Source organism: Plectropomus leopardus, chromosome 1, assembly GCF_008729295.1.
Source record: "Plectropomus leopardus isolate mb chromosome 1, YSFRI_Pleo_2.0, whole genome shotgun sequence".
Lineage (NCBI taxonomy): Eukaryota > Metazoa > Chordata > Actinopteri > Perciformes > Serranidae > Plectropomus > Plectropomus leopardus.
In genome coordinates this window covers 29,137,523-29,188,808 of record NC_056463.1, presented here as the reverse complement: position 1 = coordinate 29,188,808, position 51,286 = coordinate 29,137,523, and the positions used below count along the sequence as shown (strand labels likewise).

General features: G+C 40.2%; 2 protein-coding genes across 6 annotated transcripts; one reads left to right on the top strand and one right to left on the bottom strand.

The window, feature by feature from the left end:
- Positions 1-2,568: 2,568 nt before the first annotated feature.
- On the bottom strand, positions 2,569-24,993 carry LOC121966102 (protein mono-ADP-ribosyltransferase PARP6). Of its 4 annotated transcripts, none has more exons than XM_042516310.1 (23): positions 24,638-24,993; positions 22,952-23,110; positions 22,308-22,385; positions 19,592-19,686; positions 19,225-19,285; positions 18,929-19,019; positions 18,688-18,754; positions 18,243-18,392; positions 16,323-16,473; positions 15,871-16,002; positions 15,551-15,646; positions 15,183-15,275; positions 14,134-14,259; positions 13,702-13,767; positions 13,384-13,451; positions 12,388-12,436; positions 12,130-12,242; positions 10,663-10,735; positions 8,390-8,459; positions 7,158-7,237; positions 6,719-6,782; positions 5,995-6,079; positions 2,569-4,439 (listed from the first exon to the last, which is right to left on the bottom strand). In XM_042516310.1, the coding sequence occupies exons 2-23, from the start codon at positions 22,952-22,954 to the stop codon at positions 4,337-4,339; spliced, it is 1,914 nt and encodes a 637-aa protein (XP_042372244.1). In that variant the 5' UTR covers positions 22,955-23,110; positions 24,638-24,993; the 3' UTR covers positions 2,569-4,336. The 4 variants fall into 4 exon arrangements, with proteins under 4 accessions (XP_042372244.1, XP_042372311.1, XP_042372377.1 ...); XM_042516377.1 differs by having other exon boundaries at positions 13,702-13,764; XM_042516443.1 differs by having other exon boundaries at positions 15,871-15,924.
- A 3,401-nt stretch (positions 24,994-28,394) lies between these two features.
- On the top strand, positions 28,395-45,866 carry pkma (pyruvate kinase M1/2a). Of its 2 annotated transcripts, none has more exons than XM_042516137.1 (11): positions 28,395-28,497; positions 34,965-35,149; positions 35,552-35,643; positions 38,535-38,666; positions 38,791-38,977; positions 39,088-39,358; positions 39,596-39,746; positions 40,014-40,166; positions 42,807-42,973; positions 44,198-44,379; positions 44,546-45,866. In XM_042516137.1, the coding sequence occupies exons 2-11, from the start codon at positions 34,993-34,995 to the stop codon at positions 44,650-44,652; spliced, it is 1,599 nt and encodes a 532-aa protein (XP_042372071.1). In that variant the 5' UTR covers positions 28,395-28,497; positions 34,965-34,992; the 3' UTR covers positions 44,653-45,866. The 2 variants fall into 2 exon arrangements, with proteins under 2 accessions (XP_042372071.1, XP_042372006.1); XM_042516072.1 differs by lacking the exon at positions 42,807-42,973 and adding an exon at positions 42,221-42,387 and having other exon boundaries at positions 28,396-28,497.
- The last annotated feature ends 5,420 nt before the right edge of the window (positions 45,867-51,286 follow it).

Below are 51,286 nucleotides of genomic sequence, written 5' to 3'. Positions count from 1 at the left end.
TCAATAAAAGTGTGGGTGATTAAACAACTCCCTGTAATTGCTCCTTTTGTGCAGAAATCAAACGGTCACACTTATTACGGAGGCAGGGGAGAGGGAGGTTTGGAGCAGCCGTTTCCGCCGAAGGCCAGACACCCTTGGTGACCTTTTGCCCTCCCGTCACTACTCCTTTATCTAACCAAACAACCACTGTGTAGTGTGTGTGTTTACCTGCATGTGTGTGCTAATGCCCTGTGTGTACACCAGTGTGTGTAGGTGTGTGTGTGTGTGTGTGTGTGTGTGTTAAGTATGCAAAGAAAGCAGTTGAAAGTAGAATAACACCAGAGCTCCCCTCCGTGGCGGATGGCTAAACTACACAAAAGCAGCCCCGGTTGGATCAAGGCGATGTGCAGTTGTGTGCCACCAGCCAGCTGGCTTTGGTAATGGGGGACAAAGCCAAACCAGGGGACCGTGTCCAACACGAGGGCCGGGTTTCAGAGATCATAGTAACACGTGAACCATACACATCATCTGCTAGTCACACACACATACGCAAATATCAGTACAAGGGCCCAGCCACAGGGCCCTGTCAAATGGGTCAGCTTACAAAGGGAGGGGCCCAATTACCGTAGCCACAAATACACACATAAAGTGCCTTTCAAGGGCCCAAGAGTGCTTCAGCTTCCCCATGATTAGGCCCACTCTCTACACACCCAGCACTTGTCGTACACATACAGGGCCTCCTTTGCCAAAACAGCCATCAGACTTCACTTTTTTTTTCTTTTTTTTGCAGCGGAGTAGCGATGAGATGTGTTCAGCTGGTTTGAAAGAGGAGAGCTTTCTGTGGTCAGAGAGAGAGGGGCGGAGTGAGCAATTGGCTGGTCAACAACTATCAGTGATCAGCTCTCTTTGAGGTGAAAGCTGCCATATTTAAACCAGGAGAGAGTAGATTGGAGGAAGTCAATGGGAACTTGAATGAATTTGTGACAAAATCAATCTATTAGAGGTAGTTTTAACGAGTCTGTAGGTACTGCACGATGTGTCGGTATATTGGTCTGTAACACTTTCTCCAGAACAGGATCAATAACTTTTTAAAGGGAAATCAGTTTAAATAGGGAAGCCATGCTTATGGACTTGGGTGTTCTGTTTTTTCCATTTACTTTCTTTCTTTTTTTAGTTAGTTTAGTATGATGAGCTGTATAAACAATTTAATTTATTTTTTAGCAAGTATGCATTGCTTAAGTCAATCTGTTTCATTTGCAAATGTAGTTAAACAACAATTCAGGGGTTGTATCGACTTCTTCAGTCAACACCTCTCCTTGAAAATAACATCTGCACAATATATGCATTAAAATGTATGTGGATGTCGCAGGATAGACATATTTAGTTTGTTTATCAATACTATTTTCTTTCTTTTTTTTTCTTCAGGGTTAGCATTGAGGAATAGTATTTTCACAAGACTTACTGCGAGGGCATTTCTTCTTAACTGCAGGACATAATGGCTGTATGAATGAAGGTGCTGATTTATGCCTTAGCATGAATTTGAGAGGAAATTTGATTTACATTGAAAAGTCCACAGACTTTGATTGTACAAAACATTTTTCACTTATTATTGCATCAACCCTTTCAAGTAATTTTAGGCATGAGCAGATTATTAGACAATGGGTCCATGGGCACATGGACAAGGCCCCACCACCTTTTTATTTCCCTTTGTGGTTGTTTAGCTCATTTATGATGTTATTTTGTATTTGTTTTTGATCTTTTTATGCCTATTTGTGACTGTTTAGCATCTCTTTCTGGTTGGTAATTTGAGTGACTTTTTGCAGATGAAGGCCAGGGGGTTGCTGATATTTTGTGCCCCTGTGCCTGTGCCGGTAGGCTCATTCACTATTCATCCATGATTATAGGTGAGAAAGTCTGATTTAGATTAGATAGATAGAAGATATCAGTTTACTTTTAGAAATACTTCTGAAATATGTCTTGCATCCCAGGACATTAACTGTTTCACACAAATACAAAAATACAAACAACACTCAATCAAACAACAAAATCATTCAATAAATGCTAATCACCACACACATTACAAAAAGTAGATACAGTGCAACATAATACCCATTACCTATTACATTCAGTGTTATACTCAGGTACATTGAGGCTACTTGAGGCCATACTTTGATGCAAACGGTTGACAGACTGAGGAAGAAAATAATTTCTCAACCTGTTCAATTGAGCCTGTGGGACTCTAAATCTCCTGTGTGATAGCAAAAGCTTATATTCTTCAAATAATGCGTGAGAGGGATCTTACGTAATATTACCAGCCAGAGACAACATTCTTTTAGTATACGCAGTTTCGAAATTTGAATTTGATTTTCAGACTGGACTTCAAATAGCATAAAGGACTCGAGCAGTCCGTGTATGTCGGTGGAGTAATGGTGCCCCCTTCTGCCCATAGTGGTAGTACAAAGCCTCAGCAACAATAAACGATTCTACATTTAATGGCCGCACTTATTTTCCACAGTGACACAACAAAAGAAAGGAGACAGTATGTAAAACTGTGCAAAATCAGGCTTTATTCTTTTTTTTTTTCCTGCATCATCACCTTTCATCATCATCGTCATAATCACCATCATTGTTGTCAACATCATCTTCAAAAACATCACTTACCGGAGACAGAGAATAGATTCTCAAAGAGACCCGCAGCTCAAACCTCTTGGCAAAATCAGGCATCAGCTTTGATCACAGCCCCCCACGACACAATGAGTAAGCTGTACATGTCCATGTCTTTCTGGGCAATACATTTCAGTGAGGTCTCCAATGTCCTTATTTACAATTTGCTCTCTTTCAGTGCCTCAGAGTCCATTCAACAGTAAGAAGTTTTAGTTTCAGGAGACACTGAAAGCCAGTCTCAGTACAGACATGGTTAAGATGTTGGATATTATAGTCTCGCTGACTCCATAAATACTTTTTTTTCACCACTTTTCGTTGTCTACTGCAGGTCCAAGGACAGTCTGTTTCTCCAGTTTAGGCAAACGTTGAATAAGTGCAATGTCTAGTATAATGTCAAGAAAATACAAACCCACACGTACATACATACATACAGTACATGACTAACTGATAAACTTTGATTAGCTATACAAGGTTGCCGTTCTCCAGGGTGAAACCGTAGAGTTAATGCAGATCTATAACATCCAGTGTCCCTCAGGTTGGGGCTGGGAGGATGTGAGCTCACCTGGACTGGATGCTGTCAGTAGATAGTTTTGGAAAATTGTCCATGATTTTCTGTACAGTAGATTTTTGTAAGTTGTGAATCTGATGGGAAGTGTAGTTTGTTCACAAAGAGATTATCCACCACTTGGAGAAAAAGTGATGGCTACTTGAACAAAAAGATGGCGCGCGACAGATTGTGGTCTTTTTTTTTTTTTTTTTGAACATACAACATAGGCAACAGATATAACATGTCCACAGATTAAATCCATTGTTTGTTTGTTTTTTAACATTGTATGACCCTTGTTGAGCCTGCTATGTCACTTCTATCCAGTCAGTTTTTCTTTTCTTTTTTAATTCCTGTTTGACGTTTGGAGGTTGACGAGTTTTGAAGGTGCATAATCAATCAGGACTGTCTCAATTCTGTTATGAAAAAAATACATTTGATAATATTATCAAAAACAAAGTGCCTAAAGTGTTTGTAAGTTTCGTTCAAGCCACACCTCGCTTATTGGATTCTGGGAGCGAACAAGGACAAAATGACAGAGTGCTGCTTGCCCCTCAGATAACCATGTCACAGACCTTAATTCATGTCATTAGTCAAAGAATATTAAATAAATGGATCGGAGATAATGCCTTTGCAAACACAATAAGAGAACAAACTTCTATGTGCATGTAAATCCATCACTTATTTGCCACAAAGGGATCTAATTATGGTTCGGAATGATTCTTTTCCTTTTTTTTCTTACTAGATATTCACAAAGAGAAATGATAAATAGAGATAATTAGTTCAAAGGATCAGTAAAAGTGCAGCAAGAGAGGAGAAAGCCCACTGTGTGTATGTGTGGAGAGCCATGCCAGTGACTACTTCCTTTTTTTTTTTTCTTCATCGGTGTGTTACAGTTCTGCTGTAAATGACATAAAACTGAAAAAAGCTGACAGACTTTAACCAGGTTTAACCTAACTGAAGCTTAAATGAGCATGTGGAACAAAGAAGGGAAAAGGAAAACAAGAGGACCACAACAAAACAACTTCAAAAATAATGTGCTCAAGAGCTCCTCTGGCCTTCGGTATCAGGCCTGAGGTCAGCCCGCCCAAACATTCGCTGTCTGCCTGCCTGCGTGCCTCCGCTAGAGAGATGTCTGGAGAACCGCCATTAGCTGGAGTAGATCTGGGTCCCAATCACACGCATGATTTCCTTTTGCACCTTAGGCTCCTGGGTGTTGATGTTGGCATCTCCTACTTGGCCGTCTTCATACCTGCACATAGACATTGATGAAATTTGGTTTCTTTTTTAAACTTTTCATCAATTGCTGTTGAGAAGAACACTGTGTGGGATTTAGTGACAGCTAGCAGTGTAGATCGCAGATTGCTGAACCAGCTGAAAGTTCTTCCATGATCCACGCATAAACTCCTGTTTGAGATTCCTTCAGTGTTTCAGTGTGGTTTTTAGGGAGAGATGAATTATGAGCAGAAGTCTCTCCCTCTCCAAAAAAAAAAACAGACCCTGTGATTGAAACCAGTAAAAAGCAATTGCACGTTACAAATCAGGATTTCTTCTACACTGCGAACCCAGCGCCTGTTAAATTGTGTCACCTTTTTTTTCTGATAACTTAAGATCCAGACATTCAGGAGGTTTTTACCAGGAACCAGATTATTTGCAGAGGTCTCTTCCTCATCCAAACAAATATACCACTTGATTTAAACAGGTAAAAACACTGAATAAAGCAGTTTCATGTTAAAAAATCAGTGTTTTTGCAACGCTGCTCACCACTGAGGGATTTCTTGCTATGGTGTCCGACACAAAAGCACAAATGGCTCTATTTAGAGCCAGTGTTTATTTTGTCTATTCTGTACACTACTATGTAGATTAGTGAATATACACTTAAGAAAACATACTAATTATATTATATTCCATTTCTGACAACAGTTCACTGTAAATCTTACACACAGGATCTTTGAGTTTTACACTCCCGTCATCCTCATCCCCTTCATTTTAATATTACTTGGTGGTAAGGGGCATAGTTTAAATATAAACAGCTACAGTTTACTCTTATCTCACAAACAAGCCATAATACAAAGATACAATGACAAGAGATAGCCTTTTTACACAAAAAAAATGAGCCTCTTTGAGTTGCTCTTGTCTAGCAAGCAAGTGAATTAAAGTGAGTTGAGACAGGGCATTGTTTGGTCTGACACAACACATCTTCTTGTTTTTATTCTAATCGTGTCATCATTTCTTCGAGCTGAAAAACACAACCATACGCTGAGCACTAGTTCAGAATTGAATTATATTTAGCTGTTATTTAAATTTGATTGCAGGCCATCTCAAATCTAATTTCTAACTCAGAAGACAGCAGTGGACATGATAATAGACTTTGCCATCTGGTGAATGCCTGTTTCCAAAGCTTGGACTCAGAGCTGTAACATCAGCAGCCAGTGTGGACGGCCGCCATGTGTTATTTGCTGAGCTCCAAACAGTTTAAAACATTGTACTGAAAGGCTATGACCTGAGAGGAACCCAGTATAGTGGAGCAGTAACATCACTCAGCCATCAGCACAATTTATTCACTGCTAATTTAAAATGGTGATGAGTAATGAGGAACGGCTGCAGCATATACCATAATTCTTCATTAAATCATCTTCATCATCTGCAACTATAAAATAAGCAACCTGAATGATAAAGTATTTTAAGTTTGATGATTATTATTATTTTTTTCTAATTTGCTGTCTGTTCTCTACACCAGCTTCTTGAAAATGATGCATTTATTCTGTAGAAATGATGGAGGAGTTAAAGGTGCTGTGAATACTTACACAAAAAAGAAGCGAGTACAGACGTGGTCGGATACTGGACACACCCAGATGTTCCCATGTTTCTGCAGATCCTTCGATGTGATAACTGTTGAGAAAGAGAGAAGTATGCTTCACCATGACATTAGAAATGGTAGTTTGTATTTAGTTTGTTTTGTTATTCTATCATTATTATTGTTGGTTGTACTGTAGTCGCAGTGTTGCTGTAGTTTGTGGTATTATACAAAACTACATGATGATGTCACAAGTTTGTGGTTACTTCTTTTTGAGAAAGAGTAGCTTATGTTCACGAATATTGATTGAACTTTCCTCGACCATGGAATTGTTAATTTAGGGTGGTGTTCTGCTTTAAGATCTTTGTTTTCTTTAGTTAGGATGCTGACAACTATCACATTATGATAATTGCTATGGCTTTTTTTAAAACTGCACATGAATACACTTAGTCACACTAACCAGTTTTATTGCAGTGTTAAAGATTTGACTTTATAACATTCTCCTAATGTTTGGCTTTTCTTTTGTAAAAGGAGACTGTTGTTTTCATTAAAAACAGTGTATTCGAATCATTCCTATAATAATTTGTTGATATTTTTATTTATATCGTTTTTATTTCAATATATATTTGTTGAGCGACAGATACACACCAAAATATGTTCAGCAAATAGACCAATGACACATATTAACCATTATCTCATCCTTAACACTTATGATACCTTCTACTTGTTATTACCTTCACACAGAGCGATGCAGTTTAGATTTCGACTCTGAAGAAACCTTGATTGAATTGGACGGCTCTATTGAAAAAAAACAAGACAACAGTTAAGTCCCACCATGCTGCTACAGTAAACACCATGATCTAACCAGAAGGCTGTTCTGTCACTAAGAATTACAAACACTGAAACAGAGTTTTATAGTTTAACAGAGACATTTGAAATCAGAATAAAAAATATTCTAAAATATGCACTGTGTTTTGTGCAACAGCCCTCATTTGGCAATCGGTGTTGATTTCTCTAAAGGCTTCCAATCATTCTCCACGTCTCTCACTTCTTTATTTGCATATCCTCTTTGTGTATAATGGGAAACTGGATTCATAGTGTCCAGCCGTCTTTTAAAATACTGTATGTGGTATCTCTTTATATGTGAGAGTGTAATATGTCCACATCGCTCACCTGTGGTATGGTGTTCATGCGGTTGTATCGCTGCACCAGTTCATCTTTGGTGGGCATGCGGTGCTGTCCTTTCCCCATTCCTGCAAGAAGCAGCACACAGAGAGCAAAAAACCCTGAGTCACAACGACCTTACCTCCAGTCACTCAAGCTGTGAAAGACCTTCCGCTAATGGTCTTGAGCTCCTTGTACAGAGACAAATTATTACCCACAGTGCTAACCTTCATACGAAGGTTGTTCCAAAATCCTACTGAATATTTCTACATTTAGAAATTAAACTGTCACATGGATTGCAGCTTTCAATATCAATATCATATTTTAAAGTTTTTATTACGAAACAATGTGCTTTAGATTACACTTTTAACTTCTGATAATTTCTACCTTCTACTTAAGTATGTTTTTATTGGTTTTAATCAAGCAAGGTCAGTCTTTAGCTTAGAATAATTGGTACCGGGTACTGCTTGGAAGCTTGTTAAGGGCCCCTTTGAGAACCTGCTGACCTCTTGTCCCCATAACCAGCACCGAAACCATAGTAGAACCTCAAAACCAACCTGTCAAATTGTGTTCCGTTGTAAATTCACTAAGGAAAGTACGATAAGGACTTCAATTTAAGTTTAAAAACTGTTTAAACATAAAATTATGTACTTTAACAATATGATTAATAGACTAATAGACTGTGTCTTGCGATGGCTCCTTGCCTCACTGCGCCCCAAAAAGGCGTGTGGATCTATTGCAGTCCTTTGTAGATGATGTGGAATACTTTGATTGGTTTAAATGGATTACATAAGTTTGTGCATTTGGGTAGAATCAAATGACTGTAATCAATAATCTAGACTTCCTAAAACAGTTACATCTGTTGGAATGGATCTAAATCTGAACAGGCTAAATGTCTCTTCAACCACACCCCACGAAAAGAAAATATCATAAGCCACCAAAGTACAAAGTAACACACACAGATCCACTAACAGCTCCATTTTACACAGCCACAACATCATGTATGGTATGGTAGATGGCACACAAGCTCAGAGAAAAACGCCCAAGGCTCAGCACCCAAAACGGACACACAACACAGAGCGGCACAACACGACAGCATGGAAAGCTCCCACGAGTGAAAATGAAGTGTTCCAGGATGATAATCAGGCCATGTTACAAACACACGCAGTCAACGTGGTGGAATAAAAGGGGAGGGGGAGGGGCCAGAGGGGGCTGAGTGGCAAGGACGGAGCTGTTCCTACCTGAGTATCCAAAAGATATGCTGGAGATGGGGCTCAGATAGATGCCCTTTCCATACGCTGCCCCATGCAGCTTGGGTTTGAAAAGAGCAGGAAGGAAGGAAGGGTCACTGAGCAGTTGCACAGGACAGCCTCACTTACACACACGTCAGTGTACTCAAGCATACAGCACAATACATACCAGTCCTTATTTAGTTAAAACACAGGACACCATGTCAGTGTTTTATATGTTTCTATGACAGTTTACCTGACAAACCTCACAAACCAAGCATACTTCCCATACAATCCAAAGACAGTGGATTGCAAAGAGTGAAGAAAGAGAAGATTCAGTGATCTGAAGTGACTTCCAAAATCCACAGTCGCATCTTTAACCTGCCAACATATTTTCTCCTTACAACATAATGTAGTCCAGTTAAGATCATGTGACGCTCTTGAATTATATGAGTGAAATCTGTGAATAAAACGCTCAGATATTCAAGCAATGCTGAAATGAGACCATGTCTTATGAAGGTAGAGATGGATTAGTATGAGGATGACGGATAATGACGATGAGCCTCCACACACAAGAATGTCCAGGATGAGGAACACGGAAGGACCAAAGGTGTACAATGGTGTCCATAAGCCACATCGAAACCAGAGGAGAAATGAGAGGAAGAACAAAGAGCAACTTGATAGTTTGGGAGTGAAATGTGGGGAAGATGGAGTTCAGGACGTAGCACATCTGGAAGAAATCAAAAGGAACAATAGACAAGAGGTTTTGTGTGATGGCTGAAGCTGGAGGCAGACTCAGTCATCCTCCTCCTCCTGTGAAACACAATGACAGAGGAAGGGGGGGTGTCAATGCTCAAGGTGAAACGGAGAGGAGAAAGAGGAGGCAGACGAGCACCAAGGCAAGATCAAAGATGGAAAGTTCAAAAAGTTGGAGAACAAAGACGCGTAAATGAAACACATCAGCATGATAGAGCAATCACGGATGACATGAACGATTCAAAGATCCTTGAGATTTCACATTTAATTTTTTTTTTCATCTATTTTCAGGACATGCAGCTGTATCTGTGAGCAGTCATTAGCCACCATAGTGTGCAAACGAGACAATCCTGCGCCCTCTAGTGCTCGCTTCTTCTTTTCTTGTTTTATTATTTATTTATCTTTAACACACCTGGGTCACAAAGAGCAACGGCAGCTGGGGCATAATGATATAAGGATGCAGGTGGATGCTTCTGCCTTGGAACCATTTTTATGGCCCCATTTCAGCCAGTTGTACCCATCTAGTATAAACTAGGTTTAACCCTTTGAAACCTTGATCGACAGCAGATTTCTTGTGCTGCGTTCAGATGCCTTTTACAAGATGTTTAACCCCTCGAAACCTGAGCAAATTTGTTTGATTTCTTTAGAAAAAAAATATGGGTAAAAGGCGCAGTGAGCAACTTGTCAAGGAATGTCTGACAAATGGCAAGAAATTAGTAAAAGATGACAAGAAAATGACCTGAAATTTATTTACTTATTTTTTTTAACTTATATATCCTAAATATTAAAATAAAAAAGAGATAAAAATGGTTTTGTTTTCTCAATTTTTAAGCAGCTTATTTAAGGGTCATTTGTTTTCACTTTTCTTGCTTTGTGCTTATTTTTAAGCTAATTTTCTTGTAACTTTTTAATATTTTCTTGCTAATTGTTGGGCCTTGTCTTGTTAATTTGCTCTTTGCCTTCTTCCCATGTTTTTTTTTGAGAAATCAAACAAATTTGCTCAGGTTTCAAAAGGTTAAATAAACTCTTTAAATAACTGAAGCTGCTATTTGACCCTAGTCTGAATGGATAATGAGTGGTGCCAGTTACTGACCTTTTTATTGGAAGCCCTTCTTTTTCACCCACAGGAAGTCTATACTCACTACCATGGAGCTTGTCCTTTGCATCCTCCAGCTTCAGACCTAGCCTACTCAGTGCTCTAGGTGGTTAACCCTAACAGGGCACGCAGGCAGCCTCCTGACATCACAGCCGACACCACAGCCCCTCCCTTTGTCTCGCAACAGGAAGAGACATGCTGTCTGCTGCTGTCGGCGGCAGAAAGATGGCGGCCGACATTGGCCAGGAAAAAAACTGCCCTGTGTGCCCCGCTCGCTAAAATGCCAATTGCAAAAGCTGACGAAAGGGAAGCTGGCATCCATTAACTGCAAAAATGAATCAGCCGGACAGCGAGCCTGCTCTGTCAGAGAGCAGGTTTACTGTCCGAGAGGAGATGCATCGTAAATTTCCAGCCAACTGCCAGGGTTACGTACCTGCAGTTTGGTATAAGAAGCATTGACTAGTCCATTTCTCAGAACAGAGTGCCAGTTCTCTATATGGGAACCACTAGAGCAAGTGTAGAGAGAGGGAGACATGAGAAAGAAGAGATAAAACAAAGTGCTGTGTGAATGTAAACAGCGTGGATCTTAGAGTGCAGCGGGCCAGATCCACGCTGTTCAAACTAATACTGAGGCGCTTTTTCTCTGACCTTCGATTCACTGAAAGGCAATCAGCAAATGGACTTTTACTTCTATTTTATATTATTAACTGTGCTTAAAAATGACTTGAATTACTACTGTAAAATTTTTTTATCATTTTAGAAGTGTTTGGTAAAGCCTGATATTAGAATTTCATGAAGAGAGAAGATTCAAGTCGGCCAATCATAAATGAGCCGCTATAGTCATCTATTTATACTTTTTGTGCATGGACATTTTGGGACATTCTGTTACATCATCATAGAGTGCCAAATTTATCATTTAAACAATCTCACACAAAAAAAAGTATGAAAGGATGAAGATCAAAGATGACAACCCATCACTGCTGTCTTTTAGCACAAGATGGGTTATCTAATCTCCCGGCGCAGGTATCTGGACTGTCTTAAAATAAAATTCAGCAGTCACAGCAGTGTCACAAGTGCTGTTATTTTTACACTTTTGAAGCAGTATGTTCTTGTTTCCCAAAGTCTACAGAAAAGTTTTTATTTTTCACATATCAGCTGTTTTTGGATTCCCTTGTAAATCTCACAGATTGTCACTGAACTGGCTCTTAACATGTATTTATATTTTCTATGTTTCTATTTATATCAATATAAATTGATGGCAGCCAAGCTGACATACAAAATTTGGCATTTCCTGCTGAAAATGATTAAATTTGTAGCGTAAAGAAAGACTGCTAGGACTGCTCGTGTGTTAGCTGTACCCGCCGAGTGCCCAGATGGGCCGTGTGTATCTAAAATATTCAGCAAAGCCCCATCTGCTACAGTACAAATCTCGATCTCACAGATATTGCTGGCTCCATGTGCTGGCTTAGCAAGGTGGTTTCTGTGTCCAAGAGAATGGCCACTGCTCTGTGCTGTTGTTTGTTATGGTTCCATAAAAATCTGCTAGAGTGGCTTCTCCATCCGCAACATAATGACCAGGTGTTACACTGAGACGTGTTCATGTTTGACAGAGTGTACTGCTGTTATGCTAAATTATGCATGCATTTTAGTGACTATGCTTGATTTGAGATCTATTATTTACAGTCTGCGATTTCTCACATTATATTTGCCCAACAGCCGCAAGCTTAACAATATAATAACTGCAAATTATTCTCTGATATTTTATGACAGCCTAAATGATTTTAAGTCTGCAACTGTAGCTTTACGAGCTTTAAGCTCCAAAGTAGTCCTTCGAAGGAAACATAGAGCTTCGATTGCATGAATGCTGTGTCAGCTAATGAGAGGAACAAAGTGGACTCACTGGAAGGCAAAGGTGCTGCCATAAAGCTTCTTGGCAGTGCGGAAACGAGCCTCCTTGGCCGGGGGGCTGCTGAGCAGTAGGAACTGGTGGGAGGTGTGCATGAATTTCAGTTGCTATCAAAATGAGATCATAAAGGACAAGTGAGAGGAGGAGACAGATAGACAGAGTGAGTATTAACCATTAAGTGTGATAATGTTGCAGTAGTAGGGCACTAATTTGATATAGGACACTTGAGGGGATGTCATTCTGGTTTCCTACCCTACTCAGAGGCAGCTTGACGATATGAGACCTGTTACTGGAAATAATCCTGCAAAAAGACAGAGAGAAGATAATTTTAAAAAAAAAATCTGTACCAACCATTGTGCTACTACTTTGCTTGAAACACAATGGTTTTTTTTTATTTATATAGTGCATAAGTTATTTTAAGTTGTCAAAGCAGGAAAAAAAGCACAGGTGTTAGTAATAACATTAACAATGACTCCGCTCTATTCAAGCATCCTAGTATGCCAAGATAGTGTGACAGTGAGCCAACATGATACAAAAGCAGAACCATGAGACCAGCCAAATGGAATTCAGCCATCATTTAAGGGTAGCTTTGGTATTTTCAGCCTGGATCCTATTTTCCCATGCTTTTGTGTCTAAGGGACTCATGGGAATAACAATTTTTTAAACTGGTCCAATATTGAGTGACAGGGCTGCAGCTGACAGGGCAAAAAAGACTGCAGTGTAACCAATCGGGCATGTGCGCACCATCAATTTACGTCCACTAAAAGTGCCTGTTTTTGCCACTGGCATGCCCAGATTGGTATGAAAAAGCGTCTGATAACATAATGGAAAGATTTCCAAAAGACAGAACTTTTTGTCAAAAAGTAATATTCTTTTTGTTTAACCACAAAAAGCCCCGAAATTGCAATTGCCAAACCCACCAGATTTCATCAATAAACAGTCATTTAAGCATGCATAGAACCTGCATATTTTCACACCAAACTGATTAACAGGTTGAAAATTTTTGAAGCAACTCTTTAAGTTTATTATTTATAGCTTTGCTTGTCCTGCTTTGAAATGTCAAAATGTCCTCCATAAATAAGGCCTATGTGGCATAAGCCCACAAGCATTACTGCGGTGTCCATGATCAAGTTAGGTATGCTCTCTACATATCAGTCATGCCGTTTATTATTTTCTGAAAAGAAGTAAAATCCTGTCAACAAGCATAGCAGTGTAAATCTATTTTTTCAACAGATCCTCTTGACTCACCACTGTAGCAGAGGATGGGCCAAAGGGTCAAGTTTGTCCATCTGTTTCTTGATCTCTAGATATGAGCCCTAGAAAAAAAAAAAATACACAAGCATGTGTTGTTTTCAGGTTGTTGTTTTTTTTTCACTTTTTTTTTTGTCTAAATCCAAATGATAAAATACTTGGATCTAGATAAATTTCAGTCATGGGGTGGATACAGAATGGATTATCTTACTTTAAACAAAAAAAAAATTCTGGATCATATCTTAAACATTATCCAGCTGCAATCTGGATCCACTGTGGCCCTTCCCTTCTTTCCCCACCATCTCCTCCTTGTACCTGGGTCATTTCCCGAATAGACATGACGCTGTCCAATGCTTTCTGCAGTCTTTCATAATTCTTCTTCTGTGTTCATCGGTTGAGCCAAACATCCATTGTATGCAATGAGAGAGGGAACAACATACAGACATCTAAAATCACTAGTAAAGGTGAAAGTTAGTCCAAATATGATCAATTTTGAATTCTTCTCTTTCATCTCATGAAAAAGACAATAGTCATGGCACAATACTTCAAAGATGCTACTAATAACATTATCTTAAGCATTACTGTTATATAATGTCATGCTTTTAGTTTGTGAATAATTTTGTTCAGTCAGTAGCAGTAGTTTTTAACTGAACAGGAGTTGTGTTGTCACGAATTGATGTAATCTTGGACTGAAATGTGTGCACTAATTTAGTTAGTGATCACATTTCTAGTATTGAGGATACTGACCTTTGGGTTGAAGGCCAGAGTTTTGGGGTCATTGGGGTCAACGACTGATGGATAGGGCTCAAAGATGATGCTCTTACGGGGTGACTCGAGGGCAGCTCGACACATAGCCACAAGTAGATCCACCACCTGTAGAGAGGGATTTTACATTTACATTTTATGACTTTACTGTATGTGATGATGTCATCGACTCATTTTGAGTCTTTTATTGACTCTTTCTTTTTTTAGCCTGCCTCACTTCCGAAAACATATAAGCAGAGAATAACTAGAAATGAATGCCATCACATCTGACTCTCGAATCAAATGTGTCACTGTTTGACAACATTTTGCATTCTTACGTATATGTTAGGCTGTAATGTTTTAATTTAAGGTGCAAGGGAATTTAGGGTGAATAAGGCTGATTTATTGCAGGAAAAACTATGCAAACTAGAAAAGTGCACTCAGTAGATTGCAGATCAGCTAGAGTACCAGTTGGCTGCATTTCGGCCTCGTGGTGACGTGATCGCGGCAAATCTCGTCAGCTCCCTATTCTTCCAGAGATTTTTTTAATCTCATATCGTGCCTAAGTTTAGTGGATCATAACACATCAGATATGGAATTAATCTGCAGATGCTTAGGTTCAAAATGACACCAACTTTCTTTGGCTGTCAGCTTTTAAGCCACAACAAAGGCTAACATGTGGTCTGCAACAAACTAGGTAAGGCGTGTTGTTTTTAGATTATTATTTGGAAATGCCTTTTGCTCAATACTTTTGCTACGTAATTTGGTTGATGACTTGTGGCCCCTACCGGCTGGTTAAGGGGAGTAAGAAGTCAACAATCAATGAAGGTATAAAATAGTCATGAAACAGCTTTTTCAACAACTGTGAATCCCCACAACCACAAGAGGTCCTTGAACATATAGCCATAGATGCACACACAAAATTTTAGGTTAATTGGGCCAGTAGTTTGTGAAATTAGCTGTGGACAGACAGATACACACACAAGTGGCTTCAGCCTGACAGAGATAATGATCTGAATTATATCATATGGTGTCTGTTGTGTTGTTGTCACCTCTGCTCCAGTGGCCACTTCCTCTGCAGCTCCGGACATCACACCAAGAGTGTAGAAAGAGAACACACACAGCTCCCTGGTGCACACAGCCGGCTATACAAACACACACACACAGACAAAAAGAGACGGAAACACACTCATTTGAATTTATACTACATTATCTACACACACATACTGACACAAACTCTTGTTCTCACTCTTAATCTTGCTCCCTCACCACTACACTGATGAAAAATCCATTAACAGGATCTTATTACTAATAGAGAGAGAAAACATCATGTACATGCTATTCATAACGGGTTTTTTTTGAGTAATACAGAATGGTTTCTAAATCTGTACTCTGTGTTACTCTTTCTCATCTCCAATACCTTCAGCATGGATCCATTCTGAAAGACGTGCTGTTCGTCACACACCACACAGTACTCGTTGAGCGTGGGGATCCTCTGCTCTGAGTACTTCATTATCTGTGTGGAGAAAAGCACAGTGGTGTCCCCAGTTATCACTCCCACCTCCTGTACTGCCATATGAAGGCATAAAAGCTAATCTGCCAGCAGAATTTTCACACAACTTCAATGCTGCACTGCAGTTACGACTGGCTTATGAGGTCCTAGCACAACAATGCACTGTGGGCAATGCCCTTTGTCACTGTCAGCTAACAGCAGACACTCATATCTCCTTTAGGCCTAACCTGCACTAAGAAGCCATACTCCAAGGTGGGGATGTTCTTGCAGTGGCCGCCCGCCTGGGATGAGAAAAACAATTCAATCAGCTGCCTCGTGGTAATCTGCGCAGGGGCCCTGGCCGCCGGGACAGCCACAGTCTGATGAGTCAAGTGAAGACAAAGCATTATGGGAAACGGCGTAGCAGCCATGTTACGGTAAGGGTAAGGAAAGGCTCAGGTGGGAACAGTGCAGGTGGCGGGTGACTGAGAAGAGGGTCAGAGTGGATCACAGTGGATTAAAACAAAAATATTCATCGGTTAATATTTTGTAGAATTGATTTGTGTGAATTTGACATGTGAGTGAGAAAATAAGTTGGAGGACAATTTTGTTAATGCCAATGTTAAAATTTAAACTGTAAGGTTTTTAATTCCAAATCTGACAGATGCACGTGTGCTGATTTGTCCATATTTGCACTGACCTGGCTGTTTGGTGGATAGCTGAAGAGCTCCCCTTTGGGGTTCTTCATGGTACACGAGATAGAGCGATTCATCAGGCGCGTCACTCTCAGCTCAGGGACACTCAGCTTCCCTTTTAAAACTGTGTCTTGGATCAGAGGAAAACTTGGAGACCTAGAAAAAAAAGAGAGACACAATTTATGCCTATTACTTCAAACATTTTTCTATGGTGAGATGCTGTAGTCCATGTCTTTGTAAAAAAAATTACACAGTAAAGGTTTTAGCTTGAAAGGCCAAATCAGATATTTTGCTTATTATTACTTTGAGTAAAACCTCAATTATCAATAATATCCTTTGCAACATTTCCCCAGCTACAACCTTCTATGATAACATTGCAAAGTCTTTTTTTAAGATTAATTTTTGGGGTTTTCCCTTTATTTGACAGGACTGATGATAACGTGAGAGGAGGAGAGAGAGGGGGGGATGGAGTCGAACCCATGGCCGCTGCAGCAAGGACAAAGCCTCTTGTACATGGAGTGCCTGCACTACCAGGTGAGCTACTGGGAACCCAGCATTGCAATGTCTTAACATGGTTAGTACCTGGGTAATTTTATAGTGACAGAAATACACACTCACACTACAGTAAAGTACTAGCTCTGACAACTCATATCTGTTTGGGCAGTAGCTCCACGTCACTAACTGTTAATACACAAGAACCAGTGCTCACTTCTACCATCACTCTCAGTGTATCATCCATGTACACACTTGACATGAATCTCCTGTCAGGTTGTGATGATGTCAAGACAGCCAAGTAGTTAGTGAGGCTGACCTCCGTCGAGTGTGCCGAGATTCAATCCCAGAGCACCCATAACTGTCAAAGCATGGCAGAGTAAGACAGAGGCCGAGAAGAGTTCTTCCCCCCTTGGGAAATTGGTTGAGATTGTCAAATTCCGAGTTTAAGTCAGTCTGCAACATGTGTTGTCAGAGATTCCTTTTCCCTGCCTGTCTTCTTTGCCACAGTTCATCTTTCGCAGACAAAACTTTGCAGTATTTCCTTCACTATCTTCACTATCTTCCAACAATCTTCAGTCTTGGGAAAAGAGCTCACTTGTATGTGAGTAAATGTTTTCATATAAGCACTTTTCTATATCAAACATCTCCAAGTGATTTACAGAAGAACAAAGAAGAAAGACAAAGGATAGACATAAAATAGCAACATAATTTAAAAGTAATAAATACAATAACGTAAATCAAATAAAACTGCAGATATCATTCCCTACGAGACAGGATATTTCCTGCACAAGGCATTTGTGACAAAGTACAGATTAAATACTATTCTAATTCGTAGAAGTAATCGTTCATCAGCATTATTGAGCTATCTCTAAATGATAATTCAAGGTGCAGTGTTCTTTAGTGTAAAATCACCTGAAAATATGAATTGTTTTGTTTTTGGTACCTTAGAATGAGCCCTTTATATCTACACAAGGAGCGGGTCCTCATCCTTGGAGTCCGCCATGTTGCTCACCATGTCTCTACAGTAGCCCAGAATGGGCAAACCAAACACTGGTTCTAGAAAGGGCTGTCCACGTTTAAGACATGGACATTTAAAAACTTTTAAATATCTACCTACCATGGAACGCTGCAAGAACATTCTGCAGATGTTATGCCAAAAACAAAAACAGCATTTTTAGACATAAGCAACCAAAACAAGCAACACAATCATAGTATAACAATTGAGCTCCATTGCTGGAAACTACAGCCGAGCTGATTTTTCACTGAAATGAAAATATACTTGCATTATCATTGGCCAATGTTTGTTATTGTGAAAATTGTAACTTATTTGAGTGTCAACGAAAAGCCTAAAATGTGCTTATGTTGTATATGAAACATGGGTTAGTTGTGTAGATGTCTTAAAAGAGATACACAGTGAGAAAGAGACCTACTTGGGTATGGGGGAGAAGATGCTGAGCCCGGCACGGAACTTCTTGATGGTTCCTCCGGCTTTGAACCAGCTGTGCCTCTTCTCCTGCTGGGCCTTGAGGAACTCATTACTGAGGTGCTTCCACTGCTGTGAGGTGAACGTGCTCAGGATCCTGTCGTGTTACAAACAAGGAAATTGAAGTAGGAAAATATGTGAGCGAACCTGGCAGACAGCAGAGGACTCAAAAAAATCAGCTTCTTTTTGATGTTGTTGTGCAGTATTATCTTGTCTGGGTTGAACAGTCAACCAGAGGTTGAAAAAATAATGATTTGTATTTCTGATGTAGCACATTTAGTTACGCAACATGTCACTTTTAATAGGAAACGGAGGCGAAATAATGAAATCCACTCCGTACAATTCACTATAAAACATCAGAGGTGCTCAGTACAATAGATGACGTGACTTACTTTTTGAGCTGCAGGCCGAGGCTGAAGCCTTCTTTATTGGAGGGCTGGAACACTTCTACTGACGGCTCTGAGTAAAGATGACTAACATTATTACACAGTGCAAAAATACACTCACGCACTCTTTGTTGCACTCTCCCTCTTGTATAGCACATATTGTACTCACCTCCCACGCTCAGTGAGTGGCACAAATACCTAAAGTCCCTCCCAGAAAACCAACATCCACACTGACATCTTTACTCACCAGGTCCATCGAGGTACTGAGAAAGAGAAAAGCGCAGTCTCAGAATAATGGGCTCTGTTCTGATAACTTTCCAAGCTGTCGCAACCTCCTCCTGAGTCAGACACACACACACATACACACATACACACAAATATACAGAGTTAGCATCCTAATTAGGGCCATTTCTCATTACATGAATAAATTATGAGCACACGATGCATTATAAATGATGTGTTACTTTGCAAAATGTCAACGTTGGAATAGTAATGGGCAGAGAAGGAGGAGGCGTGTGCAGAGAGAGAGGAATGCTGACTCACATCTAAGAAACTGATGTTAATATGAAGATCGATGTCCACGTCATCAATGGTTCCGTACTCCCTGTTCGGAGACACAACAACAGATACAGTTCATTTATCACCAGTAATGGGATGCATTACACTCCAAGCCTTTCAACTCATTATCGCTTGAGGGAGAAAATAGGGGTTATTTTTTCCTATTTTGGAAACAGTCAGTGCCTAGTTAAAATGTATACAAGAATATCTTTGAACTGTGCCTGTGCAGTGCAGGGCAAATTAAGTAGCGCAAACAGACTGAATCATACCACCACTTGGATTTTTTGGCTGTTTCGACATTTTTCACAATAGGTCTCAAACAGCTGTGTGTGACGGTGAGTGTGTGCTGTACCTAACAGAGACAGCACTGTCTGTGTAGATATCTTTTACTGCCTCAATATCTGCATCCAGTTGAGGGTGGCGGTACAGGTCAGCAGCGCAGCTCCCCTGTAACAAACAATATATTAACAGTGGACACAACTATAGCACAGGACATGCTACAGTGGTTCCCAACCTTTTTTTTTTTTTGTCTAGTGAACCCCCAGAGCCCTCTCAGATTAATTCAAGTACCCTTTAATGACACCACCCATCACGTTTCAAAATACATGTTTAACACTCGTTTTCACGGACAAAACATTTTGTTCATCGTCACTTCAAATGTGTTAAATTAGCCATTAAAGCAAGAATTAAATTAGTTAAATTAGAACCGGAGAAAATAAAACATGAACAGCTAAACAGGACAGAAGGCTTTGAGGAGTAAGGCCAGCATCATGCAAAATAGGACATGTAAAAAGCAGGCAGTCAGCACAGGCAGTTAAAACATGATAATATAAAATCACATTAAAACATAGAGGACAAGTAACACCAGAAGAGTGCAAAATGATAAACTGATTTTTTTTTGGCAAAAGATATGGATGCATGGTTGATATACACAAACATTCATTAAACATTATTGTAACAACATCCACTTTACATCATAAACTGTTTTGAATAACATTCAGTTTAAGACAATCTTAAACTTTATATTTTGAAGCTGCTAAGATTTGTTTCTATGCTATGATATTTTCACGTTTAATATATTTAAACAAGCTAATGTACATCATAGCTCTGTAATATACTTCCTAGATCTGGTTTCCTTAAGTGGGAAAATCGTATTAAATTTCACAATGCTGATTTAATATTCAGAATTTGGAAGAGATTAGCCCCTTCCTTATTTACCACATTCATCTTCCAGAAAAATGTTGACAGGTAACCAAGAGGAAAACATCCTTCGGCTGGACAACTATTACTATTTTGGAACATCTTACCATTAAATATATGCAGCATAGCATGTCTCACTGTTCCTTTGCATATAATCTTAAAGGGACAGTTCACACTAGAATAAAACAAACAGATTTTTCATCTATTTATCAATCTAGATATATTTTAAACTGGATGTTCTTCAGGGCAATTTTGTTACATGAAACTGCATATTGTATTACTAAAGTTTATCCATTGCTCTTAGCTATTTATGACGATTTATCTGTAGCTTTCATCTATCTTTTCGTAACTCTCTGCTTTTTTCTGTGTTAGGTTTTCAGCCTGTCATTTAATACATTCTGTAGTTACCTCAGCAGATTTGTTATCCTCCATAAATAGCATTATCAAGTATTAATAATAATAGTCGACCCAAGTTTGTCATCCGTGTTCCTGGTGTCTAGACTTGAAGTCAGACTCTCATCTCCTCGGCTCTGAGTGTGTGGAACAGATCCTACACTTTCATCCTTATCTTCACTACGCTGCTTTCATGTTCTCTGCCTTGCATAAAAATGAGTTTTAAGTCCCAGACTGGATTTACATTTCAATCACAGGACTTGAAAGATAACAGCAAAAAAGGATGACTAACAGATTAAGATCTTCTATGGAAGTGAAGCATTGAATTTTATGAGATGAGATAATAAAATAAAAAGGCGGCCACGGAAATGAATTTGACAGTGTTACTCGGGACTGATACTTTAGGTCGCACAGGGTGATGGTACTAAACCTGTATTGTACTTTTGCGGAAAAAGTCATATCTGCTTTTGTCAGTTTGCAAAAAAAATCACGAAACACAGACCAGAACCCTGTAAAAAATTGACACATGCCTTAAATTGTAACGAACCTCCTGCTTCAGATGAATGTAAATGTTTGCCCTGCTAGCAGGAAGGCATTAAAATGGAAATGTCAGTCAGCTGGCCCATCTGTTCTGCACCAGAGCAAAATATCTCAACTCAAGCAATTCACCACATTGCCATGACATTTGGTCTGAATATTCATATTCCCCAAAAGAATGATTCTGAATGATTTTGGTGACCCCTGATTCATTGTCTGGTGCGAGCATTAGGTCAAATATTTCGCTTGACTGACTGACATAGGTCTATGACAATATCTCGAAAACAAGTTGCTGGTTTTCTGTTAAATATGCAGTGGTTATTTATGGTCAAATGGTTCAATTATTAGGGAAAGGAGAAAAAAATCAATACAGCATAGTATCACAATTACATAATAAATAGAAATGACACTTTTGGTAGCCCACTAGAATAATTAAATCATTTGCTTTTTCAGTCCACTTGATACAGTTTGCTGCAATAAAAATGACTGGAATGAGATGAATAGACTGAAAACTTTGTCTCATTAGATAAACAACTGTTGACAAAGTTCTCCTTTGGGGACATAATTTGCAGTTTAGAAAAAAGTAAATAAATTACAGTATATCACAATATACTATATATATATATTTATATAGTATATTGTATATTGTGGTGAGGCCCACCCTTATTAATTATTATCTGCTTTTTTTGCATAAATACCAAAGCAGTAGCAGTCGTAACTCAGCAAAACACATCCTATAAGAAGATTTTTTATATTTCTTTGTTGACTGAAATAAATAAAAGAAAAACACATTTTTAAATAATTTTAGGTCGCAGTAACGTCAAATGACAAAGACAAAAGCATAATTACTAAAAAAAGAAATGTCCATATCCTGACAAACATGAGATTAAACACATAGCTTTACTGTAAGAGGAGTAATACAGTAGCCTGTGCTGTACCTGAATGCCATACAGGAACTGTTCTGACTCGTTCTCCCCGTCCGACTCCTCGTCTGTCCAACACTGGCCTTTGATGTCCTGTGGGCCCACACATTGTGAAAAGGCCATTATAGTGGAGTGGAAAGAAAATGCAGCCTCTCTCTATCATCCTTTCATCTCACATCCTTTCTCACATCTCCCTATTTAGCCTCGCGTTCAAAACACCAGGCTTCAAAACACTGCTTTATATAGCATCTCAAAGAGAGAAAGGAAGAGGCGTGATTTATTTCCAAAAGAGAGGATACTCTCTGACAACCTTCACAAGAATACGCAACTGACAGTCAGAAAGGATGAGATAATAAAAATGTTTTTTTTGTTTTTTTTTTTTTTTTTAAGAAAAATAGCCATGTCTTTTGTCATTTCCTGCAGAGTTTGGAGGCCTGGAGGTCCTGTTGCACAAAGCTACAGTATTGAAGTTATTTTATGTAATTAGATTAAGCTAATACAATATTTCAACATCACTGGAGAGTCTGCACTTCTGTGAGCAGCCACAGCAATGTAATTATAGCAAATTTACCACTTTCTAAATCTTAAACACGCCAGGAATGGATGACACAGCTGAATCGTGTGCAGTAATAACACCAATAGAATCCTTGCTGTCTTACCATTGGGTCTGCTGTTCATAGGGCTCACTCAGACAGGTTTAGGCCTTTGAATACTGCCAACCATTGCAGCCTATTTCCAGGTGCAGGGGAACGAGAACAGAAAACCGAAGAGCTCTGGCCGACTGCCTCTCTTTCCCGCACCCTTCAGGACCGCAAAACCTTGGAGAAACAGAAATTAAAATTCAACAAAGGGAAGAAAACATGAAACACAGAGGCCATCTCCAGTGATGCCATGCTTTGTAAACGGTGCCCTCCTCCTCTTTTCTTTAAACGGTCCACACTTCACCTTGCCATGTATCCTAGCAACAGCCATCTCTGCCTCCTTTCAGAGTGGCATTAATCACCGTGGAGAGAATGTGTGGGAGATATGTGCTGTATGTTCAGTAACCAGGATGTATCCATCTCTTTGTTTTGTTGTGATTTTTTTCCAGGAACTTGCTCTATTAATACCAAAAGACCGAAGGCTGGCGCACCTTTATAGACACGAAGCAAATGATGTCAGTGCATTGTCAGACTGATGTTGTTGATTTGCCTGGCAAATAAATAGAAAAAAATCACTGAAGCGCCACATAATTTCCTGTGTTAGGGTACATTGTAGGCACACTGTGTTAAATATTTGCAATATTAAAGGCTGTTTTTTTGTGGGGGGTTTTTTTAACAGATTTTAAATAAAAATAATAGTAGTTGGCTATGAATGATTTTTTAGGGTCATGGTGAGAAAAATGGTTTTGAATTTTATACAATTCACAGATAAATAAGGGAAAAATCAGAAGATAAGCTGGAGGGGTAAACAACATTGCTGGTTTAACAGAGGCAGCTACACTGCATTTCATGGCGGCCCATTACATTTTGTGTCAGACATGTAAACAATGAGCATGGGTCCTTTCAAAAACACTTAAAACTCGCATTTTTCATTCACACGGCAGCACCAAATTAAAAACGACTATTTACACAGTCTGGTGCATTTCTAACCTAAAATAATTAGAATTAGAATTCCTATCAGCACTGAATCCTGAGATGTGTGCAAACAAAGACTGGATGGCAATGTAGCTTGGCACTACAGGGCAGACTGCCTTTACAAAACCATCAACATGAAGGCATCTATGCAATTTATAGGTCAATATAATTAAATGAACACCAATTATTAATTTCCTTTTTTTTTTGCTGGACTAGCACAGTACACTAAGCTAATCTCTACCTTAGACTGGGCCATTATCTTCATGTCGAGACAAAATAATCATGATATTGTGCTTTTTCTCATCCTGATTGTGGATGTGTGTCCTTTTTTGTGTTACGTATTCTTGCCTAAATCCATTGCAGACATCAACTGCATCCTATCAAGCAAGGCTCCCCCGTCATTACCATCCTCCACTTCAGCTTCTCTCCTCATCTCTACGTCTGCTTCCCTGCGATGTCCTCAACCCTGCTAGCATCTACACCCCTCCACCGCCCCCACTCCTCGCCATCCCCATAGCCTCCTCTGTCGTCTCACATACCAATAGAGCCTCCAACACAACACACACACACACACACACACACACTCACACACACACGTACACATACACATCCACCACCGCCGTCCCCATTCCGCTTTCTGATATTTAACACAAACACAGATGCAGTCAGGCGGATTTTCCCCTCCCCCCCACACTCAGCACTCCCCCCACCCCATCCATCCACACTTACCTCCACAGAGGATGGAGACTCGGCTGCCGTCCTTGCCTCAGCTGCTCCCCCTCTTAAAGGGCACACCTGCCTCTCTCTCCTCGATGGCTGTTTTCCACTGAAATGATAGATGACAATAAGCCCATTAAAATCGGAAATTCAAGAAACCAGAGCCACAATCCCCCAATTCTTCAGCGTCTGTCCCTCTGTGCGCGTGGTGTGTGTCTGCAAGCAATCCAGCTGGTGTGTGTGAGAGTCTGTGTGTTTATCTATTGCAGATCTCTGCTGCTACTGCTGTCTTATATTTTTGCCTGACAACACTGAGGGGTCTGAGCATGCTCAGTGACTGTGAGACCAGGCAAGCCAGTCATGTGACCTGCAGCTGACTGCACTGCTGCTGAGAAGTAAGAGGAAAAATGGAGGAAAAATGGCTCTGCTTGTGTAGATGCGTCTGCCTGTCTGTGTTTGTGTAGTGTGTGTGATTGCACAAGTCAGTGTCTATTGCTGTGCATTCACGGTTTGGATGCAGCTTCTGGTTGATCTTCAAGAGCTTGTATGTCTTGTTTAAATGTATTAAAATAAAAAAAAAAGAAAAAGAAAGGAAGCATAAATTTGCATTTGTGCATTACACTGTAGCTACACTGCATGCTGTGTTGATGCACAAATCCATATGCTTAAATGATATAATATTCCAAATATATTACAAAAGTATCAGTGACATTTCAGAAACATATTCAAAAATGAGTGGAACATTATAAAAATATCTTCTGTACCTTTAATACACAGTGTCATTGTGTGCATGTGTAAGACAATAAGCAGTAGTCTTCTAAGCTAATCAGTCTTTACCCTCATTATCTCAAGCTATCTATTTAAGAACTGACCTGAAGAGTGAACAGGTGTCAGGCCAACTGTCTGAACAGTGTGTGGCTCAAAAGGAAATTGAGATCTCCTCTGATAATTATTTGGCACACAATAAAGCAAAATTAAAGGGCGCTGACATTGATGGCACAATATAAATATGGGGAAACAGTTTGGCATAGTTGCTTTGTCAGCCACGGTTATACTGTCTGGTAAAAGTTTACTTCAACTCTAGAACAATCCCCCATCTTCTACCTATAGCGCAACTCTCCTTTACTGTACAGTAATATCAGTACATATCATTTCTAATGACAGGTGAAAATACAGATTGCAACTTAAATGCATCAGTCTGCTTTTCAGCAGGACAATTTATTTTGTTCATTTTCAGCCCAGTCTGATTGCTAAAACAGACACAGGAATTTGAAAACACCTCTTATTTAGTAAATACCCCTCTTATTTAGTGAAAGAAATGTCCTGTTAAGTTTCATAAGAATATAAATAAGCTGTTGTTTTATAATTTGATCAGATGAGAGCACACTTTACCACAGCTACTTTAATGTTAATAAACTTCACAACTATAAAACCAGTAAAACAAAGAGTCATTTAACAGTATTTTGTACAATGCGTCTGCACTATATTTACAAATAGTTGTGTCTCATTTAAGATTTGAGCTTTTCTAACATTTCCCATTACTACGGAAGGAGATGAAAATTCTTTTTGATATTGATCATCACAAATGTGTTTTAGCAGTGTCTCTTGTGTCATTTTTTAAAAATCATATTATGATTAATATAATCACTGTAACTATGCTATTTCAGGTTGGCTATGTGTGCCTTAATGGCATTGTGTTTATTTCACTGTTTCTGTTTGATTTTCTCATTTTATTCATATTCAGTTATTTATAGGCAGCAGTTGCTGTACATTTGCAGTAATAATACACACTGAGGCATTAGGATGTACTTTCTGCTCATCTCTGAGATTTATCTGAGCATATTCCCACAGTGTCTTACTGTACCTCGTGGCCCAGGGGTTAGCAGCCATTAATACTGACTGACAGCCAGGGGCTTGACCAGTGGACAAGATGACTGGACGGCAGATCTGTCTCTCACCTGGACAGGTGTGTCCATTGGCCTCAGGTGGTGGAGTAGAGTGGATCCAGACAGAGGCTGCCAGCAGCGAGTGAGAAAGCAACATGGGCAGTGGAAGCAGCAGTGCTAACACCAACACAGCTGTGACCAGGTGAGAGCAAAACAGGGGGACACAGAGGGAGGAGACGTGTGAAGAGAGCAGTCTTTCAATATGCTACACTGAGTCAAGGGCAAAAAAAAATAAGATAAGCAGTGTTTTCTGTATCTGTAACATAAATAGTACTTTGAGGAGTAGTTTTGACAGATTAATTTGTCTAATCTCAGAGTTTGCAGAGTTTGAATGTTTACATTCAAACGTCTCTGTGGTTGAGATGTTGTAGACAGTTGTATCTGTTTCAAGGATTTAGTTTATGTCTTCCATCTCCTTGGCAGAACTGATTATCACAACATCAGCGTTAATAATCCTGGGGAACATTTGTGACATAACTGTCTCGTGTGTGCACAACAGCAACCATTATATTTGAATTTACTGTTGGCCATTAATATAACATACTATAGCTGATTAGCAAAGGGATGCAATTACACTGATTATGTCAAAAAAGGTAAAGCAATGTTCTGTGTACCTCAAACAAAGTCTCTCTGGTTTCTTGTGTTCTGTGGAAACAAAATAGTTTAAATTATTTCAAATGGTATTAAAAGAACATAACGTATAGTATAGTATAGTATAGTACAGTACAGTACAGTACAGTAAATGTCAGTACAGTACGGTACAGTACAGTACAGTATAGTATAGATTTGTATTTTGTATTTGTTTGTTTTTGTATATTTTTAGTTTTGTTTCCTCTACTATGTAAGGCAAATAAATTCAAGCTATTATTATTATTATTATTATTACCATTATTATAGTACTGCTAGTGGTAGATGTGTTAACATTTTTTCTTAATGGTGTCTAAGTATATTAATCTTGGTTGTGTACTTAAAATATGCAATTATGTGTGTAGTTGTTGAGCGTAAAGCCAATTAAATATATTGCATTTTTTATTATTAAAAAACATGTGCTTCCCAATAGTCAATATGAAATAACTTCACGAAATATTGACCCTACCTAAATGCATATCAATGGGGGGAAAAAACTAAAACCGTTGTATTACTCTTACAACACTAGATGGAGGTATTGCCTCAAACACTACAAGGCACATCACAAGGGCCCATGATTCATCACTCCTGCCCTCACTGAGTGACTGCTACCGCTGATACATTTGGGCCAATAAACAGTGGGCCTATAATTATGGTATTATTGTTAAATATAAATAAATAAATAGAAGGGAATCAACAATACTTTGGTACCGTATGCAGTTACCGTATTGCATAATGTTTGATGATGCCCCCCATGAACTGTTTTGGCAGCCGATGATATGCACATCCAGAGGTTAATGCATCCAAAAACATTCTGACAAGTTTACGACTTACTGAATTTAATCCCTTAAAGTGCTACTTGACAAACATAATATATTTAATAACCAGTTACCAAGCTGCATTTTCTCAGGGAACTACAGCATACCATTCACAGTCACATGTCCGACTCCATGCTCTGCTGATGCAGTCATGCTCTCTGATTGGCTCCCGAAGTTAACCAAGCACTTCCACCGCGTGTCTGCGTATCATTCCGCATCGTTTTTAGTTTTTACAATTTCCTGAGTTTCCAAATGATTGTTGCTAAAACAAACCACACATTTGAGTAGTCTGTGATGAGTGCAGTCGGCATAAATGTGCTCCGACGTTGGATTATTTTCCTATGTATCTTTGTTCTCTCGGATGGATATGTCTCAGCATCACTAGAAAGTAGTTCCGCAGAGTGAGGGACTACTAGATCACCTTGAGCCAGTGCACAGTGTGACGGCAGTTACATCGGTCCCAGCAGTACAACGAGATAAGGTGGGTGTCCTCAACGTGGACTGCAGTTTAGTCGCTTATCGATCTCGTGAAGCTACTTGATACCTTGTGGGACAATTGTGTTGTTACAAAACCGTTTATACCTTGTTCTGTGTTTCATTATACCGTTATTTGTAGCCTTGTCCTGCGAGCTGGTAAGTCTGTGGAGTCGATAACTAGTGGCTGTTTCCACTCTCCACTATCTAGCCTGTTTTTTTTTAAATCACATTTAAAAATGTTAAATACGCCTGGGCGTATGTGTTCGTCTTAAATAAGCAATTGTAGTCCTGCAGAACTAGTTGGTATACGTCCAACAACGGTGTGATTTTAAAATGCAGTTAATAGATGGATAAACTGAGGGAATTTCTCCGTGCACCGAACAGGGCTTTCTCTAACTAAGTTATTGGCACTTTGTGTTCCCGTTTTATCGCGAAACACAGTTAATACATTTAAAAACCGAAATTATATGTGCTGCGTGAAGTGTTAAACGGTGAATAATCGCTTCCTGTTGCCTCCTGTAGTGGGTGTGGCGGCTCCGTGTTTTCGGCCTCCCATTGGCCAGCCTCTGTGATGTCCCGAGACCAGGAAAATGTGACGCAGGATGAGAACGTGACCTCTAGCGCATCGTCTGCAGTGTATTGAAGTAGTATAATAAGAAATAGTGATAGGTTTTAACAAGGGACAAACGTGCACCAAAGCTAAAACCCCTATAAATGTTTAAAAATCGCGTGTTATTGTCGTTTTCCTTCTAATGGCGACTAGTCATTATCTACATTTATGACGTTCGTCCTTCGTATACACCCGTTTATCTTGTCTCATTTTCTCAGAAACATTTAAATAATTTTGAACCTCAGTATTTATGTTGTAGAAAATTAACATCCTGTGATTTATGTCGTTTGAAAACGGGACATTGCTGTAGCAGCTTCACTGCAGTAGCCTGCTGCAGTGGTGCCTCATGTAACAGGCCTTGTTGTCACTGGAAACATGGGCCAGAGAGGCAGGTCTGACTCTCACTGTGTAGTAGTTATTGTTTTTAGGTCTCTATTTGAAAGGTTGAGCTGTGTTGTCTTTGACCAACTCAGGGCTCTGTCTAAAGGTTAATTTAAATTGTAATGTCTTAAACTTTGGTAAATATGTCTACTGTGACATAGAAATGATATACAAAAGGTCTCTGGTATAGCCTGCTTGTGCAGTGTTATTTTGTGAGAAATAATTGTTGGTGTGTAACAAAGATTTGGAGACAGTGTCATCACTGTGTCCTTTCTGTCCCTGTCTTTATCCAAGGGGAGCAGACAGGTTATAATGCCAAGTGACTTGGAATCCTTATTTTTTTTTAAAAAAGTTTGGTTTAGGGGTGCTACTTCACATGTGAAGATTTCAAAAACAGGTGCTCTTTTGGATCAACAACAAAATGACCATTTGTTTTGTAAATAAGTCAAAGCAAAAAAATGTAAAGGCACACTGTTTTACAAAAAGAAAAGCCTATAATGCATGGGCTTTATACCTATGCATTTCAACATACATTCTTTATAAGGGCTGTGGCAGTGCCAGTTGTTTTTACATGCCCTGATAAAGAAAGTATGTTGAAATGCATAGGCATCAAGACCATTTATTAAAGGCTTTTCAACTTTTGTAAAACAGTGTAAAACAGATTTTTTTGGTTTTGACTTATTCACAAAAGAAATAACAAGTCTAATTGGTTCTTCTTTTTTTGACTTGAAATTCTGTTGAAGTGAGCAGCTCAAGAAAAGGAAGTGGGAGTGTATTTACCCCTCATTTCAATCTAGGTTGTTGAATTTATAGCATTTGTCTGTGGTCTTAGGTCACAGTTGTCGTGAATATATCTCAGTAAATCACAGTTACTTAACAAATTCCTTTACTCCCATGAGTCAATAGATTTTTTTCTTTAACTTCTTTATCCGCAGTCATGAGCTATGAGTTTACAAATGTTCAGTTGCTAAATTTTAGCTGTGAATGATGATGTTTTCTCTATTTTAAGAGACACTTTAGCTTGAAGTAAATTTGACTGCAGTAAATTGATGGCAAAACTTTTATTTTCTGGTCTGCATTGAAGTGTCCTTGACCTGTTGTTGTGATCAGGATGTTCAGGTGCAGCTGAGCTGGTGGTCTGTGCAAACCTTTTGCAGCTGGCATGGTCCCATGCAGCCCCCTTTAACCATAGCTTCATGTTTGCTGACTAATGCTACGTGAAGCCATGGGGTGGAAGACTACCAATTATGGATATATCTTTGCCACTGCAGACACACTAAACTGCACTGACAAAACTCTGACTCTGCACTGAATCTGATGTAAGGTGCTTGGGTTAAAAATATTGCCAGTTAATTGAGCATGTATATATGAAATAGATTGAATATGCACAACATTCTGTGCCATACATGATTTTAAACCTATTAAGTACCCCATCTTAGGGTTGTTGTGGAGTTGACAGGCCTTGTTTCCTGGCCTACATAGTGTAAATACCATCGTACATACTAGTATTAGATTTCTACAAACAGACCCTGTATGCTATGTGTTATTATTAGCTGGGACTCTGTTTTTAGGCCCGGGGCGTTGTATGACCTAGGTTGGTAGCTACATTGGTGTGACACTGCTCTGGTGTGTCGTGTTGGAAGTCTCATGTCCATCTTATGTGTCCGGTCATGGCGATTGCCCGGCCACAGCAGGCACTGTCTATATCCTTTATCCTTGTTGAAGGGATTTACTCTTGAGCACCTAAAAGTGTCATGTGTCTGCACGCGCACTGCAGCGTTCAGTTCTGCTTGGACTGCTGTTGCAGGGAGTGGTTGGACAGCTGGCACTGGAAGCTCCAGCGCACTGGGCTTGTTGTGGAGGACTTTGGTTGTAACATCCCTGTTTGTCCCCAGGAGGAACAGAAAGATCTACTGGGGGTATGTACTGTAACCTGCAAATGGTGTCTTGGTTGAGTGAGTGTGACTGATAGAAACCGTCTACTGTCTCTGTGCCAGCTTAGATTCGCCCAATGTTACGTCACATTCATAGTAGATGATTGTAAATGTCATGTCATCCTGACAGCAATGCGGTGATGACTGCTGGTGATCGCTCTGGTATGTTTCACAGATAAGTGATACGGAATTGTTTAGAAAGACAGGAAAAGATAATGACTGAGCTGAGGGCATGTTACAAGGAGAGAGTATGTTTCAAGTGTTAGGAGAGGATTGGATGGGATTACAAGCAGCCAGCTCTAAAGTTAGCCCGACATCTGTGTCAGGGTTACTATGGCTGCTGTTTGCTTGTGGTGGCTGCTCACTTACTGTCCTGGGGTCAGGCACGCTATTGTCAATTATTGTCTGTCAGCCAGCCATCGCTGTAGTGAACCAGAAGCTGGATCATAAAGACCAAGACATTACTGCATCTGGGGAAGAATAGTTTCTACCTGATTTGCAAAAGTTATACGTTATAGTTTTAAGTTATAAGTGCACATGTCATGTTCCCTCTGATAGTTTCCAAAAATAACATCTCACCTGAGGATACAGACAGTATTTTAGGTTGAGTTGCCTGACCTCTTATTGAACTGACAAGCTATGACTTGGAAGATACAGCCAGTGACTTGTTAGCTAATGAAATTTAAGCCCATGAGAGTAAGGCAGACAGTCTGTGTGTCCAGAAAGTAGCCTAGCTACTTCTTGGACATACATCTGACTTGTAGTGTGACTATGGGGTCAAGTAGCAAAAAGGGCTTGTAAAAGGGAAGCTACCTGAAACTCAGTCTAAAACTTACCCTCTAAGACAAATCTGCTCCCCCTTTTAGTTTTGCAATGTCAACTGTCAGTGTTGCATCATCTGTTGAATTACATTAAAGTGCAATAACCACACTGCTCACGCTCCAGTAACAGACTAAAGACATATCACCAAATGGCTGCCATTAGCATCTCTGAATGGTGTCTATTTCTTTCTTCCAATATAATTGTTTAGTCAAGTGCCTTTCATAAGTTATTTTGGCACCAAGTGGTAAAAAGTAAAAATATGCATCACACCACCATATCTAGTATTTTTAATGGATAACATTGGGCACCATCATCAGTAGGTTTTTACTCCTTCTACAGCGTGCTAGATCTTGGTTCTATTTTTCCCCTCTGCAGTCTTTCCCGGTGGTTCAGTCCACTCGAATGTCTGGCCCCAGCCTATTCATGCTTGTGTGTGTGTGTGTGTGTGTGTGTGTGTGTGTGTGTGTGTGTGTGTGTGTGTGTGTGTGTGTGTGTGTGTTGCAGTAGTGGGATGTGACTGTGCTCACGTACAGCACTGGGTCTGCCCCGCTGCATGTTACATCATCAGCCAGCAGCCCCTTTTAGATGAGCTTGTTGGTATAGTGGCTCTGCCTGGAATCCCCCACCATGATGCTTTTGTACAGAGGATATGATGAGTAAGAGGAGGTTAGACCACGTGTAACCGTTTGATGCAACAGATTTTCCTCTGAGAGTCCTCGTGGCCGCCATGAACACGTCTTTAGTTGCAGTGTCACCACTCATACTTGCAGCCATCAAAAATTTGCCATCCTATGCCTATTTTCCAGCTCTCCTTTACAAATGCATCAGCCCTTGCAACCGCTTCTGGTATAGATGGAACTAAATATTCACGTTGTGATATTGAGACAGAATCATCCTTGGTACCTTTAGTGGCTGATGTGAAATAGATTGATGGCAAATTGTTCTTTTTTTGTTTTAACTGATATTCATTGTCCAACATGTGTCCTCTAGGGCTTCCTTCTCAGGGGTCAGTAGTTCAGGACAAGTCTTGAGTCTGTGTGGAGGGAGTTAAGGGCTAGCTATTCTGATGGTCTGCCAAAGAAGCGACCAGTTAGTGTTCTTTTTTGATACACTTCAATGTATGATTTAAATTTAATTTGAACTCAATCTGTCCACTGGTTGCTTTGGATTGTGGCCTGATTAGGTGCCTGGTAGGGAGTCATTGTATTTTTAAAGCAATTAAGAGAAAATTTGCATATGAATATTGGTATCTCCACTGAACTCTATTTACATCTCTTATACATTTCCTTTATTTTATGAGCGCTTTACGTTCTTTTTTCATCATTGTAGTCTTGCTTTCATCATTGTAGTCTTGCTTTATTAAACTTAAATTTAAGTCAGCTTTTTATCCTTGTCTTGAAAAGTGCTATTTAAGTTTAAAATGTATGATCATAGAGCGTATTGTGCACAGTATCCTCACATCGCATTGTATTGAGGGGAAATATTGATTATGAAAAGGACAAAAGGTGGATAGTGTGCAGATTCAGTTGCACTTGGGGACAAAAAATGTAGATAATCAAGACACTGTATTTTCATGCTATTAGTATTTATGTAAGCAACATTTTGTCCAGCAAGGCCTTCACCTTAAGTAATTGAATGACTTTAAGCAGATAAACCTACTGGTTTTAGATCACAGTTTCTGCAGAAAATTGAAAAAGGGCCAATTTGTGAAGCCATAGATTGAACAGGTTTGTTTTTACTTGTTATCATAGCACCAGATTGACTGCTAGACCAACACTTTCAGCCTGTCAGTTGGGCTGTAGTTATGTAACCACTACAACTAGAGCCAAAGAAGAAGCAACATTCCTCGTGACAATAGAACGTCCATGCCACGTCCTTATTAAATACTCCCTCTGTGTTGGCCTATGTGTTGAAACTTGCCTTTATGATCTTACCTCTCATTATTCTGTCAGAGCTCAAGGAAGCCCAAAAAAAGGAAGTGTCTTATGCAAGGGGCATATTATGTTATAATTCGTCTGTGTTACAGTGTACAGTGAACAGAATTATTTCCCTTTTCTGATTTGAAAGGAGTGATGAAAGCCTGGCAATCCCAGCCCTGTAGCTGCTCTTCGTGATGGTGTGGTTGCCATGGGTGACTAAGAGAGAAGTGATAGGAACAAAATGTACAATTTGGTATAGCAGCTCCATAAGCTATACTATCATACTCTGTGTGGAGTATGGCTGCAGGGCAGATGTATAAGCTTTAACATGTTCCTTTCAGATCAACATTCATGTATCTGTTATCAAATTATAAACTACTGTTTTTTTCCTCTGTTGTCATAAGCACACGTTGTATAAACTGTTGGTTGTGTAACCTGAAAGGCAGATAGTAGCTCAAGAAAAGATAGCATTGTGTAAAGTTATTCACAATGCCCCTTTATTTAAACAGAATTGCAGTGGCAATTTCATAACCCTGATCTTTATTGTCCTTAGTCTTGGTGACTGACATTATTCAAAAATAGATGCTGGGGGTGACAAATAACAGTTTTTAGTCCCTGAAGTCCCTGACCATCAGAAATCAGCATTTTTAATTTATTCCCACTGAGACATACACCTTTCTTTTGACATCACTGTCATGAGGCACAGAAGGGTTAGGTATAATGTGTTGTTAAGGACACCCAGCAGGTTGGACACAGTGCCTTTACTACTCTATATTAACTGTGTCTCCATTTATCTTTTCTGCAGGACTTCTCCAGTTGCACCAGTGATTGCCATGCCTCAGTCAAAATCTTCAGACATGGGCTCTGCCTTCATCCAGACACAGCAGCTGAACGCTGCCATGGCCGACACCTTCCTGGAACACATGTGCCTGCTGGACATTGACTCCGAGCCCACCACCGCACGCAACACTGGCATCATCTGCACCATTGGTTGGTCAACATTTTAGTTGCTGAGATTATATGATTGCTGCTAGATAGATACCATGGCTGCACCCTACCAGCTACTTTAATAGTCACAATTATTATTTTCAGTTCTGAGATCACAATTGTTTATTACAGTTATCATCTTTGGTAACAGGCAGGTTTTTTTTGCATATTTACATTTAAACCTGCATTTACTCACACTTTATTACATAAACTCATAAATAAAACCTGATTTAAATGTATTTATCATTACAACAAAATTAGTTTTTCCTAACTAAAACTAGCATGTCTTCTGAATGAAGTCAATCTGGACATGCATTTACTGAAATACCAGGAAAATAAATAACAAAACGTTTAAAAAAAAGTTATGCTGTGTCTAAATTGTTTCCCTTCAATAACTGCCTGCAGGGCCAGCCTCCCGTTCTGTGGACATGCTGAAGGAGATGATTAAGTCTGGAATGAATATTGCTCGCTTGAACTTCTCCCATGGTTCACATGAGGTGGGTCTTTGCACAATTCTTTCTACAGTGTAAATTATTTGGGCAGTTAAAGCTAACCAGTCATATTGTTTAAAGTCACGTTTAAACTGAGCTGATAATTTCTGTCAAACATGGCTCTGTGCTTTATCACAGAATGGTATTGATTGGTTTGTTGATCTTTGCATCAGTCTTGCATTTTCTTTTGTGTTGGCAACTTATTTCATAAAATAACTGGTGAAAGCAGAGGACAATTTCAACAATGCTCGCAGCGAACACGCACGTAATTCATTGTGAACTGCAGTCACCTTGGTACTTAAGGAAAGACAAAGCCAGCAGCCAGCATGAATGGGGAAAAAATAGTAGTGCTGCTAACTTGATTAAGATTAAAGTCTGGGCTAGCCAATCAAGTTCAAGTCAAAGTGATACAACTTAATACTTTTAAGATCTATTGGAGGACAGATGAATAAAGTGGCCTTTACCAGCATCCAGATCTCATCTGAAAGCCCTGTGATGGTTATGTGTGCACAATAAGATGTGAGCCAAGTCAACCTAAAGTTAACAAATTAAAGCCAATGCCTCTTGACAATAACTGTTTTATCTTAAAAAAAGTCAAACAAAAGAATTCGCCATTGAAAAAGACAAATCAGATCTATGAATGAGTTCATTAATCAGGCAAACTTAAGAAAGCACCATCAGATGAGTTGCTTTTATCTTCAGTCCAGCTCAAGGTAAGACAAAAAGGGGAGGCACAAATGACTTTTTTTTATTTAATTTTACCTGAGAAAATAAAGGTAAAAAGAAACACTATGGTACAACAGTAAACATTCACCAAATATCACTAAACACACCAAAGTTTTTGAAGCCAGAGGAGGAAGAGACTCGCTGGCTGTCACCAGCTGGTATACAGAATCATGTAGTCAGTCTACATGGGCTAAATCTTGCTGACAACGTGACTCTGCCCTCCAGGCTCCTGTAGGTATAAGTTAGACAATCCTGTCTGGATGGTCATCATGTCTATTAACAGATCATAGAATAAAATGAATAGAGAATCATCCACATATGCAAAGTGGGGCTCTTTAAATTCATGTTAACTATTTCATAGTGTTATTTACTCACTTGTCATTTGACATCATAACTGTTTCCTGTATGATGAAACTGGAGATTAAAAGACTTAAAGATGCTCGATCATGTTTAAACCTAGATTGAAAATGTTTTTTTTTTTTTTTTTTTTAAGCTTTTAAATCCAAAATTGGAATTTCACTGCACTAACAGATGTGACACATAAATGCCAACCTTGATGTCATTTCACAAACATTTAACTGCCCCCTAAAATTCTTCTGTGGGCCTTTTTGTGTCAGCAAGGTCGAAGGTGAGTTTAGATTTGGCGAATAGTTAAAGAAATCAGAGCTTTGTTGGCTTGGGGCTTTATAAATATGTCATCTGCCGCTTCCTGGCCCTGCCCTGCCCTTTATCTCTTCAGCAGGCAGCACGCCTAGACTCTGTAATTGTGTGTGTGTGTATGCAAACCAACACCAAGGTCAGTCCACTTTAATAAACCAAAGTGGGAAGTGGAAAGTTGATTATGTTACAAATGTAGAAAGTCATATTCCTTAAGACCAGTATTAATAATGTCAAATGAAATGAGAACAAGCTGAACATTAACTCGAGTTTCACTTTGTATTGTGAAGCAAATAAATTACAACTTTATGGACCCTGACCTATACTCATACATGTAGTCACCTGCTGTAAATTCACTGCAAACATTACACTGTCTACGTCACCTCTGTCTGACTGAAATGCTGTAGCACAATGGTCAGTAAAACACCCTGTAGCTCCAGTGCTGGAGTATGTGAGACTAAATCCTAACTGCAGTTTTAAATGTTAACTTGCTTTAGGTGTGATCTTGGATATGGTTTGTTTTTTTGCACTCGGTGAGATACTCTCGGCTTTCCTTTGGTCACTGTGCAATCACTGTTTTGTAAGCTCAGTGTGTTGCCAGTATGAAAGGCAGCCAATGTGATTACCTGCCACTTAAGTTATTACTGAGAGCTCTGGTTACCAAGGTTGGCGGTTTAAGCCATCTGCGGCAGAGAGCTATATTCAACGCCACAGGCACTGTGGTGTGTGTACTAATAGGCCAATATGGCTGCAACTGTAATGTGACAGAGCTTTGTTTTCTAAAGTTATCTTCCATTGTTTCTCAAAACATTTTTAAGGGTCAAGGTCGGCCACCAGATTCTTTGGATGGTGTGAACAATAGCATGGCACATGAGTAATAATTTTACGCAAGTCTGTTTACACTTCTAATTGTGATATGATTTAGATTGTTGGTTTTTACTGTGTCTCCTGTTCAACACCAGCTTCACTGAGGAATTTCCTCCAGAGAAACACTGAACTTTCTTCAGCTGACTTACTACATACGTACACACTTGAGGCAAAAGACATTGAAATCCTCAAGGACACAAACAACATTCTGTATCTGTTTAATGATACTGTATGATATGTAATCTCATAGGTCCTGTTCAGTAATGTTTCATTTATCAAGACGTAATTAAAGGCTCTAAAGTTATTTGTCAGGGTGTTCCCACATTCCTTAGTGACACTTTGTATGTAAGTTAGGGTCGTGCAAATAAATGTATAATCCTACAGTGATGCTGACAGTATGACACATGCTTATGACTGTGAGAGTTATCAGACGCACCTTATCCTTCAATTGCCTTGTCCTGATTTTTTTTGCCTGTTGACATGTCTCATACCAGTGCCTCTGCCAGTTGGTTTGTGCACAAGAAGATTGGTCAGAAAGATATGTTAGAGGTCAAAGGTGTGATAAAAGTTGATAACAGTGCATTTCAGTGTCTTGCTTGTTTCCTCTGTAATATTTCAATGTTTTGTATGTCTCTTCCTTTCTGTAGTACCATGCAGAGACCATCAAGAATGTGCGTGAGGCATGTGAGAGCTTTGAGCCCGGCAGTATCCAATACAGGCCTATCGGCATTGCCCTGGACACCAAGGGCCCAGAGATCAGGACTGGCCTCATCCAGGGAGTGAGTTCATCATTGCCCAGCAGTCTTTAACATGGCTTCATTAGGTGTTATTGACAATCAAGAGCATTTTACAGGAAAACAAGCCAAACAGAAAGTAAAATAATGTCTGTTCATGATTTGACAGAGCGGCACAGCTGAAGTGGAGCTGAAGAAGGGCAACATGATCAAGATAACCTTGGACGATTCTCATCAGGAGAATTGCAGTGAGGAGATCCTCTGGCTCGACTACAAGAACATTGTCCACGTGGTGGAAATTGGGAGCAAGATCTACATTGATGACGGACTTATATCCCTGCAGGTCAAGGAGATTGGTGAGTGAAGGAGTGGCAAAATTATATAAAATCTCTCGTAAAAAAAATAACATACTATGTATTAATACCCAATATAAGCCTTCGGCTCATTAGAATTTTCTTGTCTCCAGGTTCCGATTTCCTCATGTGTGAGATTGAGAACGGTGGCACCCTGGGCAGCAAGAAGGGAGTGAACCTCCCCGGTGCTGCTGTTGACCTGCCTGCTGTTTCAGAAAAGGACATCTCGGACCTGCAGTTTGGTGTGCAGCACGGAGTCGACATGGTCTTTGCCTCCTTCATCCGCAAAGCAGCAGATGTACAAGCTGTCCGGGCAGTGCTGGGAGAGAAAGGCAAAGATATTAAGATCATCAGCAAGCTCGAGAACCACGAGGGTGTACGCAGGTTTGTGTGGATAAAGTATTTTATTTGTTTTTGGGGTCAAGTTATTCAGATCTTTTGCTTACATCATGATATGTTTATTGCAGGGATTAATTGGTCATTTATCTTATTTTATTTAGTCCCCTGGTAGCTGTGTTTTACAAACCCACCCCTTTGACATGGCATGAAAACTTTCAACATCCTATCAAAATTTACAGTTTTTATGTATGATTTAAATGATTATTTTCTGTCTTCTGTCAGATTTGATGAGATCATGGAGGCCAGCGATGGTATCATGGTTGCCCGTGGCGACCTGGGAATTGAGATCCCCACAGAAAAAGTCTTCCTAGCCCAGAAGATGATGATCGGCCGCTGCAACAGAGCTGGCAAGCCGATCACATGTGCCACTCAGGTTAGATAAAAGCAAAGGACATGCTGCATTTCTTCAGTTATTTTTCTCCCAGGAGCTGTAGTTTATTTAATAAAGACTGGCAGATAACTGGCTGTACTGGGTAGCTTAAATGTGACAATATCTACACTTGAATGAGAAGGATGGCAGTCTCACTTAATTCTTACTAAAACATAATGTTAGCGTTAATATTGTTTTTAACACACGAAATGCTGTTATTTTGAGATATGTTTATGTTACCCTCAAACACCTCACATTAACACCATTCAGATGTTGGAGAGCATGATCAAGAAACCCAGACCCACCCGTGCTGAGGGCAGCGACGTAGCCAACGCCGTGCTGGACGGAGCCGACTGCATTATGCTGAGTGGAGAGACTGCCAAGGGAGATTATCCTCTGGAGGCAGTGCGCACACAGCACATGGTGAGTTCATGTATATTCAGTATAAACAAGAGAATTATTTAGCAAAATCAATGCGTTAAGACTTATCATTTTAAAAAGAAAAGATTATTGATTGGGCAAATTAGTTGTGATTGTGATTAAGTAATGATCCTGCATGATTCGTCAGTCACTTAATTAAGCATGCTCTAATACTCTTTGTCATTTCCAAATTTTTGTGTTCTCTTGAACACATCTCTGACTGTTCATTCAGTTGTCCAATGAGGCAGCATCTTTTTTCCACTTTGCCAAACAGCTGCTAAAAGATGTCGGCAGGTTTGTTAGGCCAACTGGAATAACCTCTCATTTATTCATTTATCCATCCATTTATGTCCCTGATATTCACTTCCTTTTAAGTTTGCTAATTAAGAATCAATGAATGATTAGTCATCATTAAAAACTGGATCAGTTTCAGTCAGTCAAAGATAATGATATAATAATGGTGCACAGAGTTAACACAATCCTCTGTGCATCTGTTGGATATTAGTTCCAGCTGTGCAGATGTTATAAATGGCTGGATTTGCATCATTTCCATTCAGTTGGGATAAATGTAACAGTGTTTTTTTTATCATACAATTAGAACACAGTAAAACATGTATTTACTTCATGGCACATATGGACGTCCACCCAAACTAAAGGAAATGATTGTTGCCTGGTGTCTGCTCCTCTTCATCGAAAAATTCACCATGCTGCCGCCCTTCTTCACCATTTCTTGATTTACCATTGCATCCCCAAACAAGTCCACACAATTTTTGTCTGAAAGGATTTTCACTGCATGTATAAGTCACCCATGATTACATGCATACATATACTTGTGTTCTTAAATAACAATAAGGCTGGTGAAGAGGGAGTAGGAACAGCAGCTTTGAATGATGCCAAGCTCAGAAATAAAAAAAAAAAAATAAATAAATGTGCACATAAAGAGTGTAAATTAAGGCATACATTTACTGGTATAACTTGTGCTTTTCTGTATTTTATAAACCTTAATTTGGGTGAACAGATTAAGAAAATTGCCTAAAGTGTGTATCTGTTGTTCCTGCATTTGTGTTTTTTGTAATGTCAGTCAGGGACAGACACAAGTTCAACACATTTTTAAAGTGTAAGACCCAATACTCTTAGTAATTAGATTTTAAGATGAATTCTTGCATCAAAATCACTTGCATGGATGGATAATGCACTTAATGCTGTCTTGCCTGCCCTCTGTTGTTCGGGCCTGTCTTGGCTAACCTCCGTTGTTCTCTGCAACAGTCTGTCCTCGCACTGTTACGCAGATGCAGAAGTGACACAGCAGCACTGCAGCTTCTGCCTTTGCATATGCTGCCTTTAAGCTTTAAGTTTTTTGGGCACAATCCAAAGTAAACAACAACTTCCTCTGATCTAAAACTGCACTTCTATTTAGAAGACTTACATTCTTACAACATCATGAGAACTAACTGTGCTTTCAAGCCACTTTTGGTATCGGGCATCATCTTCTTCTCATTTACTTCAATCTTTCTGATACTTTTCTTCTTTGTTCCTCCTGACTGTTTTTAAGTTCCTTTACAGTTGTGTGCAGTGTGTGACAACTCTCTTTTTCAACTCCCAGCTAACTTATAGATTTATTGTATTTTTATTTTCCTTCGTCATGTTGATTTTTTTAATTAAAAAATCAAAATTATAATTTGCAGAGTAAATAGTCTTTAAAAAGGTTATCTTAGAAGTGCATTTGCCTCCATTACAGATTAGCTGGGTTTTTTTGCACTATTTTATATTCTAATACCTCATGTAAATGGGTGTGGTAAAATTTTGTCTTTCTGATATGTTTTAACACTGATGTTCCCCTGTTTCCCCCACCAACTGCACACCTAAACTCTTCTACTTACTGTCCCTGCTATCCTACTCTTCTGTTTTTTACTTTAAATTCTGTGCGTCTCTAACATTGTCCCTCTATGTGTCCCTTGTTCCTGTCCTTTCTGCTTTTGTCCACCCATTTTTCATCTTTTTGTGCGCCTGGTGTGGGAATGCCTTTGCTTGATGCATCTTGCCCCCACTTGTGCCAGATTGCTCGAGAAGCCGAGGCAGCCATGTTCCACCGACAGGTGTTTGAGGACCTGCGTCGCTCCACGCCGCACTGCAAAGACCCTGCTGAGGCCATTGCAATTGGTGCTGTTGAGGCCTCTTTTAAGAGCTTAGCCTCTGCAATCATTGTGCTCACTGGCTCTGGAAGGTAGGCAGGTTATGTGGTCCTAGCAGGTCGAGAAGGACATAATATGGGTACATGAGGAGTCTGAGAGGGAGAGTAGGGCCAGGCAGGGACTGACGATAGAAGTAACTGGGAGAGCCTGGCAAATGCCTTCAGTAGACTACTGGTTGATTTTTACTCTGGACAAATTTAGACACCTCTTAAAGCCTAAATGTTACAAATTTACCTATTTTGACTGATGTTTTTTTTTTTTTGCGTTTTTCAGTACTTTTAAGGAACAATCATTAAACCAACAACAAACCTTGTTCAACCAGGTGTCTAGCTACGCATTTGCCTGTTACCCCCAGTAGTGTGAATGACTCGCCGTGCAGTAGTGGTAGTGTGGGTGACTGAGAGTAACCCCTTCCACCCCCACCCTTCCCTCACCGTCCCTCTGGGCTCAGATAGCACGAGAGGCCGAGGCAGCCACCTTCCACAGACAGCTGTTTGAGGAGCTGAGGAGACACTCTCAGCTGACCAGAGACCCCTCAGAGGCTGTAGCTGTTGGTGCTGTTGAGTCAGCCTTCAAATGCTGCGCTAGTGCCATTATTGTTCTCACCAAGACTGGAAGGTAAGAAAGAGAAGAGAGAGGTGAAATGATCCTGAAGGTAAGGTTTCATCACAGCTCCTGTTTCTTCCTCCAACATGTAATGTGCTCTTACAGATCCCCTGTGTGTGTGTGTTTGTGTGTATGTATGTGAATGTGTCTGACATGTAACATAGGCTGAATGGAGATAGAAACAAATTGACAGTGAGTGACAGTGGGGTTGTGATTCCTGTAGTAAATGAAATCATCAAATTAGGAAATACTATTGGAAATTATTAGTTGTGCTTGATGGGGATACTTTCTGTCCTTCTCTGCCATCACTCTTTTTAACATCATCACACTGTGGTATAAAATGTGGGTAATTTGTTCAAGGAAATTCTTCTGCAGTTCTGTCCCAAAGAGAGTTAATTTCATAGAGGGACAGCCCTGAGTTCTCACTGCTATAATGCACGCTAAAGAGGTGTGTGAGTGTGAATGTTTTAATTGGACCAGTGGCAAAAACTTAAAGCCTGTGGACACCCAGGACACATAAGAAGTGGGGTGCAGAGTTTTTAATCACACTCAATCAATTGCATGGAGATAATTTACATGTACAGTACAAATACTACTGGCTCATAATGCAGTAATAAAATATTAATCAATGTAAGGTGTTATACAGTATCTGTCTCTAAATTGTGTCTTTGAATGTGTCTGAACAGTCAGTACTCATTATGTAAATAATATTGCATTACAGTTGTAACTGAGCCTCTTACTGGCTTTCAAAACTTAAAGCAAACACATTTTGTGCACACTTAAGTATGACTTAGTATTTTAGCATTGATTTTCTTCATCTTAGATATGCAAATATATTTTCAATCATTAGTTTAAAGTAGTACTGGCCAATATATTGATATATCAGTATTTAATATGAGACTAGATATTATCTTATATATTGGACATTGTAAGTGTTTTTTTCTGGCAGAATTACAGTAAAGTGATGTAATTTTCTGAACTCATTAGATTGTTCTTGTTTGTACTTACCCCCTTATTCTTTGTATCCACATAACTGATGATAAGCAGCGATATTTAGTGAAAGCACGAACAGTCAACCCTACAGTATCTTTGCAGTCTTGATATTCAGGTATTTGGGCAAAAGTAATTGATTTTTTTTTATATTGCTCAAGCCTAGTTAAAAGTAAAATACTGAAAATGTAAATGATTTGAGGTAAACTTTTATACCAAGTTGTATGTTTCTGTGTGTATGTGCAGGTCCGCCCACCTGATCTCCAGGTACAGGCCCCGTGCCCCCATCCTTGCTGTCACCCGTAACGCCCAGACGGCTCGCCAAGCCCACCTGTACCGTGGCATCTTCCCTGTCCTCTACACCAAGCCCGCCCACGACGTGTGGGCAGAGGACGTTGACATGCGCGTCAACTTTGCCATGGATATGGGTATGTCATCTTTTGCATTTTGTACAACTATTTACCAGACGAACAATTATACATGTGTTCAGTGTTTGTAGGATAATACCTGTTGAGGTGAAGCTTTGGCTAAAGACACTGTGCTAAACACAATGTAAAAGCAATCTCAAGGTTAATGTTTTGTGTTAATTTCCAGGCAAGGTCCGAGGCTTCTTTAAAGAGGGAGATGTTGTCATTGTTTTGACTGGCTGGCGCCCAGGCTCTGGTTACACCAACACCATGCGCGTGGTTCTGGTGGCCTGAACAGCCAACGCGGCTGCTCTGCTTTCTCTCGCCACCTTCATCTATCTTTCATAGCTCACCACCCCACACTCCACTCCAGCTCAAAGCCCTTCTCATCCAACGCCCGGGCTGACAGACTCAAAACCTGAACAAAGATCATTTAGGCAATAATGCAAAAAAAAATTACAAAATAAAGAGTCCTTCATGGCCAAAGAGCTGTTTAGGGTGGAAGTAGTGGCTACAATTCCACATTATATCTCCATTCCTTTCACATCAATTCTCTCAATGAAACCAGTCTGCAGGGCCTCAGATTCATACACCCTGACCAGAAACTGCTGTATTTATTCACTCAAACACTTGTGTTATGAAAGGTGAGCCAGTCTGAGAATGAATGCATCTTGGTCTGTGTGCATGCGCATACTGGCTCTTGTTTAGGTGGAGATGGCAGGTGGGGGCAGGCTGATTGTAGCAGAGCACCGTGAGTACTGTCACAGTTACCCAATCACACTCCTCTGCCGATGTAATGAACAAACTTGTGGCATCTTAAATAAATGGGCTCCTCCTACAGGGCAGCCTTGGCTCCCCCACTCCACCCAAACAGGTCCTTCTGTAGTGCTGTCTGTATGAAGTGTCCTCTCGTTAATACCAGCTTTCACTGTATTTAAGTGTATCTCTAAGTGTTGCACTCCTAATCTCCTCCAGACAATGTTACATTCGATATTATACTTGACTTTTGTGAACGGTAAGGTTCGGTTTTGGGACATCCAATTCTACTTATATTTTGTCTGACTATAGAGAAATGTTAGTTTTGGATGTCCACCTCAAAGGTGTTTGAGCTAGTTACTGTATTTGTGTTGTTAGATGTGTCATAAAGCCTTTACATTTATTTGCATTTAAATCATATCTAAGTTGGCACTTATGAATCATGTATGGTTCACTAAAGTTGACTGATATGAATGAGCACTTTTAGGGTTTTTTCACAGGGGACCTGATGAAGGGATGACACCCTGTCCCATCATCCTCAGTGGGTGAGGGTAGAGCCCCTCTGTTGTCTTTCTTCTTTTGTGTTGGTGACCTGCTGTAGCTGTCTTCAAGTGTCTAACATGCTTTTGATTGTAACGCTAGAGTGTAAGAACCAACTAAATGTAAAGGGGTATTATAATGTTTAGCTGGTGTATTGAGCTGTCCTAAAAGACTGGATTTTCATCAATAAAAGAGATGCACACCTACTTTAACTCTGCCCTATGAATGTTTTGTTTGAAAGTTTATTGTTTAATAGCATCTTGGCCAAGGGGCTACAGATGAAAAGTAGCCTCCTGACTAATTCTGGCATTTTTAAACCTTGTGTATTTATTAATTTGCACTGTCCCTTTTTAAAATAACTGTGCTCCCCCTCCGTCCTACATGGGAAAATCCTACGGTGAGAACACATAATGTAAGGTATGAACTAAGTGAACGTTCTTCAAAATGTTTTGATGCCACCCTGTGATGAAAATATGTATAACACTCAGAAGTCATTAATAATATAACATTTTCATAAACATTTTATTATCATTATTGCTTTTTATGATGAATCATGATAGGACATTTTAATGACTTACCGTACTATGACTTCTGACTTGCGGCCATTGATAATGTCACAAAAAGGTAATAGTATAGTATGTCATTAAAAATATCACAACAGGGTATAATTTCTCGTCAAAAATGTCATCAAGAAATCATAATATAGTATGCTTTTTGAAAATATAGAAAAAATTCATAGTATAGCATGTCATTAAATATATTTTTTAAAAAGTCATAGAATGTCTTTAAGAACATTGTTAAAAAGTCAGTCAAGAATCGTATTCAATATATCAGTATATGTAAACGTTCATAATATATATGTGACATTCAAAATGTCATAAAAAAGTATAGTATGCCATCAAAACTGTCAATAAAAAGTCATAACATAGAAAGACATCCATCCATCCATTTCCTTTCCCTATCTGGGGATGCAGGGGCAACAGGCTGAGCAAAATATTTAAGACATCCCTCTCCCCAGCAACCCTTTCCAGCACTTCCTGGGGGACCCTGAGGTGGGTGGTGGAGGAAACTCATTTTGGCCACTTGCATCTGTAATCTCATTCTCTCAGTCACTGCCAACAGTTTATGACCATAGGTGAGGGTTGGGACATAGATGGAAGTAAATCAAGATCTTTGCCCTCTGGCTCAGCAACAGTCTGGCTCAGCAACAGTCCGGCGGTCGCTACATCACTGCATCAATCCATCTCACGCTCCCTTTTACCCTCACCTGTGAACAAGACCCGGGGATACTTGAACTCCTTCACTGGGTGCAGACACTCCCTCCCAACCCTGAGGGGACAATTAGTATTTTCTGGCAGAGAACCATGGCCTCAGATTTGGAGGTGCTGTCCATCCTTACCACTTCTAACTTTGCTGAAAACCACCATGGCGCGTGCTGGAGTTCACAGTGTGGTGAAGCCAACAGACCCACATCAACTACAAAAAGCTGAGATGCATTTACTGGTCCCAAAACCGAACTCCTTCCTACCCCCAGCTGTGGCTTGAGATCCTGTATCCATGAAAATATCACACAACAGGATCAATGACAAGGGACAACCCTGGTGGAGGCAAACACCAATTGGGACTGTGTTTGACCTAACACTGTATGTGAAGGCAGAGCTCTCACTTTGGTCATAAAGGGGTTGAATGGCTCGCAGCAGTGACCTCAGCAACCCAAATTTCCACAGTAACCTCTACAGGACTCCCTAAGCAGCATGGTTGTAGGCCTTCTGTAGGTCCACAAAACATAATGCCTCCAGCAACCCAGAAGGGTAAAAAAAAAGCATAAAAAAGTCATACTACAGCATGTCATGTAAAATAACTATGTGCTATATGCTATAGTATGACTTTTTCACGCTCTTTTGCATGACACGCTATAATATGACTTTTCTACTCCATTTTGGACGCCATGCTATAGTATGACTTTTAAATGCTATTTTGGACAACATGGTATCTAATGCCTTTTGTACACCATCTTGGAAGACATGCTATAGAATGCCTTTTTTATACTATTGTGGACAACCTTTTATAGTGGGACACTTTTATGCGATTGTGAATGACATGCTTCAGTATTACTCTTGAATGGTATTTTTGGACGACATGCTATAGTATTACTTTTTTACTCAATTATGTATGACATGTTATAGTATAATTCTTTTACACTACCTTGAACATGCCTTTGTATGACGTTTTAAAGCTATTTATGACATTATGCTATAGCATGACTTTTTTACGCTATTTCACAACGTGCTATAGTAAGACTTTTTTCTGCAATTTTTAAGGACATGCTATAGTATGACTTTTTTGTGGTATTTGTGGATTACATGGTATTCTATGGCTTTTTTACTCTCTTTTGGAGGACATGCTATAGCCTGACTTTTATAAGCTATTTTTGACGACATGCTACAGCTCAATAAAAGTCATACTATAGCATGTCTTTAAAAAATAGCTTGAATAAGTAATATTATAGTATGTTGTTCAAAATCAAAGTCAGACCATAGCATGACTAGGTGAGCTACTACCTAATCATGGTGGAGGGGTTTGCGTGACCCAATAATCCTAGGAGCACACTTGTCAGGGGCTTTATACCCTTGGAAGGGTCAACTATGGGAAAGAGGTCCTAGGCGAGGGACCAGACAAAATGCTCACCAGACCCCTTATGAGTTAAATAAATAGTTCAGAGCAACCAGCTCAGCACCCCCACGAGGTTGAGAAGTTTCTACTAGATATAGTTGGCCTCACCTCCACACATAGCATGGGCTCCAGAACCAGTCTTCTCGAAAGGGGTTGGACTCTCTTCCACAGGAGTTGCCACAGGGGAGAGACACAGGGCAGGGACATTAATACTTATTGCCCCCCAGCTCAGTGCCTGTATGTTGGAGTTTACCCCGGTGGACGAGAGGGTAGCCTCCCTCTGCCTTTGGGCAGAGGGACTGATCCTGATTGTTGTTTGTGCCTATGGTCCAAACGGCAGCTCAGAGTGTCCACCCTTTTGGAGTCCTAAGAGGGGGTGCTGGAGAGTGCTCTTTCTGGGGATTCCCTTGTTCCGCTGGGGGACTTCAAAGCTCACATTGGCAATGATAGTGAGACCTAGAGGGGCGTGATTGGGAGTAATGGCCCCCCCGATCTGAACCTGAGTGGTGTTTTGTTATTGGACTTCTGTGCTTGCCACAGATTGTCCATAACAAACACCATGTTCAGGTTTAAGGGTGACCATATGTGCACTTGGCATCATGACACCCTTGGCAGCAGTTCAATGATCGACTTTGTAGTCGTGTTGTTGGACTTGAAGCTGCATGTCTTGGACACTCGGGTGGAGAGAGGGGCGGAGCTGTTAACTGATCACCACCTGGTGGTGAGTTGGCTCCGATGGTGGGGGAGAACGCTGGTCAGACCCAAACGCATTGTGGGGGTCTCCTGGGAATGTCTGGCAGAGTCTCCCGTCAGATGGAGCTTCATCTCCCACCTCCGGGAGAGCATGTTCTGTGAGGCCAGGGAGAATGACTTCCAGACAGCTTCGGTTCTGGACCACCATCCAGCATCTCAGGAGGGGGAATCGGTGCTCTGTCAATACTGTGTATGGTGGGGACGGTGCGCTGCTGACCTTGACTTGGGATGATGTGGATCGGTGGAAGGAAAACTTCAAAGACCTCCTCAATCCCACCAACACGCCTTACGGTGAGGAAGCAGGGCCTGGGGACTTGGGAGTGGGCTCTCCCATCTCTGGGGCTGAGGTTGCTGAGTTGGTCAAAAAGCTCCTTGTTGGCAGGGGCCCGAGGGTGGATGAGATCAGCCCAGAGTTCCTTAAGGCCCTGGATGTTGTTGGGCTGTCATGGTATACATGACTCTGCAATATTGCGTGGACATCGGGGACAGTGCCTCTGGACTGGCAGACCGGGGTGGTGATCCCTCTTTTTAAGAAGGGGGACCGGAGGGTTCCAACTATAGGGGGATCACACTCCTCAGCCTCCCTGGTAAGGCCTATACAGGGCACCGGAGAGGAGGGTCTGCTGGATAGTCGATCCAGGAGGAGCAATGCAGTTTTTGTCCTGGTTGTGGAACTGTGGACCAGCTCTGGACCCTTGGCAGGATCCTTGAGGGTGCATGAGAGTTTGGCCAACCAGTCCACATGTGCTTTGTGGACTTGGAGGAGGCATTCGACCGTGTCCCTCGGGGAGTCCTGTGTAGGGTTCTCTGGGAGTATGGGGTATTGGACCCCCTGATACAGGCCGTCCGTTCCCTGTACAACCGGTGCCAGAGCTTGGTTCGCATTGCTGGCAGTAAGTCCAGTGAGGGTCGGACTCAACCAGGGCTGCCCTTTGTCACTGATTCTGTTCATAACTTTTATGGACAGAATTTCTAGGCGCAGCCAGGGCATTGAGGGGGTCCGGTTTGGTGACCTTAGGATTGGGTTGCTGCTTTTTGCTGATGATGTTGTCCTGTTAGCTTCATCAGGCTGTGACCTTCAGCTCTCACTGGATCGGTTCGCAGCCGTGTTTGAAGCAGCCAGGATGAGGATCACACCTCCAAATCCAAGGCCATGGTTCTCAGCTGGAAAAGGGTGGAGTGCCTTCTCCAGATCAAGGAAGAGATCCTTACACAAGTGGAGGAGGTTTAGTACTTTGGGGTCTTGTTCACGAGTAACGGAAGGATGGAGCGAGAGATCAACAGGCAGCTCTGTCGTGGTGAAGAGGGAGCTGAGCTGAAAGGCTTACGGGTCGATCTTCATTCCTACCCTCAACTATGATCACAAGCTTTGGGTATTGACCAAAAGTACAAGATTGTGGGTACAAGCGGCCGAAATGAGCTTCCTCCGTGGGGTTGTTGGGCTCTCCCTTAGAGATAGGGTGATAGCTTCATCATCCAGGAGGAGCTCAGAGTAGAGCTGCTGCTCCTCCGCGATGAGAAGAGCCAGATGAGGTGGCTTGGGCATCTTATTAGGATGCCTACCGATTGCCTCCCTGGTGAGGTGTTACATTTACAATGTCGAAAAAATGACCAAAAACAGCAAGGCTATAATATGGCAAAAATGTCAAAATATGACATGTACAAAAAACAGCTGAAAACACCTCAAAAAGGCATGAAATATCATGCTCAGACACGCCATGGCATTAAAATGTTACAAAACAACGAAAATACACCAGAACTTACCATGTCGACAAAATGACCAAAGACAGCAAGGCTATAGTATGACAAAAATGTCAAAATTTGACATTGCCAAAACACAGCTGAAAACACCTGAAAACAGGACAAAATATGTTCCTGAGACACGCTATAGCATTAAAATATGAAAAAAGAACAAACAAAAAAAACCAGAATTTACAATGTTGAAAAAATTATCAAAAAACAGCAAGGCTATAGTATGGCAAAAATGTCAAAATTTGACATATCCATAAAACAGCTGAAAAGACCTGAAAACAGCACAAAATACCTTACTGAGACACCGTATAGCATTAAAACCTTAAAAAAAAAACAAAAAAAACCCATAATTTACGATGTTGAAAACATGAGCAAAAACAGCAAGGCTATAGTATGGCAAAGATCTCAAAATTTGACATTTCCCAAAAACAGCACAAAACACCTCAAAAAAGCA

What these genes read in the sequence shown, in the direction of transcription:
- pkma (XM_042516137.1), top strand. Translation starts at nt 34,993, where the DNA reads ATGCCTCAGTCAAAATCTTCAGACATGGGCTCTGCCTTCATCCAGACA. An exon ending in GGACTGGCCTCATCCAGGGA is followed by an intron (nt 38,667 to 38,790) that starts GTGAGTTCATCA and finishes ATGATTTGACAG; the next exon opens with AGCGGCACAGCTGAAGTGGA. An exon ending in CCTGCAGGTCAAGGAGATTG is followed by an intron (nt 38,978 to 39,087) that starts GTGAGTGAAGGA and finishes TCTTGTCTCCAG; the next exon opens with GTTCCGATTTCCTCATGTGT.
- LOC121966102 (XM_042516239.1), bottom strand. Translation starts at nt 22,415, where the DNA reads ATGGCCTTTTCACAATGTGTGGGCCCACAGGACATCAAAGGCCAGTGT. An exon ending in GCCCATCCTCTGCTACAGTG is followed by an intron (nt 12,437 to 13,383) that starts GTGAGTCAAGAG and finishes GTCTTTTTGCAG; the next exon opens with GATTATTTCCAGTAACAGGT. An exon ending in CTGCATCGCTCTGTGTGAAG is followed by an intron (nt 6,080 to 6,718) that starts GTAATAACAAGT and finishes CTTTCTCAACAG; the next exon opens with TTATCACATCGAAGGATCTG.